Genomic DNA, 72,089 nt, shown 5'->3' with positions numbered 1-72,089 from the left:
TTGTTATCCCAACCAGTTGATATCAATTTAATTCCTAAGAGTTATGTACTTGTTTTGAGTATCTAATGTAGAAGTTGTAACCAAGTTCACTTTACGAAACGGTCTTAATGAATGATATACTGAACGTATGTCCTCTTGATGTGTAACACTTCGTAACTGATTGAATATATACCTTTTGTATTCTGATAACCCTCTCGATAAGATCTGTTAGGTTTACATGCATATTCTATGTATTAATAAATGTATCCTCGTGTATTAGTACCTGTGTGTGCGCGTTGTTTGAGTTATGTCGCGTGGTTGGATTCTAAAGCCATCAAAAGAATCAACTTTGTGATTTACTGCTACAATTGATAATTGTCTCAGTAAATGCCCAAACCCTACAGAACTGGTGCCTTCAGAGAGCCACTATGATTACATATTTGGCGTCCCTGAACGGCTATGAAACACTACATTTATGGCGTCCCTGGGTGGGCGTGGCAAGACTGAAATGAATCAACCAAGCGGAATAATTCAATATAAAACGCCGCGGGTTTCATACACGACAATACAGTGTGCTGAAAGCCGAAAGGAAAAAAGTTCCCCTTGCTCTTTAAGCAGTGCTTGATTGTTTTGTGATCTTTTGCAATCTACCGGGTTGATTGCATACTTGATCTTGTGGTTTTCTGTGGTAAAACTGTGACTTCGTACTTAAAAGTAATACTCTTTAAGTTTAACGATGGTTGCTAAAAGGTCTGAATTCGAGTCGCTATTAAGCACTCTCTCTAGCAGCGGCAAGTCTGAACACGATCTCTTCCATATCTCCGTCAGCGGAGAAGCTAGAAGGATAAATCTCCATTCTCTGAGAGAGCTAGCGAAGGACATAGAGAGATTTGACCCCGCAGTGTCAGAGAATAATATCGAGAGTTATATTCAGGACCTCAGGTATACCCTGCAGTACCTGCCAAACGCCACAGAACAGGAGAAAGTGTTTCTGGTCAGGAAAACTACCAGCAGAGCTGTACATGAGTGGATGGCTAGGCAGATGAAAGAAGTCTGTAATGACTTTGAACAGCTTTGTCATGCACTTATCGAAGAATACAGTGCGTTTATTGACCCGACTGCTGCGATAGCCGCCGCTCTTAACATTAAGCACGAGAGAGCAGAGTCCCCTCGCGAATATTACGAGAGACTTAGACGAACTTATTTTGCAGGGCGAAATTATGAGGGTTGCGAAGAGAACACACATTTCAAGGGTTTATTCATTGCGAATCTCCACCCGTCAGTCAGAAAGATGATCTTAATGCATACAGATGCACAGACCACGAAAATGACTGATATTAAGAGATTCGCGCAGAAAGCCTGGGAGTATGATGTCCAAAGTCGCTCTGAGCAAAAAGCTGCTAAAGCGACTGTGTTCGCCGTCAGAGCCAGCAGGGTTAATTCCCCCCTGCTCGAAGGAGCACAGGCTCCTGAGCTGGCTAAGCCCCGTTCCAAAGCACTCACACAGGACCGCACCCAGCGTCCTAAGTGCCATGAGAACACCGGGGAAGGGAAAGGGCTAGAAAAGGCTGAACAAAAGGATTCAGTAGCCGCCCGCCTGGCCAGGCTTGAACAAGCTTTATTAGGACAGGGACAACCGCTCCCCAAGGCTGCCGGAAGCGTGAATGAGCTGATACTCTCCACTGGAGGAGGCGGAGACCCGCCCCCTCTCCCTCCCTCAGTCTATCTGATTGAGCGGAAGGGTTCCTGCCTGGATGAGGTCAGCCACTCCCAAGCGAGTGCTGACTCCACCCCTGAAGTCACAGAGCAGGCAGTAAAACACAGAGGAAAAGCAGGAAGCTTTTACCTCAAGGCTGCCATGGGAGATGTCTTACCCAGTGAGACACTGATTGACACTGAGGTTGAAAGGTGTTTGATGTCACACGGCAAGCTCAAACGGGTAGAAAAAGAAAAGGGTATGCGACTCAGAGTGGAACCTTTGGTGGATCACCAGAAAGGCAAAGTGTGGAAACAGGTCAAGGCTCCTAAGCCTTCTGTACAGAAGGAAAGGGGGGCCAAGAGGCAGACTGTGCTTACACAGTGCCCACCGAACACAGAAGCCTATGCGGAGATTCCTTCTGTTCCCTCTGGACAAGAAATAAAAATATTTTCTTGTTCCCCGGATATACAGGGAAGTCGTGCCCTGGCCAAGGTCCCAACAGCCTCCATGCCACAGGAGCGGTGCTCCGAGCAGCCGCCTGATCCACCAGGTAAAGCACACACCTTTTACATCCCTAAAGAGGAGCAGATCTCCCCACCTGGCGATGAAAAGGAGCTTTCCCTGTGCACCCTGGCACCCAAGAGGGGTCAGGACCACCACCCTGCAGTGGTGGAAGGGATCCAGATGGCAGGAGAGCAGGTTGGTGATGTAGCCCTCGCCCTTAGCCCTGAGAGGTCCTCTATTAGTGAGGATCTGCTTGAGCAGCTGTCACGGGGCCACCGCCAGGTGCCCCTGGTGCAACATTCACAGGTTAGACAGGAGGTCCAGCTGGACGCTGAGACTACTGCGCTGTGGACACACCTGATCCCAGATGCCGATTCCCTCTGCTGTGACCCAGGGAACCTGCAGTCAGGTAACATTATTTCTCACAACTACCAGGTAGTGAGTGAGACTGACCTGATTGTTCCTGCCTCAACGGCAGGGTTGCCAACACACCCAGTCCCCCAGAAGGGACAGGGAATGAAAGCCGAGCCGGTTTTCTTACAGCCACCAGCTCAGTCTGTCAGTCTGAGTCTGACCAACAGTGGTTCAGCCAGACTGGAGCTGGATGGTCAAGTCACCCGCCTGCCAGTGCAGGACATCGCAAAGAGGGGTGTCAGAATCCCCGCCTGCACTGACATGGGCCTGGTGGGTGATAGCGAGTTCGAAGACAATGAACTAGCTATCCCAGTGCTGGGGCAGCTCCCTGAACCCCTAGCGAGGGAAGGGGGGAGCGAGCAGGTGTCCTACACCCACGCCCAGCTAACGATTGTAAACATGCCGATAGAGGGATTCCTCAATCAGGAAGTGTGCAGGGTGGACCTGAACAGTGAGAATGGGATAACAATCCCAGATCACTCAGGTGCTCCAGATGACCACTCAGCCGAGGGTCAGGCATGCTCCACCGCTGCACCGCCCCCTGCAGGTTTCCTAGAGCACAGGCATGAACAAATCGAAAAAGTAGATGCCCTGGAAAAGGAGGATCAGCATCAGCAGCTGCGTCAGATCTCCCCAGATTTCCAGGATGTTGGTGCCCAAGATGCCACATGGCATACTGAGAAAGACACCATGTACACGCTGCGCCAGCTTAGAAAGGCGACAGTCACTCAGAAGGAGATGACTGGGATCAGCCACCCGAAAAGACTTTTGGGAGGACTGATTGCTGCCGCCACTGTTGCACGTTTGCTTTTTCTGGTAGGTTTGTGTGCTACTGGCACTCTCACCCTGACTGCCCCAAGAAGGCAGGTGTCAGAGATGCCAGAGGGTAGTGACAGACTGTATCGACAGCATCAAAAGTTGGAAAGCTTAGGGAAAACCCTACAGGCAATTTCCTATGCAACAGGGTTAAACCTTATTCCCCAACCAGTGGACATGATTGTTGGTGTTATACAGTGGGTTTATGCTTGTGTGCAACAGGCCAGAATGTTGACACAAGACCTGTTAAGGGAGCTTAGTGCCACTGTAGCCAGTCTAACCACGGCACAATTCCCAACCCACTTGATTCCACTCTTCTCAGTAGAGGAGTGTGTGACATTAACCCCATCGTTCATAGCTCACCCAGAAGGCAAACCAAGATTGAATTCGGTTCCAAATCTTGAGATGGGTATGGCTACCAAAGCTATCCATTGGCTGTGTCTAAACGATTCACCAATGAAGGGTGTAAAGCTACTAACGAGCAGAGGAAGGTTAATGAACCCCATGAAGAGCAGGTGGGAAGTAAATGGCTGGTCAGCACACCACGTTTAACTGACACTGTGACTTGTGACAGGCATGATGCAGCTACCTAATAAAACAGTTCCTTTAAGTTCCTGAGGAGGCCATAGTACAGCATGGTAACTTAACACTGTACGGTCTAGAACCAGACAACATAAGACCAAACTTGAGGTCATGGATGCCTTCAGGTGCCACACTAAGGAATTGGATAGAAATCCAAGAAACAGTAAGCCCTGAAGAGGTACAGGTAGTTAGTTATGCTTTAATGGAACAAACCTCCAAACCACCCTAGCAGATACCCAACACAGGTGTTCTGGTTTATCGGGGGGCTGGGAACAGGAACTGGTGTTATTGTAACACTGCTGCCGGGTAGCTGGATCATGACTGACAGTGTACTCTGAATGATGTACTCTCACATCAAGATGTACTCCGGGTAGCATGAATGAGTCAAAGGTAGCATGTCAAAAGAAAGGAAGTGACTTCTCCCCAAATATCTGCCTACAGAGGTATCAGATATTGACAGTGAACTTCCTGATGTGTAATTCCTAGACTTAGATAATGTCTCCTACCGTGTTTATACATACTCCAGATGTTGTTCATAATGTTTGCATCCAATGCTGGTTCCGGTATGAATTCTCGAGGAGTAATGTGGACATTTAAGATTAATGTTCTAATGGCAAGGGACATCACTTAACTCTGTTTTGTTTTGAAGGCAACAACGCCTCAGGACCTCGTGACCTTCAAAAAGGGGGGATATGTAGCGGCGAGGCTTAATAATAAGGCAGAATTAAGTGTTTCTGAGCTTCCCAAATGAGGCCCCATTTCTCTGTTCATCTCTGTGGTGCAGCCACAGAGAAACTATTCATGCAAGATGATTTAAGGTTTCCTAGGACAGCTCCCAAAGGGGGATGCACTTAGCTAAGCCTGGCTATCATGATCAATGGTCATCCATTGGCGCCTATCAGTCTAGGGAGTGCCGGATGGACATCTGGACTGCATTACTAAGTGTCAGGACTAAGTGACTCATATCTCACCTTGATCAACCAATCAGGGACTGGTAGGGCTGAGTAACCCACGTGGGACTCTGATGCCCATGGAACTTTCAGCCAATCAACAAGCTGAAGTTCCTCCAGGTAAAAACAGGCAACACAGGCCTGGAGATTCAGATTCAACAAGATTCAGAGATTCAACAAGATTCAGATTCAACAAGATTGAGATTCAGATTCAGTAAGATTCTGGAGAGGATTCTGTGGACTGTTCTAAAGGGAATTCAAAGGAGAATTCCAGGGCAGGACGGCCCAGGAGCAGAAGGCTCCCAAGGGCAGGACATTCTCGCAGCGCGCCTCCTGACCATCCCGAGACTCAGCCCGGACAACCACGGAACGGCCAGTGTGTCCGAGTGCCAGAACTTTCCTTTGTTCTAAGAGTCTAGAGTGGAGGTTGCCAGAGAGTAACCAGCAGCAGGCCTCGTGGACAGGTCAGAACTGTGGACAGCTGAATCACTATTCAGAACTAGCTCTTCATCAGGAACGAACCGGTCCTCTTCCTGACTTGCTGGGACCCACAGTCATCTTTTCTCCTGTGCACAAACTTTGCTAGTTAAAGCCAACACTAACTAGCCGGTCAGTGAGCATCTGCAGCGCACCGTCGCAAGCCGCACAGCACAGCCTGGCACGGAGCCAGAGAGCGCGGATTGGACAGCAACAAGCCTGCAGCTGATTGTTTGTGCCTGCAGGAGATCTGAATCCCCAGAAATTGGATGAGTATTCAACTTCAATGCATTACAGCTCGAGAATTCAATTGTTATCCCAACCAGTTGATATCAATTTAATTCCTAAGAGTTATGTACTTGTTTTGAGTATCTAATGTAGAAGTTGTAACCAAGTTCACTTTACGAAACGGTCTTAATGAATGATATACTGAACGTATGTCCTCTTGATGTGTAACACTTCGTAACTGATTGAATATATACCTTTTGTATTCTGATAACCCTCTCGATAAGATCTGTTAGGTTTACATGCATATTCTATGTATTAATAAATGTATCCTCGTGTATTAGTACCTGTGTGTGCGCGTTGTTTGAGTTATGTCGCGTGGTTGGATTCTAAAGCCATCAAAAGAATCAACTTTGTGATTTACTGCTACAATTGATAATTGTCTCAGTAAATGCCCAAACCCTACAGAACTGGTGCCTTCAGAGAGCCACTATGATTACATATTTGGCGTCCCTGAACGGCTATGAAACACTACATCTATCTAAGACGTTTTCAAGAGAAACCTTGATATAAATACGCCTTGCTTTGCCTTTCTGGCTGAGATTCCCTAAGAATTGTTGGAAGCCTGCCTTTTCTTTGACTTCAGGGGCGGGGTCAGCGCCCAACTCAGAGTCACAGCCTTCTTCCAGGCAGGAACCCTCCCACCCAATCAGATAGACTGAGGGAGGGGTTTGGGATGGATCCCCGCCTCCTCCAGTGAGAAGGGGCGTGGTCCCACTAAGCTCATTCACGCTTCCGGCATTCAGTGCGGAAGGTTTACCCTGTCCTGATCTCTCAAGCAGGGCTTGTTCAAGCCTGTCCAGGCGGGTTGCAGTCGACTCCCTTCGTCCAGCCTTCTGATAGGCTCTGCCTGTGCCCTTGCCTTCCCCGTAGCGCTCACGGCGGCTCTGACGCTTAGTGCGGTCCTGCCTGCCTATTTTGCGCCGGGGCTTAGCGGGCTCAGGAACCTCAGCTCCCTCGAGCTGAGGCGAGTCGTCAACCCTGCTGGCTTTAGTGGCGAACACGGCCGTTTTAGCAGGTTTTCGCTCTGAGGAAGCAGAGACTTCAGCTCCCCAGGCTTTTTGAGCCAACCTTCTAATGTCAGCCATTTTCATCGCTTTTGCATCAGTGTGCATCACAATCATTTTCCTGATTGAGGGATGCAGATTAGCAATGAATAAACCTTTGAAATTCACATTCTCTTCGCAACCCTCTTCATTCCGCCCTGCAAAATAAGTGCGCCTAAGCCTCTCATAATAGTCGCGAGGGGCTTCAGCTTTTTCGTGCTTAATATGGTGCGCAGCGGCCACGGCAGCTATGGGATCGATAAAAGCCGAAAATTCTCCGATCATTGCCTGACACAGCTCCTCAAAGCTATTACAGACCTCCGGTCCTTGTCTAGACATCCACTCGTGGACCGCTCGGCTAGTAGTTTTCCTTACTAACATAGCCTTTTCCTGTTCGGACGCTCCGGGCATAAACTGCAAAGTATGTCTCGGCTCATCGATGTAGGTTTCCACATTATTCCCTGACACTGACGGGTCAAACCTTTCTACATCTTTGGCTAACTGCCTCAGGGAGTGGAGGTTAATTTTTACGGTTTCTCCGCGGGCAGGGGGACGGCCGTGATCAGGAGCAGGGGGTCTATGCCTGAATTGCATCGCCCTTGCGTCTCGCGCAGGACTCGGCGATCTCCCCCATGCCGATCCGACCACAGACCCTGGCCGGGAGAAACCTCCTCCCGGCGCGCTGGGTGAGCGCTCCGGGCTGCTAGGTGGGCTGGCATGCAAGTGGGATCTAGCCTGTTTTGCTTCCAGTACGGCAGCATCTAACTCCTTTTGCCTTTCCTGGCTGAGCTCATTTAAACGCTCAATTTCTTTTTCTTTTTCTTTCAAGCTCGCTTCCAGGTCTCTCCTAGCTACCTCAGCCGCAGTTTCTCTAGCAGACAGGTCATCTAATTTACCTAAAACTTCCCTGAGTCTGTCTTCACTTTCCTCATTTTTCACTCTCTTTTCTCTGATTATATCCAACAACTCAACTCGCTCCGCCTTATATCTTTCTAGCTTTCCCTGAAGCTTTTGAAACTTTGTCAGCTCGGACAAAGACAGTTCCAGCTGTTTAGCTAGATTTAAGGCGAAACTCGATAGGACCTGAACTGCGTTCACGGACCCTCCTGTGTTAAGCTGGTTCGCTACCTTAGCTACTAAATCTACTTGCAGCTTCTCAATATCATCAAAGTTCAACTTTTCGATACCGCTCCAGTAACCAGGATTGTCGTCGCTAGAAATAGTACTTATAAGCGACTCCACTTCAGACATTTTAGCAGCCATTGTCATTACGTCAGAGAAACTTTAAGAGTATTACTTTTTTTTCTTTTACCAAAATACAGTATGGAATCTAAACACCCGAGCAGATGGATTTCCAATCAGTACACGTTACACTAAACGCTAGAAAACAGGGGGATTTCTTTACGCAGTTATCAGCACACCCGGTATTCGCGTATAGAAGCCGCGGTGCTGTGCTGAACTTGAACTCACAGCAATATCAGTTATTCTGTGCGATTGATTCTCATTTCATTCTAAACTCGCCCACCCAGGGACGCCATTAAATGTAGTGGTTTGATGGGTTTACTGAGACAATTATCAATTGTAGCAGTAATCACGAGGTTGTTCGTTGGGGCTTTTAGAAAATCAATCGTCAGAACAACTAACAACGCACACACACGGGTTCAATACACGAGATACATTTATTAATATAAACTGTGCACCAAACATATACTAGTCTGCCTGGATACGAGCGGCAGACCTTACTGTGAGGGTTATCAATATACAAGGTATATAATCTCGAAGAGATGCAAACACAAAGAGATACACAACAGAGAATATATGTCAATATATATCGTTCGGTTACCAAATCGCTAATCAGTGTTATTACCCACTGTTACTCTAAACTCGGAAGTAAATACATTACTCATGAATTAAATTGATAACAACTTGTGTTGAGGTACAATTAAATTCTCGAGACGCAATGTAGAACATGGGGTTTACTTATCCACTGTGTTTGGATTTGGAATTTCCCGGCACGAACACCAAACCAGCTGACAGGCTCTGTTGCAGCGGTTGTCCAATGGGCGTTGTGTCGGCGTCCTCTGGCTACCGGCCAACCAGTCGAGGTGCAGCTCGGAGTAGGACGGGCGGAGGAATCTGACTGCGGCGCGCAGGGCAGTCGTTGCTCCGAGGGGATCTACCAGCAGTCCGGCTGGCTAGTAGAAAGTCTCTATGCACAGAGTGTGACCGCGAGTCCTCACAAGTCACTCTTTTGCCTGGGAAGAAGCTGGTTCGTTCCCGGTCCAGCGCTGCTTCTGAATAAGCTATTCAGGTTGTCGACGAGGGTCCAACTGTAGGCTGCCGTTGATCAAGCGGAGCATTCACGTTGGTAGAATTCTGAATACGTACGGGATCCTCGGCCTCGCGCTTAGAACAAAGTCCAAGTCCTTTTGCAGACAACAGCAGTTGTCACGTGATTGTCTCTGAGGATGCGTGAAAATGGCCAAGGAGAGCCCAGAACTGAGCTTGCGCTCCCTTTTTGATCAAGACCCAGATGTGTGCTGATTGGTTGAGAGTTTGGCGGGCATTGGAGACCCACGTGGTATTACCACGCCCTGCCAGTCCCTGATTGGTTGGTCAAGGTGAGATATAAGTCACTTACTCTTGACACTTAGAAATGCAGTCCAGATGTCCATTCGGCACTCCCTAGACAGATAGGCGCCAGTGGATGACCATTGATCATGATAGCCAGGCTTAGCTAATTGCATCCCCGTCTGGGAGCTTGCTTCTTATCAAAAGAAAAACATCTTAAATCAGCTTGCATGAATTCTTTCTCTGTGGCTGCACCACAGAGATGGAGGGTGAGATGGGGCCTCCTTTAGGAGCATACCAACGCTTAATTCTGTCTTATTAACAAGCATTGCCACTACAATAGTTTAAAGAAAAAATACACACCAGTCTTCCATTTCTCCCTAAACATTTTAAGCATGAAATTTTTATGAAACGGTACCCAAATATGTGATTGCTGTATAGAATGAATTTTAATTTTTAAAAATTATTTAACACGAAATTTAAGCTGTTTACATCTTCCGCCTGAGAACAGTCACCCGTTGCTACCCAACGCAGAAACACAGCCACTAACTAGCAAAGAGAGGACATTAGCTAGCCAATATGATAAAGAAATAAATAATTATTTTGTTTATTTCTTTTGCACATTTATTTGAACATTTCCATCGATTGTACAAGCACTTGGAAACTGTCCAATCCCTAGTTCATCAAGCATTTACCGGTCTGGTGCCGGTCTGTGTCTTCTAGGATATAATGCCAGCGAACTCTTGTTTTTATGTCCACTATAACTACGCTGGGCAAACGTTCCGAGGTCAAATTCTTCCAGCACGGGGGTACCTTTAATGCGGAGACGACGGCACCGAATTTTTTTGGCGCGCCTTCTCTTTAAAGCCCTGGCCAAATATGAAGACAGTACGTACAGTTATAATTCAAACGGAATTAAAAACTACACATCCCAGTTACCACGGTGGTGCTTGTGATCATTGCGTTTAACCAACGAAACAGGGCGAAAAATCAGTCACATGACTTTGGGGCAGAGTTTCGAAAGCTTAACCTATCAGCAACAAAGCGAAATTTACACGATAGACTACCTCAAACTGTCAGTTACACGACTGTGTATGTCGCTTAAGCCACTCCTATTTGGCATTTTAGTTATGGAGGCGAGAAGACGCCCCCCCCCCCCCCCTCTCTGGGTGTCTGATTTGCCGCCATCTTTAACTGTTCGGTGTCCAAATCGGAGTAGCTACGCGTACGAAATAAAGTTAATCCCAACTACAAAACATATATTTTTGTGGTAAGAGGGCGCAAAACATCAGTATTTACTGCTATTAATTACTGTACGATTTATAGTTGAAATCTGAGCCTAGATATAAAGTTAGATATAAAGTTAAAATCTCGACAAAGCAATGTAGGAAATACAGAGAAAATAAATCCTTTCTGACATCTAAAATCAGTTTCGATCAAGGTCTCTAAAACGAACAAGAAAAAGAGGATTTTCGGAGGGCAATTACGCTGTGTTTATATAGAATAACTGATTTATGAGCAATCTAATTTCTTGTTCGTTTAAAACAGTGAAATGTAGGCTGCAAAAGATCGCACCAGAAACAGCACTCTCTCTGCCTGTCATAGACGTTCAGGAAAGGCTGATTGAAGTCATGTCAAGTACAATAATTCGGTGATCAATAATAACAGTTGTAGGACAGTATATAAGGAGGATAAGGATTTTGAAGTTGACTCGAAATCTGATAGGTAACCAGTGCAAGGACTTGAAAACAGGTGTAATGCATCCCTGATAGGATTCTTGCTGTCATATTCTGAACATATTGAAGATTGCTCAGTGTGGATTTAATTTCCCCAGTGAACAGGATGTGCATTTATTAATTCTAGAAAAAAAGCCTTTCTTGATTTCTCTAGTTCCCTTTAAAATAAACTATTATTCCACAATGCAGAGTATTACATGGCCAGTATTTACACATGATATTTGTGATTTAAAGAAATTAACACAAGCAGCTTTTGGAGATTTAAGTGTTGGCTGAGTTATTGCAGGATAAAAGACTAGAGATGTTGGCAAGAAGAAGATAATTTGGGGAAAGCTGAGGAATACACTTATAACAAGAACACTTCCTAATGGGGTTAGGCATACTTTTGATGAAGATGATGAAGTTAACAGACTATATGTTTACATAGATACTGAAATAAGGATTGTATTTTAGATTATGTGTAGTTGCTGGCATTGAACTGTGTGTTGGATGCACATGAATTGAAGGAATGGGCAAACATAGCTGATGCGGATCCACAGACCCAGCATATTAAGATGTTTATACTTAGAGGCAATTTGTTTAAATAACTAGGTATGGATACTGATGTGCAAGAGAGGTGGAAAGGCTGTTTCCTTAAGCCAGCACTATAAAATATTTTATTCTCAGTGAGATGCTGCCATTTCATCGTGGGTTTCTAACACTGTGTATAGTTCCATCCACACAGTGCGTTTACTTCCATCCATTTCTAATCTCTTTATCCAGTACAGAGGATTTGGAGCCTATCCCAGTAAGCAACGGACACAAGGCAGAATACACTCTGGACATAGCGCCAGTCCGTCACAGGACAGACAGACACAAACACACACACACCAGGGCCAGTTTTCCCATAAACCAATTAACTTACCAGTATGTTTTGGAGTGCGAGAGGGAGTCATATCACACATATGGAGAAAAACCATGTAACCCAGAGAGAACATGTAAACCCCACACACACAGGATGGCAGGAATTGAACCTAGGACCCCAGTGCTGCAAGATAGCAATGCTAACCATTTCGCCACCATTATAAATGGATGGATATCTTAGTTATCTTTCTAGTTCACAGGTTTGCATGCATGATTTAATTTTGAAAGCCACTGAGACATCAGGTACTACTGTTGTATTTATGAAAAAGAAACAAAACAAAAAACATACTAACAACTGTGCCATCCTACTCCTTAGTTAATACATTTTATTATTCATAAACAGTTAACATTGTTAGCAAAATATTTTGAATTATATTTAACCCTATTTTTTCTTTAGTTTTGTATTTAACTTATTATATGATAGTCAGACTTAATGTATATTTGAACAATGAAAATATATTTTTACAAGATGCGGGGGAAAGTGCAACAGCTTATTACAGTGCTAAATTTAATATTATTGATTGCTAATAGTTTATGCTAACACCTAACTTTCTTAATTAGATGTATTTAAAACAGTGAACTAAGTGTAACATACTATTCAGAAATACAATCGAAAATAGTTTTGTGGTGTTTGTATGGATGAAACGTTTCTAAAATGTATAACGTAACAAAATTAAAGACGATTAAAATCTGTAATCTTTCCACTTGTAATGTCATTAAACAGAACAACACGTTTCTGGTTTGTTTTAATTAGTATTAGTTAGTAGTTAGTAGTTTTAATTTAATTAGTATTGCAATTCGCACTGATTCACTTGCGAAGATATGGACTTAAGAATATTCGTGCCTGGTCAAAAAATGGCATTAAGCACTTAAAATTAATATGGTTAATAATAGTAAACTGTAACATGCTGTAACAAGATCGGTTAAACTGCGAAGAAAATGCTTTCAGAGAAAATGTTTCAGGTGTGAAGAACATAGATCTCCAATGCAATTTCAACCAAACCTGTTCCCACACACCCTGCCCCCACTACCATTAGAATATACACAAAGCACTGAAATCTTTCGAGCTAATGATCAGGTGACCCGAGAGAGAGCGAGAGAAACACCAAGGGGTGCGGAACCAGGGAACTATTTACATGGAAAACGGGCGATCTCCCCAGACTGTCCGCCCGTTTCACTGTTACCTGGATACCTCTTTATTTAGAACTCACAAACACTGATTTTTAGTTTCGAAGGATTCAAGTACGGTTTTAGATGAAAGGCAGCGACCTTAATCAAGCCCAAATCATAATTGAACCCATTCAGAGCCTACATTACATTTTAGCATTTCATTCTGAGCAGAAGACCCTCACACCTGAAGAAGGCTTGCGTTTTCTCTCTTCTCTTTTAAGCATGTGTACAATGTGTAATACAATTACAATGTGTAATTACAATGCGAATCGTATGAGGGTGGGGGGGAGGTGTCTTTCGCTGGAAATCTCGCCTGCTTCTACTTTACGAGTACAACCCCCTCTCTGCCGGAGTGCTGGCTGTGACGAATTAAACCGGTTTCACAGGTTTCAATCACAGACCATGTGACATGGGAGTCAGGAAACTAACACACAGCGCCACCGGATTTGATAACACTATAAAAACGCTATAAAATAATGTGACTAGGCACAGAACAAGTTTACAGCACAGTACAATAATAAATGCTGACCATGACTTTAGAAGCATAAATTGCCTTACACTCAATTTAAACACAAGCTGTCTTTAGCCCTCTAAGCTGGTTCATACAGAAATGTAGAGATCCAGGCTCAGAACACACAGCTTCAATAGCGAATACATATGCAGGACAACTAGAGAAGACGTTTTACAGAGGATGGATTTTTAGAAACATCCCATCAGTGACATCACTGAAGTCAACTCCTAGGTACGGTAACTGTCGTGTGGATAGTTTCACAAGAATCAGACAAATGTTTAAGCATCGCTTGTTCTAGATAAAACTGCAAAAAAAACAACAACAACCCATAATGTACTTCTTTGCGGCTCTGTTTGCCCAAATCATATATTCACAACGTGAAATCTAGAAAATAATATTACGTAACCAAAATCCGCAATATGAAAACAGAACCTGTGTAATTGTTGATGGATGATGTACTCGTAACATTTTTTCAAGACGAACTACAACATTTAAAAAATGACTTGTATGTACTTGATATCTCTAATCAATCCACGGGTCCCAGCACAAAACAAAACTAAAACGCATACCGTTTCGCGCTTCTTATTAGTTGCTCAAAAGTAATTTGACCGTATGAAATGTATAATATAAACCTAGAATCATATACGTGAGCAGTACTTAAGCACTGTAGTATCGGTGTTAAGACATACCTCTCAAATACTGTAAATCAAGTTAAAAATATCTCAAGACCGATTCTGGTCATAATGAAACCATGTTTCGTGTATGTTTTCTTTAAAGTACCGAGACCAGCCATATACTGTATGTTTATGTTCCAAAATTAATATCGTTTATGGCCTTCACACGCGTTGCAGTATGCTCTTATTCTTTTTATGCTCAGCTACTAAGATTTCCCTTCAGTGGTAAAATTAGATATGAATATTCAATACTTAAACGGGCACAGTTAAGACATTAAAAATACATATACATACTGTATACATTACTGTTTTCATATGGTAATATGTTTATGTTCCTAAATCAATCTCTTTTATGAGCATGTGAAAGGCATGGTGAAGCGATTCTCAAAAATTACTGTACTTTGCATGATTGGAAACAAATGCGTGATTGCGAAATGCTGTGGTGTTACTTTTACAAAGATGGTCAATGAAAAAAAAAATGTTGACCAGGGCAATACTTTGAGTTTACACTTACAGCTTGTCCAAGGTCATTCATTATTAATACTATTAGTAATATCTTCGTTAAAGACTTTGATGGGCACAGCTCAAACATGAGAGGTTGAGCTTTATTAGCTCCACCTTGCGGAAATTCCGGATACTATTATTTTGCTTGTCGTATTATAGGAGAATTTACGGTAACTCGCGGTATTTACCGGTAGCTTGCGGTAGACTGCGTACAGCGTACCGCAAAATAATGCGGTATCGCCTGCGGATTTTGAATGGCTGCATCTGTAGGCTGCCAAAAGTCTCCGAAACCAAATTTTGATAGCAGAAAATTCTCACTCGTCCAGAAGTTCCCTTGGGACCCAACATCCAGCACAGAGTGGTAAAAAAACGTCTTTTTTGGAGACCCTTGCAGTGTGCATTGGTGGTTCAGTTGTAGAATTCTCACCTGCCACGTGGGAGGCCCGGGTTCGATTCCCGGCCAATGCAGTGGCTTTTGCAGTTAGCGGCTCCATCACTTGCATCCCCTTTCAACTCGCAACTGAAAACCCACTGAAGCTTAGAAGCTGTGAGCCAGGTCAGTAACCGCATGAGGGTGACCTACAGGGAAAAGCAAAGCTTACAGCTGGAAGCGGTGTTAATGGAGCCAGCGGTGGGACGCTCACCCTGAGGTCTGTGCGGGTCCCAATGCCCCAGTATAGTGACGGAGACGCTGTGTGGTAAAAAGGCGCCGTCTTTTGGATGAGATGTAAATCCGAGGTCATAGCTCTCTGTGCTCATTAAAAGTGACCACCAAAACCTTTGACAAAAGCTCTTGGTAATTGATGGTCTTCAATAATGCTTCTCCTTTAGGTACATTTGAAATCAGCTGAAAAATGCTATGAAATGGGGGGGCACTTCAGGCCAGTGTAGGATTTGGGTTACAAGAACCATTAAACAGCACGAGAAAGCCCGTACACTGAATCGCAGGGCTTTCTATTCAAAGAAGGACAAAAGAAACTTCCCTGAATTCCATTTTTTGCAGCACAGAGAGGACAGCAGGCACGAGGCCTGTTAGCTCAGTTGGTTAGAGCGTGGTGCTAATAACGCCAAGGTCGCGGGTTCGATCCCCGTTCGGGCCAGGCAGTCTCCTCCTCTCTTGCCAAAACCTGTTGCTTTCTTGCTGTGGTGAGATTGGTGGTAATGCAAAGACGCCACATACTGCCGACAGACGAGAGTGTTGCGGGAGAAGAGAGAAGTGATGGAAGATTGAAGAGTGTCCTAGGTGGAGCCAAGATGAAGTGTCACAATTGCCTAGGGGAGGATTTCAAATGTTTAAGATGGTAAAAATAACCGGAAATGATCCCCCAGTCCGGCGCAGTCTGACGTACTTCTGTCATATAAAGTGAAACTAGATGTCGAACTGGAGCCTCACCATTTGCATAAGTGAGGCTCCAGTTATACATCTAGTTTCACTTTAAATGACAAAACTGAAGAGACTTAAAAGAGCTGGAGAGGATTTCTTACAACTTTTGAGCCGGCACAGTTTTCGAAAACGTTTTCTTCACGCTGCACTATACAACACAGACAGCCAAGAGTCTCCAAAACAAAACGAATTGACAGATAGGAGAAAAGTCCCACTCGTCCTAAAGTTCCCAAAATCCAGCACTGAGCGTAAACAAAGTGTTCAAGTAGCGTGGGAATGCAACCCCTAATCCTAGCTGGAGTTTGAGCGTCTGGTTCAGAGTTTGCTCAAGAGTTTACCTTTCACAGATGCGCAAAGATGAATGTTGAGGGTGCACGCTTCAAGGCGCCTTACAGTGCAGGGAGTGATTAGAGACGATTCGTGACGTGTGCTCGTTCCCATATACCGTACGCCCCGGGTTGCAGTGCTAGGATGACGTCCAATACCGCTTCGGCACGTAACGGCATTATATTCAAGTGCAGGACGTGAGGGTTTTATTTTGTTCGTTTTGTTCTGCTCTGCTTTGCTTTGTTTTGCTTTCCATGGCGTTCGTAAGAGCGTCAATAAAAAGGCGATTCCAGCGTCTAACACGAATATAAGAGCTATTTCAAGTGCGGCTTCTAAAATGCTTGTAGACATTTGTCTGTTGTTGATTGTTTTTTTGTGTCTAACAAAGTGCCATTTTCCTGTCCGGACGGGGAGACTTTATCATTCCCACATGAAGCAACCCTTAAGTCCTCTGAGGCGTGACTGTCTGCAAGGTTTGTATTTTGGAAAGGTTTTTTTTTTTTAACGGAGAACGACTTTGAAAAAGATTTCCGCCGGCGTCTCGCGATCCGTGTGAGATTGTAGCAAGAACATGGTGCGGCTTCTTAAATGCTTGTGGACATTTGTCTGTTGTTGATTGTTTCTTTGTGTCTAACAAAGTGCCATTTTCCTGTCCGGACGGGGAGACTTTATCATTCCCACATGAAGCCACCCTTAAGTCCTCTGAGGCGTGTCTGTCTGCAAGTCTTGTATTTTGGAAAGGTTTTTTTTTTAATGGAGAACGACTTTGAAAAAGGTTTCCGCCGGCGCCTCGCGATCCATGTGAGATTGTAGCAAGAACGCAGCAACCACAGCGCTTGCTGTAGTCGTGGCCGAGTGGTTAAGGCGATGGACTAGAAATCCATTGGGGTCTCCCCGCGCAGGTTCGAATCCTGCCGACTACGGTGTCCTCCTCACGTCGTCGTGTGTCGGCGCAAGCAAGTGCCTTTCTGCTTTTCCTGGTGGTTTTAAAACGCGAGATCGCTTGTACCCGCTGCCTTGGAAAGAAATGTCTACATGTTTACTTGCACATTGTCTATTGTTTGTTTGTACATTGTCTTGATGCACTGTTTGCACTTTGTCTTGTTTTTGTCTTGTTTTTTACACTTGTTTTACAATCGAGAGACCTTCTGTAAGTAAGAATTCCATTGTACCAGTACCGGTTACATATGGCAATAAAGTTCAAGTTCAAATGCTTCAGCGTCCGCAAACTGCATTTTGCAGCTGGAAGCAGATGGCGACGCTTTTTGCGGTCGCGTGTCTTGTGCCCCATTTCCGGCCTTTAACATCGAATCAATAAAGCTGTTAGAACCGACACCATAGGTGCTTTTCTTACAACTTTCGATCTGACTCAGTTTCGGAATGCAATTCCTGAACACTGCGAGAGACAACCTACAGATGCAGCCATTCAAAATGAGCGGTAAAAACCCGTGGTACAGTAACCAACCCGCAGGGCACCGTAGGGCACCGCGGTAAGTGATTGGTTGGCCAAAATGACCGACAGGGGCACTCGTGGTGCATTGGTTAGTAGTGAAAAGATTTAATCATCTAATATCTTTACTGTGCACATTTCAATCCGCTTAGTTTTGAATATTTATATGGAATTTTACCACTAAAGGGAAATTTTAGTAGCTGAGCATAAAAAGAAGAGGAGCATAACGCATCTGAAGGTCATAAACGATATTAATTTAGGAACATAAACATTACTGTATGTACATAAACTGTACTGTGTATGGCTGGTCTTGATAGTTTAAAGAAAAAATTCACACCAGTCTTCCATTTCTCCCTAAACATTTTAAGCATGAAAGTTGTATGAAACGGTACCCAAATATGTGATTGCTGTATAGAATGAATTTTAATTTTTAAAAATTATTTAACACGAAAATTAAGCTGTTTACATCTTCCGCCTGAGAACAGTCACCCGTTGCTACCCAACGCAGAAACACAGCCACTAACTAGCAAAGAGAGGATATTAGCTAGCTAATATGATAAAGAAATAAATGATTATTTTGTTTATTTCTTTTGCACATTTATTTGAACATTTCCATCGATTGTACAAGCACTTGGAAACTGTCCAATCCCTAGTTCATCAAGCATTTACCGGTCTGGGGCCGGTCTGTGTCTTCTAGGATATAATGCCAGCGAACTCTTGTTTTTATGTCCACTATAACTACGCTGGGCAAACGTTCCGAGGTCAAATTCTTCCAGCACGGGGGTACCTTTAAAGCGGAGACGACGGCACCGAAATTTTTTGGCGCGCCTTCTCTTTAAAGCCCTGGCCAAATATGAAGACAGTACGTACAGTTATAATTCAAACGGAATTAAAAACTACACATCCCAGTTACCATGGTGGTGCTTGTGATCATTGCGTTTAACCAACGAAACAGGGCGAAAAATCAGTCACATGACTTTGGGGCAGAGTTTCGAAAGCTTAACCTATCATCAACAAAGCGAAATTTACACGATAGGCTACCTCAAACTGTCAGTTACACGACTGTGTATGTCGCTTAAGCCACTCCTATTTGGCATTTTAGTTATGGAGGCGAGAAGACGCCCCCTCTCTGGGTGTCTGATTTGCCGCCATCTTTAACTGTTCGGTGTCCGAATCGGAGTAGCTACGCGTACGAAATAAAGTTAATCCCAACTACAAAACATATATTTTTGTGGTAAGAGGGCGCAAAACATCAGTATTTACTGCTATTAATTACTGTACGATTTATAGTTGAAATCTGAGCCTAGATATAAAGTTAGATATAAAGTTAAAATCTCGACAAAGCAATGTAGGAAATACAGAGAAAATAAATCCTTTCTGACATCTAAAATCAGTTTCGATCAAGGTCTCTAAAACGAACAAGAAAAAGAGGATTTTCGGAGGGCAATTACGCTGTGTTTATATAGAATAACTGATTTATGAGCAATCTAATTTCTTGTTCGTTTAAAACAGTGAAATGTCAGCTGCAAAAGATCGCACCAGAAACAGCACTCTCTCTGCCTGTCATAGACGTTCAGGAAAGGCTGAATGAAGTCATGTCAAGTACAATAATTCGGTGATCAATAATAACAGTTGTAGGACAGTATACAGATGCAGCCATTCAAAATGAGTGAGGTATTTCGCGGCATACCCCGGTGGGCGTGTCGCAGTATCACGCAGTATGACGCAGTTAACGTGGTGTCACGTGGTTAACTATCCGGCGTCGCCTTGTAAAACCGCCAGGGGGAGCTTAACCTCTCATGTACAGCATTTGAGCCTTTAATTTTGAACTGTGTATTACAGCATGTTAATCATCAGTCATTAAAATGTTGGTATATTTTATGAAAGCAAGATTGCTCAGTTGGACAAAAGTACACAACCTACCTTTATCAGAAATATTTATGCATCAAAGCCTTTACTGAAGATATTACTAATAGTATTAATAATGGATGACTTTGGACAAGCTGTATACTCAAAGTATAATTTCTTTAGCACATTTGTACAAGCACTTGGAATCTGTCCAAGCCATACTTTGTCAGGCATTTTGTTTTACTTCAACGGGCATAAAAACTTCCTTGCTTTTAACAGGGCGTTTCATAATTTCTAACTACGAAAATGATTTAAAATGCGACACCTATCATTCAACTAGAGCTTAAAATATCACAAGGATCCTCAAGAGCACAGCAAAGAGTGTATTAAAAGACACTTGTATTTATCAACGCTTTCTTTTCCGTATACCAGATTTTATGGAACCACTTCAGAGGGGTGTCAGCCAGTCAGATTCCAGGAATCGGCACTTTAAAGGAAAAATACACACCAGTATTCCATTTCTCCCTAACGATTTTAAGCATCGAAGTATTTAACTAGCATGTGAAATAGCGTGTGAAAAAGTGGTAGTTTTAAGCTTTTCTGCTAATATAATATGGAATCGCGTATCTAAAGAATTTAATAACGGTATTCGTGTGCTGCGACAGGGCTGTGTAGGGCTGTTTCGCCTGCCTGTTCATGCGTGCTATCTTGTAGCCGACTGGTCTAGGTGCGTGACTACCAGCTGGCAGGTTGTGTGTTCGAATCCAGCTGGTGCTAGACTTTTCTTTTAACAAACATTTCTTCGAAAAAATAGAATAGCGATATTATGGACAATCAATTGACTTTTATATTTCAAAATATCGCAACATGATCGATATTTGCGATATTTTGAACATATCTTCCCTTCTGACAGCGGTTCCTGCTTCTATTGTGTGTGTGTGTGCAACAGAGTAAATTTTTATAGAGAAATGGAGGCTGGACAGTATGCGTTACAATATAAACATTTATATTGATTTAAATCGTGTTCTGATTTAAATCGCAAACGCGTGTTTAATTATATGTGTTTTTTAATCATAATCAGGCTAATGCAACATAAATTGATACAGTATCTTTGTCTTCTAAGTATCTTAATAAACTTTCAGCATAGCTTTCTACCCGTCAAGATTTATATTTCTTGGGATTTTGGGATCAAATGTGGAAGGATTAGATTATAATCGTTTTTATTTGTCAAATACGTGATTGTATTTCTGAATGTTATGTGACACCTACAGTAGTTCACTGCTTTAAATACATCGAATTAAGAAAGTTATGTGTAGCACTTTAGAACTTTTTTCTGAACCAGGGAAAATCTGATCATGTTTCTCTATAACAATAATAAAAAACTTTATTTTACATATCGCCTTTAAAAGTGGCATCTCAAAGCAATACAGTAGATCGAAAAACAGTTAAAAGGGACCAAATTAAATACCAGACAATCGCAAACGCGTTTTCAATAAAATTATTTTATTCATTCAGCAGTTTGTGAGAGGGACATCCAGCAGGGAGAGACACACACACCAGTTTTCATTGACAAAATTGTTTTTTTTCAATTCCTCTTGTCTAACAGGAATGTTTTGTTTGTGGACAGACTGTTAGACAAGAGGAAAAGACCGCCTCCTCCTACGAAGCATTAATCGCGTATCTAAGGAAAATTGCAGTATACCTTTGTTCATGCACATCATTATACAGTACAGTATCTCAATTTGTATTTCGATTAAAAAAAATCATTTGCCCAGCCACTACTGTTGTTATTGTTTTTATCCTGTAAAGCGTTTCCTTTTTCTGCGTTTTCCATTTCCTTTTTCTGATCACTCGCTTTCTGGATACACATCTCACCTGTCCTGTTCTTTGTTTTCCTGGTTTGCTGATTATGCCTGCTGCGGTCCACTCCTACCCTCACACCTAAAGAATACTATTTTAAATTTCTTGGCGCAGTTCATTAACCCTTGTATGTGCTGTCCGCGCCGAAAATGCAATTAAAAAAAAGTCAAAAAACGCGCTCAAAATACAATTTATAGCTTAATAAGATACACTCCACAGGCAAAATTAAAGACAAAATTAAAGACGATTAAAATCTGTAATCTTTCCACTTGTACTGTGAGTCATCGGACAGTTTCTGCTTTGTGTAAGGATGGTGAGAAAGCTGTGCTCAATGTATTTAAGGGACTTAAAAGTTAAAGGAGATGCTTCATATTGCTTGACTAATTTTAAAAACCAAGTTATAAATGCAGACGCTCCCTCGGTGCCGCGCCGGGTGTAAATATCAAAGTATACATTCCCAACAAGAATTGTACCCATCTGTCATGCAAATAAAACACCTTGAATTGAATTGAATTGAGGGAGAGAGGGGGGTAGTGGGACAGAGATACTGTAGACAGACTCAAGGCAAATAAAATACTTATGGGTACGCAGGCATTCACGACAGCAACATACGAAACGTTTGCATGTACTGTATAGTTAAGTTATTACTTGGTTTTCAAAATGCAACGACATACAATATTGTTGTTGCTGCTGTTCTGGTTGTTTTTATCCCGTAAAGCGTTTTGAGAAGCCACCTTTAAAGGCGATATATACTGTAAAACCGCTGATTCTTATGGAATGTGTTCCGCAGGAGATTCAAATTTTTATTTATTTATTTTTTAATCACGTATCTTAGGAAATCTCAGTATAACTTTGTTCATGAACAGTGGCATGTTACATTATCATTCGTTTTTTAACAAGGCTCGCCAGCTAATGTGAATCGAAACCTGTCTTGCTAGCTTTTAAAGTCGTGCATGTGTAAACTGTACTAGAGGGCATGCAAGTTACTCTGCCCCTTTCAGCTGCAGGGAGTCCCTCTGCTGCAACACACAGCAGACAGAACGGGAGACTATTGCCTTTCATATCTGACTCCAGTGAAGTAAAAGGGGTGTCTAAAGGGGTGATTTCAGACCACATTCTAGTTACTTTATTTTGTTTACTTTTAACATTTTTGTAATTTACAGTAGATGTCACAATAGAAGCCCGAAGCCTATTATACTCAGTCTAGCCTTGGATCCTCTGAGTCCCATGACTCAGTCTTGTCTGCTTTCCTAGAATAAAACCAGTTAAGTCTTGTGTACTATGCAATTTATATTTTCCGATTCCATGCATTCCCTTAATGTTTAGAGTTTACTATATTCTCCAGACTCAAACACATAAGTACTAATAGCTCTGTCCCTTTAGGAGACTCTTTGCAGTACTGTGTCCCACTACCCCCATGAATTCTTTAGGTTGGGTCTAATATTTTCCAGTAATATACTGAATGGGATACAAAATGCTGTCAGGCAGGTAACAGAAAAGAGAAAAATATAAATATTTCCATTTTACAGACGTTCACACATTTATAACATTTTGGCTCAATAAAAAGCTAACCCAATAATTAAATGTGATAAAGTATAGTTTGGATGTTTATACATTCATGTTAATCGTATTCTTGATTTATTTCATGTTTCATTTGCTAACTTAGAGCATATTGTGCAATGAAGAATAAAATAGCTGCATGACAAGTGACTTCCTTCTCTCAGTGGAAATTAAAAGATAGCCTGATAAATTATAATAAGACAGTAAGAAAGGTTCCAATCAGGAGGAGACAATTCTTTCCATTTTTTTGTTTGATTGCTGGTAGCAAACTGATCTGAGGATCTACTCCAGCTCTTTCTCTTTTTATCATACAGTAAATCTTATTTTCTTGCTTTCTGAAACACAATATAACAAAAAATAACCTCACAAAATCAAAGAAAAAATCCTTGCTCCCCCCCCTTCCCTTGGCAGTACTTCCTCCCATGCTTTTAACTAAGGGCATCTAAAATACTGTCAAACAGCTACAATGGTATCTCTGTACAAGGCTTTGACTGTGTCAATCACAGCACCTACCATTCCCTTACCAGCAACAACATGGATTCTAACACTCAGACATTAAAAAAAGTCAGGCCAAGAGAGAAAATACCGAGCTTTACAACATGCGGTACCAGTAACATTTTACCCACAGTAGACTCACCAACCAGATGTGTTTCAGTTTCTGTGATAAGCCTAGATTAATCATATCCTCTCCTCTAGTAGGAGCACCAAGTGTAAACATGTAACGCCCCTATTAAAAATAATGGCAAAACAGAAGTTCACTCTTTCTAGAACATACCTTCCTATGGACACTCCTAAAATGTATAAAATAGTGTCCACAGCATCTCATAATAGAGGCAAATGGGGAACTTCAAACTCATTTCATACAATGCCATCCATGAGGGGTTAAATACACCCTGAGAGAAATTAATTTCTGGATAATTCAACGGCTGTGATTTCTGGAATATGTATTATCCCAAATATTTTCAAAAGAAATTGAATCATTTAAGGGTTTATATGAAGCTTGCATTAAAAGACTTTAAAAAAATGTCATGTTCCCATAAAAAAGTCATGCCTTGGAGTATAGACCCCCAAAGGAATGCCATAGACTCAAACTGCAAAATAAACACATACAGAAAGAAAGTATTTGTATTGTGATTGCAAATCCTGGTATGAGTGATTGGTATGACTTTCCTCATTACAAATCTCTTATTAGAATTTAAATTTCTCTGTAACTCCAGGTCAGAACAGAGAAAATGTAACTGCCTTAAGGAGTTTACAATTATGAAAAATAGAAGGATAAGCATGATACGTATGTCTTCTGTCAGTTTCTAAGTCATGTTACTGAGCACCAAATCTTATTGAGAATATGAATCCATTTAAGGTTTATACCATTAAAGTAAAGGTTTATTCCATGCTGAAAATGTTTGTACCAGACTTTTTTGAGCCCTGTTTAATTGTGTCTGAAGTCTGATGTTGTAAATTTTATTGTTAAAAAGATCCATGAAAATGTCACTACTAAAGTTAGCTGGTACTGTTGGTATTGTAAGTGGCAAGTAGAGCTCATATTTTAGATTTTGTGTAGTTGCTAGCTTTGAACTGTGTGTTGGATGCACATGAATTGAAGGAATGGGCAAACATAGCTGATGCGGATCCACAGAGCCAGCATATTAAGATGTTTATAATTAGAGGCAATTTGTTTAAATAACTAGGTATGGATACTGATGTGCAAGAGAGGTGGAAAGGCTGTTTCCTTAAGCCAGCCCTATAAAATGTTTTATTCTCAGTGAGATGCTGCCATTTCATAGTGGGTTTCTAACACTGTGTATAGTTCCATCCACACAGTGCCTTTACTTCCATCCATTTCTAATCTCTTTATCCAGTACAGAGGATTTGGAGCCTATCCCAGTAAGCGACGGACACAAGGCAGAATACACCCTGGACATAGCGCCAGTCCATCACAGGACAGACAGACACAAACACACACACACCAGGGCCAGTTTAAATCTAACCTCAGAACCTTTCTTTTCAGAAGACTTAGTGTCTGTATCTGCTTCATTTTCGAATTTTGGTAGCACCTCTAACTGCTTGTCTTTCTTATATGCATTTACTTTGTAATCTGTGGTCCTTTTATCTGTTTTTACATCTACTGTATTGCTTTGAGATGCCACCTTTAATGGTGATATATCAAATAAAGTTTTTTATTATTGTTATAGGGAAACATGATCAGATTTAAAAAGATCTAAAGTATACTAGTTTGTCACTCTTCTCATTCCCTTTGCTAAATGACTTTTCATACTAGTCTGATCAATCTAACTGCCAGTTTTCTGTGCTTTCTCTATCCTGCTAGATTTGCAATTATTCTGAAAATTTTCATCTTGAAATAACTCATTTCTAAATACCTTTTTCACTGTTAACATCTTGCAGCAACTCTGCGACAAAATATACACTCTGACAGTTCATCCTGCTACCAACATTAAATAAAACAAATCTTAAGATTTCTAGATTTATGTCTTTATTTAGTGGTTTCATTAGTGACAAAGGCTAAACTTTCTTGGAAAAATGTCTTTTATGTGTTGCGGAAAAAACTGACTCGCTTTAACAAAATATGTTTACAAATCCTTTCACCTGGCATTTTCGTAGTTAGAAATTATGGAACGCTCTGTTAAAGGCAAGGGAGTTTTTATGTCCGTTGCAGTTCTTTTGCAACATGAACATAATTATATCGTTATTAATTTCTTGAGATATGCGATTCCATATTATATTCCCTTTTAATCAAATTCTAAAAGTATGCTTGTTGACTCCGGTATCGCGTTAGTTAAAGACTTCGATGCTTAAAATGTTTAGGGAGAAATGGAATACTGGTGTGTATGTTTTCTTTAAAGTACCGAGACCAGCCATATACTGTATGTTTAAGTTCCAAAATTAATATCGTTTATGGACTTCACACGCGTTGCAGTATGCTCCTATTCTTTTTATGCTTAGGCACTAAGATCTCCCTTCTGCTTTGTGTAAGGATGGTATCAAAAGGTACTGTGTATAGTTCCATCCACACAGTGCCTTTACTTCCATCCATTTCTAATCTCTTTATCCAGTACAGAGGATTTGGAGCCTATCCCAGTAAGCAACGGACACAAGGCAGAATACACCCTGGACATAGCGCCAGTCCATCACAGGACAGACAGACACAAACACACACACACCAGGGCCAGTTTTCCCATAAACCAATTAACTTACCAGTATGTTTTGGAGTGCGAGAGGGAGTCATATCACACATATGGAGAAAAACCATGTAACCCAGAGAGAACATGTAAAAACCCCACACACACAGGATGGCAGGAATTGAACCTAGGACCCCAGTGCTGCAAGATAGCAATGCTAACCACTTCGCCACCATTATAAAGGAATGGATATCTTAGTTATCTTTCTAGTTCACAGGTTTGCATGCATGATTTAATTTTGAAAGCCACTGAGACATCAGGTACTACTGTTGTATTTATGAAAAAGAAACAAAACAAAAAACATACTAACAACTGTGCCATCCTACTCCTTAGTTAATACATTTTATTATTCATAAACAGTTAACATTGTTAGCAAAATATTTTGAATTATATTTAACCCTATTTTTTCTTTAGTTTTGTATTTAACTTATTATATGATAGTCAGACTTAATGTATATTTGAACAATGAAATTATATTTTTACAAGATGCGGGGGAAAGTGCAACAGCTTATTACAGTGCTAAATTTAATATTATTGATTGCTAATAGTTTATGCTAACACCTAACTTTCTTAATTAGATGTATTTAAAACAGTGAACTAAGTGTAACATACTATTCAGAAATACAATCGAAAATAGTTTTGTGGTCTTTGTATGGATGAAACGTTTCTAAAATGTATAACGTAACAAAATTAAAGACGATTAAAATCTGCAATCTTTCCACTTGTAATGTCATTACACAGAACAACACGTTTCTGGTTTGTTTTAATTAGTATTAGTTAGTAGTTAGTAGTTTTAATTTAATTAGTATTGCAATTCGCACTGATTCCCTTGCGAAGATATGGACTTAAGAATATTCGTGCCTGGTCAAAAAATGGCATTAAGCACTTAAAATTAATATGGTTAATAATAGTAAACTGTAACATGCTGTAACAAGATCGGTTAAACTGCGAAGAAAATGCTTTCAGAGAAAATGTTTCAGGTGTGAAGAACATAGATCTCCAATGCAATTTCAACCAAACCTGTTCCCACACACCCTGCCCCCACTACCATTAGAATATACACAAAGCACTGAAATCTTTCGAGCTAATGATCAGGTGACCCGAGAGAGAGCGAGAGAAACACCAAGGGGTGCGGAACCAGGGAACTATTTACATGGAAAACGGGCGATCTCCCCAGACTGTCCGCCCATTTCACTGTTACCTGGATACCTCTTTATTTAGAACTCACTAACACTAATTTTTAGTTTAGAAGGATTCAAGTAGGGTTTTAGATGAAAGGCAGCGACCTTAATCAAGCCCAAATCATAATTGAACCCATTCAGAGCCTACATTACATTTTAGCGTTTCATTCTGAGCAGAAGACCCTCACACCTGAAGAAGGCTTGCGTTTTCTCTCTTCTCTTTTAAGCATGTGTACAATGTGTAATACAATTACAATGTGTAATTACAATGCGAATCGTATGAGGGTGGGGGGGAGGTGTCTTTCGCTGGAAATCTCGCCTGCTTCTACTTTACGAGCACAACCCCCTCTCTGCCGGAGTGCTGGCTGTGACGAATTAAACCGGTTTCACAGACCATGTGACATGGGAGTCAGGAAACTAACACACAGCGCCACCGGATTTGATAACACTATAAAAACGCTATAAAATAATGTGACTAGGCACAGAACAAGTTTACAGCACAGTACAATAATAAATGCTGACCATGACTTTAGAAGCATAAATTGCCTTACACTCAATTTAAACACAAGCTGTCTTTAGCCCTCTAAGCTGGTTCATACAGAAATGTAGAGATCCAGGCTCAGAACACACAGCTTCATTAGCGAATACATATGCAGGACAACTAGAGAAGACGTTTTGCAGAGGATGGATTTTTAGAAACATCCCATCAGTGACATCACTGAAGTCAACTCCTAGGTACTGTAACTGTCGTGTGGATAGTTTCACAAGAATCAGACAAAGGTTTAAGCATCGCTTGTTCTAGATAAAACTGCAAAAAAAACAACAACAACCCATAATGTACTTCTTTGCGGCTCTGTTTGCCCAAATCATATATTCACAACGTGAAATCTAGAAAATAATATTACGTAACCAAAATCCGCAATATGGAAACAGAACCTGTGTAATTGTTGATAGATGATGTACTCGTAACATTTTTTCAAGACGAACTACAACATTTAAAAAATGACTTGTATGTACTTGATATCTCTAATCAATCTACGGGTCATAGCACAAAACGAAACTAAAACGCATACCGTTTCGCGCTTCTTATTAGTTGCTCAAAAGTAATTTGACCGTATGAAATGCATAATATGAACCAAGAAACATGTACGTGAGCAGTACTTAAGCACTGTAGTATCGGTGTTAAGACATACCTCTCAGTCTCCTCCTCTCTTGCCAAAACACGTTGCTTTCTTGCTGTGGTGAGATTGGTGGTAATGCAAAGACGCCACATACTGCCGACAGACGAGAGTGTTGCGGGAGAAGAGAGAAGTGATGGAAGATTGAAGAGTGTCCTAGGTGGAGCCAAGATGAAGTGTCACAATTGCATAGGGGAGGATTTCAAATATTTAAGATGGTAAAAATAACCGGAAGTGATCCCCCAGTCCGGCGCAGTCTGACGTACTTCTGTCATATCAAGTGAAACTAGATGTCGAACTGGAGCCTCACCATTTGCATAAGTGAGGCTCCAGTTATACATCTAGTTTCACTTTAAATGACAAAACTGAAGAGACTTAAAAGAGCTGGAGAGGATTTCTTACAACTTTTGAGCCGGCACAGTTTTCGAAAACGTTTTCTTCACGCTGCACTATACAACACTGACAGCCAAGAGTCTCCAAAACAAAACGAATTGACAGATAGGAGAAAAGTCCCACTCGTCCTAAAGTTCCCAAAATCCAGCACTGAGCGTAAACAAAGTGTTCAAGTAGCGTGGGAATGCTACCCCTAATCCTAGCTGGAGTTTGAGCGTCTGGTTCAGAGTTTGCTCAAGAGTTTACCTTTCACAGATGCGCAAAGATGAATGTTGAGGGTGCACGCTTCAAGGCGCCTTACAGTGCAGGGAGTGATTAGAGACGATTCGTGACGTGTGCTCGTTCCCATATACCGTACGCCCCGGGTTGCAGTGCTAGGATGACGTCCAATACCGCTTCGGCACGTAACGGCATTATATTCAAGTGCAGGACGTGAGGGTTTTATTTTGTTCGTTTTGTTCTGCTCTGCTTTGCTTTATTTTGCTTTCCATGGTGTTCGTAAGAACGTCAATAAAAAGGCGATTCCTGCGTCTAACACGAATATAAGAGCTATTTCAAGTGCGGCTTCTAAAATGCTTGTAGACATTTGTCTGTTGTTGATTGTTTTTTTGTGTCTAACAAAGTGCCATTTTCCTGTCCGGACGGGGAGACTTTATCATTCCCACATGAAGCAACCCTTAAGTCCTCTGAGGCGTGTCTGTCTGCAAGGTTTGTATTTTGGAAAGGTTTTTTTTTTTTTAACGGAGAACGACTTTGAAAAAGATTTCCGCCGGCGTCTCGCGATCCGTGTGTGATTGTAGCAAGAACATGGTGCGGCTTCTTAAATGCTTGTGGACATTTGTCTGTTGTTGATTGTTTCTTTGTGTCTAACAAAGTGCCATTTTCCTGTCCGGACGGGGAGGCTTTATCATTCCCACATGAAGCCACCCTTAAGTCCTCTGAGGCGTGTCTGTCTGCATGGCTTGTATTTTGGAAAGGTTTTTTTTTTAATGGAGACTGACTTTGAAAAATGTTTCCGCCGGCGCCTCGCGATCCATGTGAGATTGTAGCAAGAACGCAGCAACGGTGGTGCTCGCTGTAGTTGTGGCCGAGTGGTTAAGGCGATGGACTAGAAATCCATTGGGGTTTCCCCGCGCAGGTTCGAATCCTGCCGACTACGGTGTCCTCCTCACATCGTTGTGTGCTGGCGCAAGCAAGGAAAAGTGCCTTTCTGCTTTTCCTGGTGGTTTTAAAACGCGAGATCGCTTGTACCCGCTGCCTTGGAAAGAAATGTCTACATGTTTACTTGCACATTGTCTATTGTTTGTTTGTACATTGTATTGATGCACTGTTTGCACTTTGTCTTGTTTTTTACACTTGTTTTACAATCGAGAGACCTTCTGTAAGTAAGAATTCCATTGTACCAGTACCGGTTACATATGGCAATAAAGTTCAAGTTCAAATGCTTCAGCGTCCGCAAACGGCATTTTGCAGCTGGAAGCAGATGGCGACGCTTTTTGCGGTCGCGTGTCTTGTGCCCCATTTCCGGCCTTTAACATCGAATCAATAAAGCTGTTAGAACCGACACCATAGGTGCTTTTCTTACAACTTTTGATCTGACTCAGTTTCGGAATGCAATTCCTGAACACTGCGAGAGACAACCTACAGATGCAGCCATTCAAAATGAGCGGTAAAAACCCGTAGTACAGTAACAAACCCGCAGGGCACCGTAGGGCACCGCGGTAAGTGATTGGCTGGTCAAAATGACCGACAGGGGCACTCGTGGTGCCTTTACTGTGCACCTTTACTAATGTCTTTACTGTGAACATTTCAATCCGCTTAGTTTTGAATATTTATATGGAATTTTACCACTAAAGGGAAATTTTAGTAGCTGAGCATAAAAAGAAGAGGAGCATAACGCATCTGAAGGTCATAAACGATATTAATTTAGGAACATAAACATTACTGTATGTACATAAACTGTACTGTGTATGGCTGGTCTTGATAGTTTAAAGAAAAAATACACACCAGTCTTCCATTTCTCCCTAAACATTTTAAGCATGAAAGTTTTATGAAACAGTACCCAAATATGTGATTGCTGTATAGAATGAATTTTAATTTTTAAAAATTATTTAACATGAAAATTAAGCTGTTTACATCTTCCGCCTGAGAACAGTCACCCGTTGCTACCCAACGCAGAAACACAGCCACTAACTAGCAAAGAGAGGACATTAGCTAGCCAATATGATAAAGAAATAAATGATTATTTTATTTCTTTTGCACATTTATTTGAACATTTCCATCGATTGTACAAGCACTTGGAAACTGTCCAATCCCTAGTTCATCAAGCATTTACCGGTCTGGTGCCGGTCTGTGTCTTCTAGGATATAATGCCAGCGAACTCTTGTTTTTATGTCCACTATAACTACGCTGGGCAAACGTTCCGAGGTCAAATTCTTCCAGCACGGGGGTACCTTTAAAGCGGAGACGACGGCACCGAAATTTTTTGGCGCGCCTTCTCTTTAAAGCCCTGGCCAAATATGAAGACAGTACGTACAGTTATAATTCAAACGGAATTAAAAACTACACATCCCAGTTACCATGGTGGTGCTTGTGATCATTGCGTTTAACCAACGAAACAGGGCGAAAAATCAGTCACATGACTTTGGGGCAGAGTTTCGAAAGCTTAACCTATCAGCAACAAAGCGAAATTTACACGATAGGCTACCTCAATCTGTCAGTTACACGACTGTGTATGTCGCTTAAGCCACTCCTATTTGGCATTTTAGTTATGGAGGCGAGAAGACGCCCCCCCCCTCCCCCCTCTGGGTGTCTGATTTGCCGCCATCTTTAACTGTTCGGTGTCTGAATCGGAGTAGCTACGCGTACGAAATAAAGTTAATCCTAGCTACAAAACATATATTTTTGTGGTAAGAGGGCGCAAAACATCAGTATTTACTGCTATTAATTACTGTACGATTTATAGTTGAAATCTGAGCCTAGATATAAAGTTAGATATAAAGTTAAAATCTCGACAAAGCAATGTAGGAAATACAGAGAAAATAAATCCTTTCTGACATCTAAAATCAGTTTCGATCGAGGTCTCTAAAACGAACAAGAAAAAGAGGATTTTCGGAGGGCAATTACGCTGTGTTTATATAGAATAACTGATTTATGAGCAATCTAATTTCTTGTTCGTTTAAAACAGTGAAATGTCAGCTGCAAAAGATCGCACCAGAAACAGCACTCTCTCTGCCTGTCATAGACGTTCAGGAAAGGCTGAATGAAGTCATGTCAAGTACAATAATTCGGTGATCAATAATAACAGTTGTAGGACAGTATATAAGGAGGATAAGGATTTTGAAGTTGACTCGAAATCTGATAGGTAACCAGTGCAAGGACTTGAAAACAGGTGTAATGCATCCCTGATAGGATTCTTGCCGTCATATTCTGAACATATTGAAGATTGCTCGGTGTGGACTTAATTTCCCCAGTGAACAGGATGTGCATTTATTAATTCTAGAAAAAAGCCTTTCTTGATTTCTCTAGTTCCCTTTAAAATAAACTATTATTCCACAATGCAGAGTATTACATGGCCAGTATTTACACATGATATTTGTGATTTAAAGAAATTAACACAAGCAGCTTTTGGAGATTTAAGTGTTGGCTGAGTTATTGCAGGATAAAAGACTAGAGATGTTGGCAAGAAGAAGATAATTTGGGGAAAGCTGAGGAATACACTTATAACAAGAACACTTCCTAATGGGGTTAGGCATACTTTTGATGAAGATGATGAAGTTAACAGACTATATGTTTACATAGATACTGAAATAAGGATTGTATTTTAGATTATGTGTAGGTGCTGGCATTGAACTGTGTGTTGGATGCACATGAATTGAAGGAATGGGCAAACATAGCTGATGCGGATCCACAGAGCCAGCATATTAAGATGTTTATAATTAGAGGCAATTTGTTTAAATAACTAGGTATGGATATTGATGTGCAAGAGAGGTGGAAAGGTGGAAAGGTTTCCTTAAGCCAGCACTATAAAATATTTTATTCTCAGTGAGATGCTGCCATTTCATCGTGGGTTTCTAACACTGTGTATAGTTCCATCCACACAGTGCGTTTACTTCCATCCATTTCTAATCTCTTTATCCAGTACAGAGGATTTGGAGCCTATCCCAGTAAGCAAAGGACACAAGGCAGAATACACCCTGGACATAGCGCCAGTCCATCACAGGACAGACAGACACAAACACACACACGCCAGGGCCAGTTTTCCCATAAACCAATTAACTTACCAGTATGTTTTGGAGTGCGAGAGGGAGTCATATCACACATATGGAGAAAAACCATCTAACCCAGAGAGAACATGTAAACCCCTCACACACAGGATGGCAGGAATTGAACCTAGGACCCCAGTGCTGTGTTGTAACAGAAGAAATAAGGTTCTTGATCCTGAGATGAAGTAAAACAGATGAGTTTATTGCATGCAAGGAACAATAAAGCCGAAGTCTTGTTTCCCGCAAGAAACAACAAAACCGAAGTATTGTTCAACGTACTGTTACAAACTTTTGGGTTATATAGTGTTTTCTTCTCCGTTTCTGACGTCACTCGGTCTGATGGTAAAGAGGGGGGTTCATGGTATTTGGCCAGTTTACGATGTTCTGGGCAAATGGTCAGTTTAACATTACACCCAGGGGGGTTCCTAGCTTGCATCTGCAATCCTTATCAGTTAACCCCCTTTCCTGCCATAAACCCCAGCTTGTGACTTAGAAGTCTAAACCCCCTACAGAAAGGATTAAATTCAAACCCCCGTCTTCACATCTTTCTTCATTCCCCCCTTATAAAATATGGCATACGTCAGTGTAGCCTATTTTTATACATACAATGTCAGGGCAGATCTTTCCTTTCTTGGCGAACAGGTATGTATTGCCATGTCATTGTACGTTCCACGGTTATAGCAAGATGTGATACATGTTTTTGTGAATGTGATGATTACAATTATACATATAAACAATACTACTCCTACAGATACACACTATAAAAAGGTTCCACCCCAGTCCCCAAACACAGACTTTACCCAAGACCCAATTCCCCAATTTTCAGTATAATAGTCCTGATATTTCTGTCCCTCATTGTAAATGTGTTGGGCCAGATCTGAGACGTGCTCAGAATTATCAGGAATATATGTGCAGCATTCAGTGTCAATTACTGCACAAGTTCCTCCTTGGGCCGCCAGTACATAATCTAAAGCTAGTCGGTTCTGCATGGCCACTGTTCTGAGGGCTACCATCTCATCATTAACAGCCTTCAGACTAGATGAGGTAGAATTTGCTAATTCTTCTAAAGTCGAGGCCATTTGAATTAACTCTCGACTCAGAAAGTTCATGCCGGCTTGTGGAAATATTATACCTAAATAATATTCCCAATCAGCCAATTTTCTTTGTGGTCTGTGGTTAGGTCCGAAGGGGCTGTGGATTTGAACACGGATATGAGGAACCACATATCCTAAATAACATGAGCCAGACCACTGGGCTGGCAACCATGGGTAGGCTCGTTTTCCACAAATGAAAGATGTTCCGTTTGGCGCTCCCCATGCCTCTGAAAACAAGAAGCTTATACTGAATTGTGGGGTGTGCCGATCCCATCCTGGAATTTGGAAGGTAGAGGTGGATATATTTGCAGCGATGGTAAGGTTGCAACGACTCCATCCAACCAAGTGCAGACCAATTAGTGTGCTGAAAACATATGTTTCCCTCACGTTCCTTATTGAGAGTCAGGTATGGTGGTGTATGGCTTCTGTTATATTTAGGAGCGTAAGAGCCTGTGAAACTCGTGGGCTCTAAGCCTCGCTCCTGTAGATATTGTAATGTTGTGCAGGTTAAAGTCGTGTTATGGCAACCCCCCATAGTTTGTCATATTAAAATCTCCTAAATTATCCCTCCAAATGATCATGCCTATGACTTCCTCGAGACGCCAAGGAATGGCTCCCATAGGAAGTCCTCCCTGTACATATTTGGGTAATGTGGCACACACCCAGCAGGCACTTTGGTTGGTTTTCTTAGCTGTCAGATAGGAGAGGCCTAAAAAGGAATTAATTCCATGTTCTCCTTTGTGGGAGAGATGATCATTAATTCCTGCGGAACATAGTCCTACAGCAACAATTATTCTTATAAACAGAAATGATTTCTTTCTGAGTCTGTAAATGGGGATGAGGCTCGTCGGCAGTGTGGCGCGTGGATCCAGCGATCTTTTCCTTCCACTCGAACCGCAGACTCGGTTGTCAACAGGATCTGGTAGGGTCCGTCCCACCTGGGCTGGAGAACCTGTGAAGGAAATTTCCTGATCCACACCCACTCTCCTGGGATGAGGTTGTGCCCTCCTTCAGGTGGTGGTCCCCACGCCTCCAGGACCTGCTCGCGGGATCCTTGGGTGGCCTCTGTCAGCAACTTGCAATAATACAAAGGAATGGTTGATCCATCTGAGGAAACCCCAGTCTCAGCACCTGTAAGAGAACTTGTTTCAAATTATTAAAGGCGGCTTTTGCTGCGGGAACCAAGGCAATCTTGTCCTTGTACTGCACTCCCCCCTTAAGCAGATCTGTTAAGAGTTGTGCTCACCCTGTAAAAAACATTGCACCCAGGCCCTGTTACAATTTCACAATGCTAGACACAAAAGGGCCTTATCATAACTGCTTCTATTAGACACTCTAAAGCTGAAGCAACTCAGACTTGTGGGTTTCCTCATCAGGGGAAGCACTCAGAATACCATCAACATACTGAGTGATCACAGCCAGTTGAAGCTACGTGATACCCTGTTCTGCATAGTCATTCTTTGTAATGCATAATATTCCAACCCAATAGATCTGGAATAAAACCACCCATTAAAATCTGGTACTCGGCAAGTAAAACTTGCTGTTCCAATACTCCTGTGGCCTCCTGCCATCTTCCCCTATACATTGCTCTATAGTACACTGTTGAACAGAGGAGTGAAACAAGCAGGACAGTAGTGCTCCAGTATCCCCTAACAGAGAAACCAACACTCCATTAACAGTACATTTTTATCCACTGGACTGGGACAGACTTAGGGAGGCTACAAGGGATTTACAGGATCTAATCGTTAGGTAAACAGATTTTCTCACAAGACGTTATTCTCCCCAGTCTCGATTCTAAACCTACAGCGTTTCAGCATGTCTGGTTTCGAGACATTCGAATAAAACCAAATTGTTTCCACTATTGCAACTAATTGTATAAATTACAATTTATAATAATTTATAATAATACAAAAACTGTTTAACTACTTTTACGTCCACCTGTACTGTACTTATACGTTTCAGACGCTCTTATATTTTCCAATCTCCTTAAGTTGATTTTCGTCAAGTCTCTTTAGTTACGTCTCTAGCCAGTCCCGCTGGCTAAACACACTCACACCGTCATTTAGTATACCAAAACTCACAGTTACACACATACATGCCGGCACACAAATTCATAAAACACACATACACATCGAGAATATATTTTTCTCTTCGTAATACAATGTGCTGTATTCTTGTTTTACTTCTACATGAATCCTTTTAATTCCTGAAGCGCACTCCAGGTTCGCTGCATTTCTAATTTCGGGTGCGGTACTTTAGCCCACCGGTCAATATCTTACGGTTTTGGATTTGATCGTATGGGGGAAATCAGGGAAGGTAGGTGCGATTGCAGACCCCCTCGACGGGGTGCGAGACAGTGTTAGAGTGGCGCTGTCATCAACGGCGCCAGCCCCTGCTACATCAAGTCCTTTCCCACTTCGAGTGAGAGTACAGATCTGCGGGCGCCCTCCCTCTAACAGGGGAGACCCTGATCCGTCTTTATCACACTCATACCAAGTGTTATCCCAATCAGACCCCCCTTCTCCATATGGCCACTGAGGGAATTGATCCCAATTATTTTCGTTTCCTGCCTGTTTGTTCCCCTGTGGGAGAGCAGGATATAACTTAGTCGCTGGCTGCAGCACATTAACCAGTGCAGCGTGACCAGAAGTTAATTCCTTCTTTAGTTTCTCATTCTCCTGTACTGCCTCTTTTAGCTTTTTTTTTCTATACTCTTTCGTAGCGAGTAAAGTATATTTTCTTCCGGGTTTTTATTTTCCCCGTAAACACACTTTTAAGTCACATCCCAATTTCTTTCTTTTTCGTCATGTATCTGCCACTACTGGTGCCGGCCGTGCACCAGGGTGGGAGCTACATGCTTGTGCTTTTGCCAATCAATACTCATATGCTTTCTTTACAGGCGTCTTCGCCCCAAATTCCCTCTGACAAACATAGCTTTTTCCATATTTTTCTCCTTCTTTTCCGTCAACTTACACTTTTCCGATATTTAAACGGACCCTTCCACCACTTTCTCAAACCATCAGTTAGCGCACATGTTCGGTCTCTTTAAGATTTACTTTTGTCGTGTGTGAGGTAACAGCTCATTCAGTAGGGGGATGCTTTCACTTGAAAAACCTGTGCATTCCTGCACTCATTCAGCCAAGGGCGTCTGTTACCTCCGGATCTAAATACCTCTCAGAGACTTTAGAGAGGATTTACACCGCACTGTTCACAGGTAAGAAACGAGACCTCGAAAACCCCCTTTCTTGATCAGTAATTCACCATCCCCAGAACGCCAGCATCGCTGCTTTTGCCCCGGGGTGGACTTACGCACTGAGCTCAATCAGGGCGATTCTCGGGTCTCAACGTCCTTTAAATCCTGCTACTTAATGCTTTGCTCTTTTATTATGAGGTGTGTTTATGTTAGTGTCGTGCGTGTGTATATGTATTTCACAAACAAGGAAAACACCAAAAACATACATGCATATATCTCTTCTACTCCTGTTTCCTTTAAAACAAAAAAACCCACGCCACGCCAGAAACCACGCCACTCCAATCTGTGCACGATCAAGGCGTAGCTAATCTCAGGACCCCGGGCGTAATTAAAGCCCACACCAATCCTGGATTATACGTGCATTTAATGCACCACTCAGCTCCAGAACCCCGGGCGCAATTAAGGCCCACACCGATCCCGAGCCTCAGAACTCCGGGTGCAATTAAGACCCAAACCAGTTCTGACCTTCAGAACTCCGGGTGCAATTAAGACCCACACCAGTCCTGAACTTCACGGTAAGGGTCCAAAACCCGTTCAAAACTCCACGCGCAATTAAGGCATACACCAGCTTTGAACGCCTGTACACAATACCGCGGAACCCCTGCCAGACCAAATTCTGGGCTTACAGCAACCAACCCATTACATACACCGGTGCCTTCCCCGGGCCAGAGGAATTCAGAAACTCACGTTTACTCCGTCATCTCGGGCGATTCTCGCAGGGAGCAGAGATTTCCCAATCGGTCAGAGAGAGTCGGGACTTTTAAATAAAAGAGGAGTCCTTACCTCTTAGTTATGTGCGCGCTGACCGTCTCTCCTGCCGATGGGAAGTTCTGCGCCTTCTGGAGCATCCGCCGACTACGCCAAATTTGTTGTAACAGAAGAAATAAGGTTCTTGATCCTGAGATGAAGTAAAACAGATGAGTTTATTGCATGCAAGGAACAATAAAGCCGAAGTCTTGTTTCCCGCAAGAAACAACAAAACCGAAGCATTGTTCAACGTACTGTTACAAACTTTTGGGTTAAATAGTGTTTTCTTCTCCGTTTCTGACGTCACTCGGTCTGATGGTAAAGAGGGGGGCTCATGGTATTTGGCCAGTTTACGATGTTCTGGGCAAATGGTCAGTTTAACATTACACCCAGGGGGGTTCCTAGCTTGCATCTGCAATCCTTATCAGTTAACCCCCTTTCCTGCCATAAACCCCAGCTTGTGACTTAGAAGTCTAAACCCCCTACAGAAAGGATTAAATTCAAACCCCCGTCTTCACATCTTTCTTCAGCTGCAAGATAGCAATGCTAACCACTTCGCCACCATTATAAATGGATGGATATTGAAGTGGAAATCTAATAAGTAAATTGATTCTTAAAAATGTAGAGAGCTTTGAAAAAAAATATATTGGTGCTTTTAGATAATATATTTCAAGGATGTAACTGCTGTGCTACAGTGCGTGCAGAATTTTAGAAAACAGTTCGTCAACAAAGTACACTGTTTAGGTTAGTTTAGAAGACAATGTACCAAAACAATATATGCTGTCTGGGTCATTAGAATTAGCTGAAAGTAACCGATAAGCTTTGAATAACAAATCTAGTTTTTCTTCTCTCGCTCTATGATGTAATCTGTTTTCTCTTAGAGAAAGGGGAAGTTTTAGAAGGGACCAAGTGCTGAACTTTTTTACAGCGCAACGTCTTATAAAAACCCTGTACTGCTTGTAACAAATTGAGTCTCTGGTTGCACTTTGCGAAGTGGCAGCAGGGCTCCCAATATTGCAATATTGAAATAAAGACCTTACTCAGGTGAGAACTCTCTTTTGTGGCTTCCTTGATAGTTATATTTCCATGACAATATCTTAGTTATCTTTCTAGTTCACAGGTTTGCATGCATGATTTAATTTTGAAAGCCACTGAGACATCAGGTACTACTGTTGTATTTATGAAAAAGAAACAAAACAAAAAACATACTAACAACTGTGCCATCCTACTCCTTAGTTAATACATTTTATTATTCATAAACAGTTAACATTGTTAGCAAAATATTTTGAATTATATTTAACCCTATTTTTTCTTTAGTTTTGTATTTAACTTATTATATGATAGTCAGACTTAATGTATATTTGAACAATGAAAATATATTTTTACAAGATGCGGGGGAAAGTGCAACATCTTATTACAGTGCTAAATTTAATATTATTGATTGCTAATAGTTTATGCTAACACCTAACTTTCTTAATTAGATGTATTTAAAACAGTGAACTAAGTGTAACATACTATTCAGAAATACAATCGAAAATAGTTTTGTGGTGTTTGTATGGATGAAACGTTTCTAAAATGTATAACGTAACAAAATTAAAGACGATTAAAATCTGTAATCTTTCCACTTGTAATGTCATTAGACAGAACAACACGTTTCTGGTTTGTTTTAATTAGTATTAGTTAGTAGTTAGTAGTTTTAATTTAATTAGTATTGCAATTCGCACTGATTCCCTTGCGAAGATATGGACTTAAGAATATTCGTGCCTGGTCAAAAAATGGCATTAAGCACTTAAAATTAATATGGTTAATAATAGTAAACTGTAACATGCTGTAACAAGATCGGTTAAACTGCGAAGAAAATGCTTTCAGAGAAAATGTTTCAGGTGTGAAGAACATAGATCTCCAATGCAATTTCAACCAAACCTGTTCCCACACACCCTGCCCCCACTACCATTAGAATATACACAAAGCACTGAAATCTTTCGAGCTAATGATCAGGTGACCCGAGAGAGAGCGAGAGAAACACCAAGGGGTGCGGAACCAGGGAACTATTTACATGGAAAACGGGCGATCTCCCCAGACTGTCCGCCCGTTTCACTGTTACCTGGATACCTCTTTATTTAGAACTCACTAACACTGATTTTTAGTTTAGAAGGATTCAAGTAGGGTTTTAGATGAAAGGCAGCGACCTTAATCAAGCCCAAATCATAATTGAACCCATTCAGAGCCTACATTACATTTTAGCGTTTCATTCTGAGCAGAAGACCCTCACACCTGAAGAAGGCTTGCGTTTTCTCTCTTCTCTTTTAAGCATGTGTACAATGTGTAATACAATTACAATGTGTAATTACAATGCGAATCGTATGAGGGTGGGGGGGAGGTGTCTTTCGCTGGAAATCTCGCCTGCTTCTACTTTACGAGCACAACCCCCTCTCTGCCGGAGTGCTGGCTGTGACGAATTAAACCGGTTTCACAGACCATGTGACATGGGAGTCAGGAAACTAACACACAGCGCCACCGGATTTGATAACACTATAAAAACGCTATAAAATAATGTGACTAGGCACAGAAGAAGTTTACAGCACAGTACAATAATAAATGCTGACCAAGACTTTAGAAGCATAAATTGCCTTACACTCAATTTAAACACAAGCTGTCTTTAGCCCTCTAAGCTGGTTCATACAGAAATGTAGAGATCCAGGCTCAGAACACACAGCTTCATTAGCGAATACATATGCAGGACAACTAGAGAAGACGTTTTACAGAGGATGGATTTTTAGAAACATCCCATCAGTGACATCACTGAAGTCAACTCCTAGGTACTGTAACTGTCGTGTGGATAGTTTCACAAGAATCAGACAAAGGTTTAAGCATCGCTTGTTCTAGATAAAACTGCAAAAAAAACAACAACAACCCATAATGTACTTCTTTGCGGCTCTGTTTGCCCAAATCATATATTCACAACGTGAAATCTAGAAAATAATATTACGTAACCAAAATCCGCAATATGGAAACAGAACCTGTGTAATTGTTGATAGATGATGTACTCGTAACATTTTTTCAAGACGAACTACAACATTTAAAAAATGACTTGTATGTACTTGATATCTCTAATCAATCCACGGGTCCCAGCACAAAACGAAACTAAAACGCATACCGTTTCGCGCTTCTTATTAGTTGCTCAAAAGTAATTTGACCGTATGAAATGCATAATATAAACCTAGAAACATATACGTGAGCAGTACTTAAGCACTGTAGTATCGGTGTTAAGACATACCTCTCAGTCTCCTCCTCTCTTGCCAAAACCCGTTGCTTTCTTGCTGTGGTGAGATTGGTGGTAATGCAAAGACACCACATACTGCCGACAGACGAGAGTGTTGCGGGAGAAGAGAGAAGTGATGGAAGATTGAAGAGTGTCCTAGGTGGAGCCAAGATGAAGTGTCACAATTGCATAGGGGAGGATTTCAAATATTTAAGATGGTAAAAATAACCGGAAGTGATCCCCCAGTCCGGCGCAGTCTGACGTACTTCTGTCATATAAAGTAAAACTAGATGTCGAACTGGAGCCTCACCATTTGCATAAGTGAGGCTCCAGTTATACATCTAGTTTAACTTTAAATGACAAAACTGAAGAGACTTAAAAGAGCTGGAGAGGATTTCTTACAACTTTTGAGCTGGCACAGTTTTCGAAAACGTTTTCTTCACGCTGCACTATACAACACAGACAGCCAAGAGTCTCCAAAACAAAACGAATTGACAGATAGGAGAAAAGTCCCACTCGTCCTAAAGTTCCCAAAATCCAGCACTGAGCGTAAACAAAGTGTTCAAGTAGCGTGGGAATGCTACCCCTAATGCTAGCTGGAGTTTGAGTGTCTGGTTCAGAGTTTGCTCAAGAGTTTACCTTTCACAGATGCGCAAAGATGAATGTTGAGGGTGCACGCTTCAAGGCGCCTTACAGTGCAGGGAGTTATTAGAGACAATTCGTGACGTGTGCTCGTTCCCATATACCGTACGCCCCGGGTTGCAGTGCTAGGATGACGTCCAATACCGCTTCGGCACGTAACGGCATTATATTCAAGTGCAGGACGTGAGGGTTTTATTTTGTTCGTTTTGTTCTGCTCTGCTTTGCTTTGTTTTGCTTTCCATGGCGTTCGTAAGAGCGTCAATAAAAAGGCGATTCCTGCATCTAACACGAATGTAAGAGCTATTTCAAGTGCGGCTTCTAAAATGCTTGTAGACATTTGTCTGTTGTTGATTGTTTTTTTGTGTCTAACAAAGTGCCATTTTCCTGTCCGGACGGGGAGACTTTATCATTCCCACATGAAGCAACCCTTAATTCCTCGGAGGCGTGTCTGTCTGCAAGGTTTGTATTTTGGAAAGGTTTTTTTTTTTAACGGAGAACGACTTTGAAAAAGATTTCCGCCGGCGTCTCGCGATCCGTGTGAGATTGTAGCAAGAACATGGTGCGGCTTCTTAAATGCTTGTGGACATTTGTCTGTTGTTGATTTTTTCTTTGTGTCTAACAAAGTGCCATTTTCCTGTCCGGACGGGGAGACTTTATCATTCCCACATGAAGCCACCCTTAAGTCCTCTGAGGCGTGTCTGTCTGCAAGGCTTGTATTTTGGAAAGGTTTTTTTTTAATGGAGAACGACTTTGAAAAAGGTTTCCGCCAGCGCCTCGCGATCCATGTGAGATTGTAGCAAGAACGCAGCAACAGCGGTGCTCACTGTAGTCGTGGCCGAGTGGTTAAGACGATGGACTAGAAATCCATTGGGGTTTCCCCGCGCAGATTCGAATCCTACCGACTACGGTGTTCTTCTCACGTCGTCGTGTGCTGGCGCAAGCAAGGAAAAGTGCCTTTCTGCTTTTCCTGGTGGTTTTAAAACGCGAGATCGCTTGTACCCGCTGCCTTGGAAAGAAATGTCTACATGTTTACTTGCACATTGTCTATTGTTTGTTTGTACATTGTCTTGATGCACTGTTTGCACTTTGTCTTGTTTTTTACACTTGTTTTACAATCGAGAGACCTTCTGTAAGTAAGAATTCCATTGTACCAGTACCGGTTACATATGGCAATAAAGTTCAAGTTCAAATGCTTCAGCGTCCGCAAACGGCATTTTGCAGCTGGAAGCAGATGGCGACGCTTTTTGCGGTCGCGTGTCTTGTGTCCCATTTCCGGCCTTTAACATCGAATCAATAAAGCTGTTCGAACCGACACCATAGGTGCTTTTCTTACAACTTTTGATCTGACTCAGTTTCGGAATGCAATTCCTGAACATTGCGAGAGACAACCTACAGATGCAGCCATTCAAAATGAGCGGTAAAAACCCGTGGTACAGTAACCAACCCGCAGGGCACCGTAGGGCACCGCGGTAAGTGATTGGCTGGCCAAAATGACCGACAGGGGCACTCGTGGTGCATTGGTTGGTAGTGAAAAGATTTAATCATCTAATGTCTTTACTGTGCACATTTCAATCTGCTTAGTTTTGAATATTTATATGGAATTGTACCACTAAAGGGAAATTTTAGTAGCTGAGCATAAAAAGAAGAGGAGCATAACGCATCTGAAGGTCATAAACGATATTAATTTAGGAACATAAACATTACTGTATGTACATAAACTGTACTGTGTATGGCTGGTCTTGATAGTTTAAAGAAAAAATACACACCAGTCTTCCATTTCTCCCTAAACATTTTAAGCATGAAAGTTGTATGAAACGGTACCCAAATATGTGATTGCTGTATAGAATGAATTTTAATTTTTAAAAATTATTTAACACGAAAATTAAGCTGTTTACATCTTCCGCCTGAGAACAGTCACCCGTTGCTACCCAACGCAGAAACACAGCCACTAACTAGCAAAGAGAGGATATTAGCTAGCTAATATGATAAAGAAATAAATGATTATTGTGTTTATTTCTTTTGCACATTTATTTGAACATTTCCATCGATTGTACAAGCACTTGGAAACTGTCCAATCCCTAGTTCATCAAGCATTTACCGGTCTGGTGCCGGTCTGTGTCTTCTAGGATATAATGCCAGCAAACTCTTGTTTTTATGTCCACTACAACTACGCTGGGCAAACGTTCCGAGGTCAAATTCTTCCAGCACGGGGGTACCTTTAAAGCGGAGACGACGGCACCGAAATTTTTTGGCGCGCCTTCTCTTTAAAGCCCTGGCCAAATATGAAGACAGTACGTACAGTTATAATTCAAACGGAATTAAAAACTACACATCCCAGTTACCATGGTGGTGCTTGTGATCATTGCGTTTAACCAACGAAACAGGGCGAAAAATCAGTCACATGACTTTGGGGCAGAGTTTCGAAAGCTTAACCTATCAGCAACAAAGCGAAATTTACACGATAGGCTACCTCAAACTGTCAGTTACACGACTGTGTATGTCGCTTAAGCCACTCCTATTTGGCATTTTAGTTATGGAGGCGAGAAGACGCCCCCCCTCTGGGTGTCTGATTTGCCACCATCTTTAACTGTTCGGTGTCCGAATCGGAGTAGCTACGCGTACGAAATAAAGTTAATCCCAACTACAAAACATATATTTTTGTGGTAAGAGGGCGCAAAACATCAGTATTTACTGCTATTAATTACTGTACGATTTATAGTTGAAATCTGAGCCTAGATATAAAGTTAGATATAAAGTTAAAATCTCGACAAAGCAATGTAGGAAATACAGAGAAAATAAATCCTTTCTGACATCTAAAATCAGTTTCGATCAAGGTCTCTAAAACGAACAAGAAAAAGAGGATTTTCGGAGGGCAATTACGCTGTGTTTATATAGAATAACTGATTTATGAGCAATCTAATTTCTTGTTCGTTTAAAACAGTGAAATGTCAGCTGCAAAAGATCGCACCAGAAACAGCACTCTCTCTGCCTGTCATAGACGTTCAGGAAAGGCTGAATGAAGTCATGTCAAGTACAATAATTCGGTGATCAATAATAACAGTTGTAGGACAGTATACAGATGCAGCCATTCAAAATGAGTGAGGTATTTCGCGGCATACCCCGGTGGGCGTGTCGCAGTATCACGCAGTATGACGCAGTTAACGTGGTGTCACGTGGTTAACTATCCGGCGTCGCCTTGTAAAACCGCCAGGGGGAGCTTAACCTCTCATGTACAGCATTTGAGCCTTTAATTTTGAACTGTGTATTACAGCATGTTAATCATCAGTCATTAAAATGTTGGTATATTTTATGAAAGCAAGATTGCTCAGTTGGACAAAAGTACACAACCTACCTTTATCAGAAATATTTATGCATCAAAGCCTTTACTGAAGATATTACTAATAGTATTAATAATGGATGACTTTGGACAAGCTGTATACTCAAAGTATAATTTCTTTAGCACATTTGTACAAGCACTTGGAATCTGTCCAAGCCATACTTTGTCAGGCATTTTGTTTTACTTCAACGGGCATAAAAACTTCCTTGCTTTTAACAGGGCGTTTCATAATTTCTAACTACGAAAATGATTTAAAATGCGACACCTATCATTCAACTAGAGCTTAAAATATCACAAGGATCCTCAAGAGCACAGCAAAGAGTGTATTAAAAGACACTTGTATTTATCAACGCTTTCTTTTCCGTATACCAGATTTTATGGAACCACTTCAGAGGGGTGTCAGCCAGTCAGATTCCAGGAATCGGCACTTTAAAGGAAAAATACACACCAGTATTCCATTTCTCCCTAACGATTTTAAGCATCGAAGTATTTAACTAGCATGTGAAATAGCGTGTGAAAAAGTGGTAGTTTTAAGCTTTTCTGCTAATATAATATGGAATCGCGTATCTAAAGAATTTAATAACGGTATTCGTGTGCTGCGACAGGGCTGTGTAGGGCTGTTTCGCCTGCCTGTTCATGCGTGCTATCTTGTAGCCGACTGGTCTAGGTGCGTGACTACCAGCTGGCAGGTTGTGTGTTCGAATCCAGCTGGTGCTAGACTCTTCTTTTAACAAACATTTCTTCGAAAAAATAGAATAGCGATATTATGGACAATCAATTGACTTTTATATTTCAAAATATCGCAACATGATCGATATTTGCGATATTTTGAACATATCTTCCCTTCTGACAGTGGTTCCTGCTTCTATTGTGTGTGTGTGTGCAACAGAGTAAATTTTTATAGAGAAATGGAGGCTGGACAGTATGCGTTACAATATAAACATTTATATTGATTTAAATCGTGTTCTGATTTAAATCGCAAACGCATGTTTAATTATATGTGTTTTTTAATCATTATCAGGCAAATGCAACATAAATTGATACAGTATCTTTGTCTTCTAAGTATCTTAATAAACTTTCAGCATAGCTTTCTACCCATCAAGATTTATATTTCTTGGGATTTTGGGATCAAATGTGGAAGGATTAGATTATAATCGTTTTTATTTGTCAAATACGTGATTGTATTTCTGAATGTTATGTGACACCTAAAGTAGTTCACTGCTTTAAATACATCGAATTAAGAAAGTTATGTGTAGCACTTTAGAACTTTTTTCTGAACCAGGGAAAATCTGATCATGTTTCTCTATAACAATAATAAAAAACTTTATTTTACATATCGCCTTTAAAAGTGGCATCTCAAAGCAATACAGTAGATCGAAAAACAGTTAAAAGGGACCAAATTAAATACCAGACAATCGCAAACGCGTTTTCAATAAAATTATTTTATTCATTCAGCAGTTTGTGAGAGGGACATCCAGCAGGGAGAGACACACACACCGGTTTTCATTGACAAAATTGTTTTTTTTCAATTCCTCTTGTCTAACAGGAATGTTTTGTTTGTGGACAGACTGTTAGACAAGAGGAAAAGACCGCCTCCTCCTACGAAGCATTAATCGCGTATCTAAGGAAAATTGCAGTATACCTTTGTTCATGCACATCATTATACAGTACAGTATCTCAATTTGTATTTCGATTAAAAAAAATCGTTTGCCCAGCCACTACTGTTGTTATTGTTTTTATCCTGTAAAGCGTTTCCTTTTTCTGCGTTTTCCATTTCCTTTTTCTGATCACTCGCTTTCTGGATACACATCTCACCTGTCCTGTTCTTTGTTTTCCTGGTTTGCTGATTATGCCTGCTGCGGTCCACTCCTACCCTCACACCTAAAGAATACTATTTTAAATTTCTTGGCGCAGTTCATTAACCCTTGTATGTGCTGTCCGCGCCGAAAATGCAATTAAAAAAAAGTCAAAAAACGCGCTCAAAATACAATTTATAGCTTAATAAGATACACTCCACAGGCAAAATTATAGACAAAATTAAAGACGATTAAAATCTGTAATCTTTCCACTTGTACTGTGAGTCATCGGACAGTTTCTGCTTTGTGTAAGGATGGTGAGAAAGCTGTGCTCAATGTATTTAAGGGACTTAAAAGTTAAAGGAGATGCTTCATATTGCTTGACTAATTTTAAAAACCAAGTTATAAATGCAGACGCTCCCTCGGTGCCGCGCCGGGTGTAAATATCAAAGTATACATTCCCAACAAGAATTGTACCCATCTGTCATGCAAATAAAACACCTTGAATTGAATTGAATTGAGGGAGAGAGGGGGGTAGTGGGACAGAGATACTGTAGACAGACTCAAGGCAAATAAAATACTTATGGGTACGCAGGCATTCACGACAGCAACATACGAAACGTTTGCACGTACTGTATAGTTAAGTTATTACTTGGTTTTCAAAATGCAACGAAATACAATATTGTTGTTGCTGCTGTTCTGGTTGTTTTTATCCCGTAAAGCGTTTTGAGAAGCCACCTTTAAAGGCGATATATACTGTAAAACCGCTGATTCTTATGGAATGTGTTCCGCAGGAGATTCAAATTTTTATTTATTTATTTTTTAATCACGTATCTTAGGAAATCTCAGTATAACTTTGTTCATGAACAGTGGCATGTTACATTATCATTCGTTTTTTAACAAGGCTCGCTAGCTAATGTGAATCGAAACCTGTCTTGCTAGCTTTTAAAGTCGTGCATGTGTAAACTGTACTAGAGGGCATGCAAGTTACTCTGCCCCTTTCAGCTGCAGGGAGTCCCTCTGCTGCAACACACAGCAGACAGAACGGGAGACTATTGCCTTTCATATCTGACTCCAGTGAAGTAAAAGGGGTGTCTAAAGGGGTGATTTCAGACCACATTCTAGTTACTTTATTTTGTTTACTTTTAACATTTTTGTAATTTACAGTAGATGTCACAATAGAAGCCTGAAGCCTATTATACTCAGTCTAGCCTTGGATCCTCTGAGTCCCATGACTCAGTCTTGTCTGCTTTCCTAGAATAAAACCAGTTAAGTCTTGTGTACTATGCAATTTATATTTTCCGATTCCATGCATTCCCTTAATGTTTAGAGTTTACTATATTCTCCAGACTCAAACACATAAGTACTAATAGCTCTGTCCCTTTAGGAGACTCTTTGCAGTACTGTGTCCCACTACCCCCATGAATTCTTTAGGTTGGGTCTAATATTTTCCAGTAATATACTGAATGGGATACAAAATGCTGTCAGGCAGGTAACAGAAAAGAGAAAAATATAAATATTTCCATTTTACAGACGTTCACACATTTATAACATTTTGGCTCAATAAAAAGCTAACCCAATAATTAAATGTGATAAAGTATAGTTTGGATGTTTATACATTCATGTTAATCGTATTCTTGATTTATTTCATGTTTCATTTGCTAACTTAGAGCATATTGTGCAATGAAGAATAAAATAGCTGCATGACAAGTGACTTCCTTCTCTCAGTGGAAATTAAAAGATAGCCTGATAAATTATAATAAGACAGTAAGAAAGGTTCCAATCAGGAGGAGACAATTCTTTCCATTTTTTTGTTTGATTGCTGGTAGCAAACTGATCTGAGGATCTACTCCAGCTCTTTCTCTTTTTATCATACAGTAAATCTTATTTTCTTGCTTTCTGAAACACAATATAACAAAAAATAACCTCACAAAATCAAAGAAAAAATCCTTGCTCCCCCCCCTTCCCTTGGCAGTACTTCCTCCCATGCTTTTAACTAAGGGCATCTAAAATACTGTCAAACAGCTACAATGGTATCTCTGTACAAGGCTTTGACTGTGTCAATCACAGCACCTACCATTCCCTTACCAGCAACAACATGGATTCTAACACTCAGACATTAAAAAAAGTCAGGCCAAGAGAGAAAATACCGAGCTTTACAACATGCGGTACCAGTAACATTTTACCCACAGTAGACTCACCAACCAGATGTGTTTCAGTTTCTGTGATAAGCCTAGATTAATCATATCCTCTCCTCTAGTAGGAGCACCAAGTGTAAACATGTAACGCCCCTATTAAAAATAATGGCAAAACAGAAGTTCACTCTTTCTAGAACATACCTTCCTATGGACACTCCTAAAATGTATAAAATAGTGTCCACAGCATCTCATAATAGAGGCAAATGGGAACTTCAAACTCATTTCATACAATGCCATCCATGAGGGGTTAAATACACCCTGAGAGAAATTAATTTCTGGATAATTCAACGGCTGTGATTTCTGGAATATGTATTATCCCAAATATTTTCAAAAGAAATTGAATCATTTCAATGAATCTGTGCCATTCAAGTACCTGCTCCAGACAGTAACCACTGCTAAGGGTTTATATGAAGCTTGCATTAAAAGACTTTAAAAAAATGTCATGTTCCCATAAAAAAGTCATGCCTTGGAGTATAGACCCCCAAAGGAATGCCATAGACTCAAACTGCAAAATAAACACATACAGAAAGAAAGTATTTGTATTGTGATTGCAAATCCTGGTATGAGTGATTGGTATGACTTTCCTCATTACAAATCTCTTATTAGAATTTAAATTTCTCTGTAACTCCAGGTCAGAACAGAGAAAATGTAACTGCCTTAAGGAGTTTACAATTATGAAAAATAGAAGGATAAGCATGATACGTATGTCTTCTGTCATTTTCTAAGTCATGTTACTGAGCACCAAATCTTATTGAGAATATGAATCCATTTAAGGTTTATACCATTAAAGTAAAGGTTTATTCCATGCTGAAAATGTTTGTACCAGACTTTTTTGAGCCCTGTTTAATTGTGTCTGAAGTCTGATGTTGTAAATTTTATTGTTAAAAAGATCCATGAAAATGTCACTACTAAAGTTAGCTGGTACTGTTGGTATTGTAAGTGGCAAGTAGAGCTCATATTTTAGATTTTGTGTAGTTGCTAGCTTTGAACTGTGTGTTGGATGCACATGAATTGAAGGAATGGGCAAACATAGCTGATGCGGATCCACAGAGCCAGCATATTAAGATGTTTATAATTAGAGGCAATTTGTTTAAATAACTAGGTATGGATACTGATGTGCAAGAGAGGTGGAAAGGCTGTTTCCTTAAGCCAGCCCTATAAAATGTTTTATTCTCAGTGAGATGCTGCCATTTCATAGTGGGTTTCTAACACTGTGTATAGTTCCATCCACACAGTGCCTTTACTTCCATCCATTTCTAATCTCTTTATCCAGTACAGAGGATTTGGAGCCTATCCCAGTAAGCGACGGACACAAGGCAGAATACACCGTAGACATAGCGCCAGTCCATCACAGGACAGACAGACACAAACACACACACACCAGGGCCAGTTTAAATCTAACCTCAGAACCTTTCTTTTCAGAAGACTTAGTGTCTGTATCTGCTTCATTTTCTAATTTTGGTAGCACCTCTAACTGCTTGTCTTTCTTATATGCATTTACTTTGTAATCTGTGGTCCTTTTATCTGTTTTTACATCTACTGTATTGCTTTGAGATGCCACCTTTAATGGTGATATATCAAATAAAGTTTTTTATTATTGTTATAGGGAAACATGATCAGATTTAAAAAGATCTAAAGTATACTAGTTTGTCACTCTTCTCATTCCCTTTGCTAAATGACTTTTCATACTAGTCTGATCAATCTAACTGCCAGTTTTCTGTGCTTTCTCTATCCTGCTAGATTTGCAATTATTCTGAAAATTTTCATCTTGAAATAACTCATTTCTAAATACCTTTTTCACTGTTAACATCTTGCAGCAACTCTGCGACAAAATATACACTCTGACAGTTCATCCTGCTACCAACATTAAATAAAACAAATCTTAAGATTTCTAGATTTATGTCTTTATTTAGTGGTTTCATTAGTGACAAAGGCTAAACTTTCTTGGAAAAATGTCTTTTATGTGTTGCGGAAAAAACTGACTCGCTTTAACAAAATATGTTTACAAATCCTTTCACCTGGCATTTTCGTAGTTAGAAATTATGGAACGCTCTGTTAAAAGCAAGGGAGTTTTTATGTCCGTTGCAGTTCTTTTGCAACATGAATATAATTATATCGTTATTAATTTCTTGAGATATGCGATTCCATATTATATTCCCTTTTAATCAAATTCTAAAAGTATGCTTGTTGACTCCGGTATCGCGTTAGTTAAAGACTTCGATGCTTAAAATGTTTAGGGAGAAATGGAATACTGGTGTGTATGTTTTCTTTAAAGTACCGAGACCAGCCATATACTGTATGTTTAAGTTCCAAAATTAATATCGTTTATGGACTTCACACGCGTTGCAGTATGCTCCTATTCTTTTTATGCTTAGGCACTAAGATCTCCCTTCTGCTTTGTGTAAGGATGGTATCAAAAGCAATCTTAAGTGATGACAAACCACTACAATAACAACAGTAGTGGCTGGCTCAATGTATTTAAGGGACTTAAACGTAAAAGGAGATGCTTCATATTGCTTGACTAATTTTAAAAACTAAGTTATAAATGCAGACGCTCCCTCAGTGCGCTCCTCTGGTGCGCCGGCTCTTACACAGTGCCTGTCTGCCGAAAGCATTACAATATACATACCCAACACTGCTTGTACCCATCTGTCATGCAAATATAACACCTTGAATTGAATTGAATTGAGGGGAGAGGGGGGGAATACTAAAGACAATACTGGCTCAATACCAATACGGGCTTTGACGTGCTAATGCGTTGGTTTAACAGTCCGGGTGTGGCAGGCTTCCAATGTCAACTCGACTCGATTGGAAGACAATGAACGTATTTTAGCCCTAAATGAATTAATAGCAAACATGGTTTACATAAAATACATTTTTCCAAGAAAGTTTATAATAATACGATCTATAGTTGAAATCTGAGCCTACTTTAAAAATAAAGGAAAAGCATTTTCAGAGAGCAATCACGCTGTGTTTATGTAGAAAAAGCGATTAGGTTTATGAGCAATCTAATTACCTATTCGCATAAAACGCTATATAAAATAAAGTTTATTTAGTGATGAATGATCAGTGTCGCAGTTTAAATAATGGGAGTCAGGAAACTAACACACAATTAAATTTGCCTGTGGAGTGTATCTTATTAAGCTATAAATTGTATTTTGAGCGCGTTTTTTGACTTTTTTTTAATTGCATTTTCGGCGCGGACAGCACATACAAGGGTTAATGAACTGCGCCAAGAAATTTAAAATAGTATTCTTTAGGTGTGAGGGTAGGAGTGGACCGCAGCAGGCATAATCAGCAAACCAGGAAAACAAAGAACAGGACAGGTGAGATGTGTATCCAGAAAGCGAGTGATCAGAAAAAGGAAATGGAAAACGCAGAAAAAGGAAACGCTTTACAGGATAAAAACAATAACAACAGTAGTGGCTGGGCAAACGATTTTTTTTAATCGAAATACAAATTGAGATACTGTACTGTATAATGATGTGCATGAACAAAGGTATACTGCAATTTTCCTTAGATACGCGATTAATGCTTCGTAGGAGGAGGCGGTCTTTTCCTCTTGTCTAACAGTCTGTCCACAAACAAAACATTCCTGTTAGACAAGAGGAATTGAAAAAAAACAATTTTGTCAATGAAAACCGGTGTGTGTGTCTCTCCCTGCTGGATGTCCCTCTCACAAACTGCTGAATGAATAAAATAATTTTATTGAAAACGCGTTTGCGATTGTCTGGTATTTAATTTGGTCCCTTTTAACTGTTTTTCGATCTACTGTATTGCTTTGAGATGCCACTTTTAAAGGCGATATGTAAAATAAAGTTTTTTATTATTGTTATAGAGAAACATGATCAGATTTTCCCTGGTTCAGAAAAAAGTTCTAAAGTGCTACACATAACTTTCTTAATTCGATGTATTTAAAGCAGTGAACTGCTGTAGGTGTCACATAACATTCAGAAATACAATCACGTATTTGACAAATAAAAACGATTATAATCTAATCCTTCCACATTTGATCCCAAAATCCCAAGAAATATAAATCTTGACGGGTAGAAAGCTATGCTGAAAGTTTATTAAGATACTTAGAAGACAAAGATACTGTATCAATTTATGTTGCATTAGCCTGATTATGATTAAAAAACACATATAATTAAACACGCGTTTGCGATTTAAATCAGAACACGATTTAAATCAATATAAATGTTTATATTGTAACGCATACTGTCCAGCCTCCATTTCTCTATAAAAATTTACTCTGTTGCACACACACACACAATAGAAGCAGGAGCCACTGTCAGAAGGGAAGATATGTTCAAAATATCGCAAATATCGATCATGTTGCGATATTTTGAAATATAAAAGTCAATTGATTGTCCATAATATCGCTATTCTATTTTTTCGAAGAAATGTTTGTTAAAAGAAGAGTCTAGCACCAGCTGGATTCGAACACACAACCTGCCAGCTGGTAGTCACGCACCTAGACCAGTCGGCTACAAGACAGCACGCGTGAACAGGCAGGCGAAACAGCCCTACACAGCCCTGTCGCACCATACGAATACCGTTATTAAATTCTTTAGATACGCGATTCCATATTATATTAGCAGAAAAGCTTAAAACTACCACTTTTTCACACGCTATTTCACATGCTAGTTAAATACTTCGATGCTTAAAATCGTTAGGGAGAAATGGAATACTGGTGTGTATTTTTTTCTTTAAAGTACCAAGACCAGCTATATACTGTATGTTTATGTTCCAAAATTAATATCATTTATGGCCTTCACACGCGTTACAGTATGCTCCTATTCTTTTTATGCTCAGCTACTAAGATTTCCCTTCAGTGGGAAAATTCAATATCTACAACGGGCACAGCAAAGACGTTTACTGTACTGTAAGTCTTTCTACGACAGACCAACGGACCACGAGTGCCCCTGTTGGTCAACCAATCACGTACTGCGGTGCCACGCGTCATCTTGCGTCACACTGAGCGACGCCACCTGCGGTACGTGTCTGTAACGCGCACTTTGAATGGCTGCATCTGTATAAGGAGGATAAGGATTTTGAAGTTGACTCGAAATCTGATAGGTAACCAGTGCAAGGAGCTCATATTTTAGATTTTGTGTAGTTGCTAGCTTTGAACTGTGTGTTGGATGCACATGAATTGAAGGAATGGGCAAACATAGCTGATGCGGATCCACAGAGCCAGCATATTAAGATGTTTATAATTAGAGGCAATTTGTTTAAATAACTAGGTATGGATACTGATGTGCAAGAGAGGTGGAAAGGCTGTTTCCTTAAGCCAGCACTATAAAATATTTTATTCTCAGTGAGATGCTGCCATTTCATCGTGGGTTTCTAACACTGTGTATAGTTCCATCCACACAGTGCCTTTACTTCCATCCATTTCTAATCTCTTTATCCAGTACAGAGGATTTGGAGCCTATCCCAGTAAGCAACGGACACAAGGCAGAATACACCCTGGACATAGCGCCAGTCCATCACAGGACAGACAGACACAAACACACACACGCCAGGGCCAGTTTTCCCATAAACCAATTAACTTACCAGTATGTTTTGGAGTGCGAGAGGGAGTCATATCACACATATGGAGAAAAACCATGTAACCCAGAGAGAACATGTAAAAACCCCACACACACAGGATGGCAGGAATTGAACCTAGGACCCCAGTGCTGCAAGATAGCAATGCTAACCACTTCGCCACCATTATAAAGGAATGGATATCTTAGTTATCTTTCTAGTTCACAGGTTTGCATGCATGATTTAATTTTGAAAGCCACTGAGACATCAGGTACTACTGTTGTATTTATGAAAAAGAAACAAAACAAAAAACATACTAACAACTGTGCCATCCTACTCCTTAGTTAATACATTTTATTATTCATAAACAGTTAACATTGTTAGCAAAATATTTTGAATTATATTTAACCCTATTTTTTCTTTAGTTTTGTATTTAACTTATTATATGATAGTCAGACTTAATGTATATTTGAACAATGAAAATATATTTTTACAAGATGCGGGGGAAAGTGCAACATCTTATTACAGTGCTAAATTTAATATTATTGATTGCTAATAGTTTATGCTAACACCTAACTTTCTTAATTAGATGTATTTAAAACAGTGAACTAAGTGTAACATACTATTCAGAAATACAATCGAAAATAGTTTTGTGGTGTTTGTATGGATGAAACGTTTCTAAAATGTATAACGTAACAAAATTAAAGACGATTAAAATCTGTAATCTTTCCACTTGTAATGTCATTAGACAGAACAACACGTTTCTGGTTTGTTTTAATTAGTATTAGTTAGTAGTTAGTAGTTTTAATTTAATTAGTATTGCAATTCGCACTGATTCCCTTGCGAAGATATGGACTTAAGAATATTCGTGCCTGGTCAAAAAATGGCATTAAGCACTTAAAATTAATATGGTTAATAATAGTAAACTGTAACATGCTGTAACAAGATCGGTTAAACTGCGAAGAAAATGCTTTCAGAGGAAATGTTTCAGGTGTGAAGAACATAGATCTCCAATGCAATTTCAACCAAACCTGTTCCCACACACCCTGCCCCCACTACCATTAGAATATACACAAAGCACTGAAATCTTTTGAGCTAATGATCAGGTGACCCGAGAGAGAGCGAGAGAAACACCAAGGGGTGCGGAACCAGGGAACTATTTACATGGAAAACGGGCGATCTCCCCAGACTGTCCGCCCGTTTCACTGTTACCTGGATACCTCTTTATTTAGAACTCACAAACACTGATTTTTAGTTTCGAAGGATTCAAGTAGGGTTTTAGATGAAAGGCAGCGACCTTAATCAAGCCCAAATCATAATTGAACCCATTCAGAGCCTACATTACATTTTAGCGTTTCATTCTGAGCAGAAGACCCTCACACCTGAAGAAGGCTTGCGTTTTCTCTCTTCTCTTTTAAGCATGTGTACAATGTGTAATACAATTACAATGTGTAATTACAATGCGAATCGTATGAGGGTGGGGGGGAGGTGTCTTTCGCTGGAAATCTCGCCTGCTTCTACTTTACGAGTACAACCCCCTCTCTGCCGGAGTGCTGGCTGTGACGAATTAAACCGGTTTCACAGGTTTCAATCACAGACCATGTGACATGGGAGTCAGGAAACTAACACACAGCACCACCGGATTTGATAACACTATAAAAACGCTATAAAATAATGTGACTAGGCACAGAACAAGTTTACAGCACAGTACAATAATAAATGCTGACCATGACTTTAGAAGCATAAATTGCCTTACACTCAATTTAAACACAAGCTGTCTTTAGCCCTCTAAGCTCGTTCATACAGAAATGTAGAGATCCAGGCTCAGAACACACAGCTTCATTAGCGAATACATATGCAGGACAACTAGAAAAGACGTTTTACAGAGGATGGATTTTTAGAAACATCCCATCAGTGACATCACTGAAGTCAACTCCTAGGTACTGTAACTGTCGTGTGGATAGTTTCACAAGAATCAGACAAAGGTTTAAGCATCGCTTGTTCTAGATAAAACTGCAAAAAAAACAACAACAACCCATAATGTACTTCTTTGCGGCTCTGTTTGCCCAAATCATATATTCACAACGTGAAATCTAGAAAATAATATTACGTAACCAAAATCCGCAATATGGAAACAGAACCTGTGTAATTGTTGATAGATGATGTACTCGTAACATTTTTTCAAGACGAACTACAACATTTAAAAAATGACTTGTATGTACTTGATATCTCTAATCAATCCACGGGTCCCAGCACAAAACGAAACTAAAACGCATACCGTTTCGCGCTTCTTATTAGTTGCTCAAAAGTAATTTGACCGTATGAAATGCATAATATAAACCTAGAAACATATACGTGAGCAGTACTTAAGCACTGTAGTATCGGTGTTAAGACATACCTCTCAAATACTGTAAATCAAGTTAAAAATATCTCAAGACCGATTCTGGTCATAATGAAACCATGTTTCGTGTATGTTTTCTTTAAAGTACCGAGACCAGCCATATACTCTATGTTTATGTTCCAAAATTAATATCGTTTATGGCCTTCACACGCGTTGCAGTATGCTCCTATTCTTTTTATGCTCAGCTACTAAGATTTCCCTTCAGTGGTAAACTCAGATATGAATATTCAATACTTAAACGGGCACAGTTAAGACATTAAATATACATATACATACTGTATACAGTACAGTTTTCATACGGTAATATGTTTATGTTCCTAAATCAATCTCTTTTATGAGCATGTGAAAGGCATGGTGAATCGATTCTCAAAAATTACTGTACTTTGCATGATTGGAAACAAATGCGTGATTGCGAAATGCTGTGGTGTTACTTTTACAAAGACGGTCAATGAAAAAAAGAATGTTGACCAGGGCAATACTTTGAGTTTACACTTACAGCTTGTCCAAGGTCATTCATTATTAATACTATTAGTAATATCTTCGTTAAAGACTTTGATGGCCACAGCTCAAACATGAGAGGTTGAGCTTTATTAGCTCCACCTTGCGGAAATTCCGGATACTATTATTTTGCTTGTCGTATTATAGGAGAATTTACGGTAACTCGCGGTATTTACCGGTAGCTTGCGGTAGACTGCGTACAGCGTACCGCAAAATAACGCGGTATCGCCCGCGCATTTTGAATGGCTGCATCTGTAGGCTGCCAAAAGTCTCCGAAACCAAATTTTGATAGCAGAAAATTCTCACTCGTCCAGAAGTTCCCTTGGGACCCAACATCCAGCACAGAGTGGTAAAAAAGCGTCTTTTTTGTAGACGCTTGCAGCGTGCATTGGTGGTTCAGTGGTAGAATTCTTGCCTGCCACGCGGGAGGCCCCGGTTCAATTCCCGGCCAATCCAGTGGCTTTTGCAGCGAGCGGCTCCATCACTTGCATCCCCTTTCAACTCGCAACTGAAAACCCACTAAAGCTTAGAAGGTGTGAGCCAGGTCAGTACCCGGATGAGGGTGACCTACAGGGAAAAGCAAAGCTTACAGCTGGAAGCGGTGTTAATGGAGCCAGCTGTGGGGTGCTCACCCTGAGGTCTGTGCGGGTCCCAATGCCCCAGTATAGTGACGGAGACGCTGTGTGGTAAAAAGGTGCCGTCTTTTGGATGAGATGTAAAACCGAGGTCATAGCTCTCTGTGGTCATTAAAAGTGACCACCAAAACCTTTGACAAAAGCTCTTGGTAATTGATGGTCTTCAATAATGCTTCTCCTTTAGGTACATTTGAAATCAGCTGAAAAATGCTGTGAAATGGGGGGGCACTTCAGGCCATTGTAGGATTTGGGTTACAAGAACAATTAAACAGCACGAGAAAGCCCGTACACTGAATCGCAGGGCTTTCTATTCAAAGAAGGACAAAAGAAACTTCCCTGAATTCCATTTTTTGCAGCACAGAGAGGACAGCAGGCACGAGGCCTGTTAGCTCAGCTGGTTAGAGCGTGGTGCTAATAACGCCAAGGACGCGGGTTCGATCCCCGTTCGGGCCAGGTAGTCTCCTCCTCTCTTGCCAAAACCCGTTGCTTTCTTGCTGTGGTGAGATTGGTGGTAATTCAAAGACGCCACATACTGCCGACAGACGAGAGTGTTGTGGGAGAAGAGAGAAGTGATGGAAGATTGAAGAGTGTCCTAGGTGGAGCCAAGATAAAGTGTCACAATTGCATAGGGGAGGATTTCAAATGTTTAAGATGGTAAAAATAACCGGAAGTGATCCCCCAGTCCGGCACAGTCTGATGTACTTCTGTCATATAAAGTGAAACTAGATGTCGAACTGGAGCCTCACTTATGTAAATTTGCAATATTTGCATAAGTGAGGCTCCAGTTATACATCTAGTTTCACTTTAAATGACAAAACTGAAGAGACTTAAAAGAGCTGGAGAGGATTTCTTACAACTTTTGAGCCGGCACAGTTTTCGAAAACGTTTTCTTCACGCTGCACTATACAACACAGACAGCCAAGAGTCTCCAAAACAAAACAAATTGACAGATAGGAGAAAAGTCCCACTCGTCCTAAAGTTCCCAAAATCCAGCACTGAGCGTAAACAAAGTGTTCAAGTAGCGTGGGAATGCTACCCCTAATGCTAGCTGGAGTTTGAGCGTCTGGTTCAGAGTTTGCTCAAGAGTTTACCTTTCACAGATGCGCAAAGATGAATGTTGAGGGTGCACGCTTCAAGGCGCCTTACAGTGCAGGGAGTGATTAGAGACGATTCGTGACGTGTGCTCGTTCCCATATACCGTACGCCCCGGGTTGCAGTGCTAGGATGACGTCCAATACCGCTTCGGCACGTAACGGCATTATATTCAAGTGCAGGACATGAGGGTTTTATTTTGTTCGTTTTGTTCTGCTCTGCTTTGCTTTGTTTTGCTTTCCATGGCGTTTGTAAGAGCGTCAATAAAAAGGCGATTCCTGCGTCTAACACGAATGTAAGAGCTATTTCAAGTGCGGCTTCTAAAATGCTTGTAGACATTTGTCTGTTGTTGATTGTTTTTTTGTGTCTAACAAAGTGCCATTTTCCTGTCCGGACGGGGAGACTTTATCATTCCCACATGAAGCAACCCTTAATTCCTCGGAGGCGTGTCTGTCTGCAAGGTTTGTATTTTGGAAAGGTTTTTTTTTTTAACGGAGAACGACTTTGAAAAAGATTTCCGCCGGCGTCTCGCGATCCGTGTGAGATTGTAGCAAGAACATGGTGCGGCTTCTTAAATGCTTGTGGACATTTGTCTGTTGTTGATTGTTTCTTTGTGTCTAACAAAGTGCCATTTTCCTGTCCGGACGGGGAGACTTTATCATTCCCACATGAAGCCACCCTTAAGTCCTCTGAGGCGTGTCTGTCTGCAAGGCTTGTATTTTGGAAAGGTTTTTTTTTTAATGGAGAACGACTTTGAAAAAGGTTTCCGCCGGCGCCTCGCGATCCATGTGAGATTGTAGCAAGAACACAGCAACGGCGACGCTCGCTGTAGTCGTGGTCGAGTGGTTAAGGCGATGGACTAGAAATCTGGTGGGGACTCCCCGCGCAGGTTCAAATCCTGCCGTCTACGGCGTCTGCCGCATGTTGTAGTGTGCCTGTGCGGCAGAAGCGAAGTGCCGCTTCTCCTTTTCTGGTACTATAAAAACGCTAAATCGCTTGGACCCGCTGCCATGGAAATCAATTCTTCAGATAACCACACATTTTGCGTTCGCACGTCTGGTGCTCTACTTATGCCTTTGAAAACCGGATCAATAAAGCTCAAAGAACCGACACGATAGGTGCTCGTAAAGCACGCAGTAAAGAACTCTTATCAGCGAGGGTTTCAGTGGGTTAACTGAGGAGAAGGCGTGATCGCTAATTGTTGAGTTTTTATTTGGTGTTAGAAACACTCTTACTGTGCATGAAGTGCAACAAATGTAGCCACAGAAATTGCATCGTGCTTTCATTTATGCTATTGCAGACACCAACGTTGCCTAGATAGAAAACCGAAAAAGCCGTGGGTTTGCTTGCCGGTCTGAAGGATCTCTCTTCGAATCTCTATCATTTGTCAATGGAAGTAAAAGGCGCTGCAATCTGATACGTTCACATTCAAACCCTCAGCTGTTGTTCGACTTTATTTCTTGACTAATTACAACTGAGTGTCGCATGAGCAGTTACGTAAACTTGTCTGCTATATTTGAACACAAATGCCGTTCTTCAATTAAAACTAACAGTACATTGTCAGGGACATTCAGTTATATACAAACAAGAGACAGACGAGAATATTTCTACCTTTCATGTGGACTACGTGTTGACTTACTGATCGGAATAATTGAAATGTTCGGGTTCATAGCCGATGCAGTGCGTGCTAATTAGAACAGCAACGCTGGGCTCTCAGCACCGTACTGAGCCCAGGTGCAGTTCATTTACATGAAGGAAATCTCGTACTGGGTACGATTACACCCACATACAGTAAGTAGCACAGGCTACTTAGGGAGTAGCCTGATGCGTTTAAAAGTGACCCGAGCCAGGCAGGAGTCGAACCTACAACCTCCTGATCCGTAGTCAGACGCGTTATCCATTGCGCCACTGGCCCTGGTGTCACACTGCACGACTGCAACCCAGTGAGCTCAGCACTGCAACTAGTAAAACATTACCCCCGGTCCATTCTTTTCCAAAAGTGAGAAACACCTGTTTTCTACATTGTGTCTGTTTAAAACCATATCTCTTTAAACCAAACCAAGAGTTTGTCCTTTGCACTGATATTCTGATTCATTTCGATTTCAAAGAAAAAAAAAACACTTTCTTCCAAAGCATCATAAAATTGTCCCTTCTTCCAGACTCTACTTCTCTCTTGTAGTAGTACAGCAGACCTTTCCAGGTGAGCAGATCACAGAGTCCGAAATGAGCTTCCTCCATCCAGCAAAGTACCTGAACATGACTCTGTCATCATAAAAGCACCCCTGTAGTAAAGCAATTAAATCCGAAATCAAGAGGGCAATTGCCTACTGAAGTTCAAGAAGTCATCAATTTTAACCTAGCAACACATTAAAGGCTGCATCTATACAAGTACGATTCTAGAAATGCTCACCAGATTACGTTTTAAGAAGGAACTGCGGCTCAGGTTCCGCCGAGATCTAAACTCGGATGGCAGGATTCAGAGTCCAGAGTTTGGACGGGTGGCGCACAGAGGGTCCATATACTGTAGATCCCTCAGTGATCTTCCGCGTGTTCAAACCGCCAGCGTGTGACTCCCCTGTCCCCGTGACCTCATTGCTCTGCTCTCGCCTGTGTGCAGCCGAGCCCGACTCACGGTAAAGTGGAAAAAAAATGCCCTCAACGTGTGATTTACTCTGGAGCGAGGACATATGTCACCTTCTTATCATTGAACAGGATGTATGTGATGTGGCGACTAGGTTCAATTTTTTTTTCCTCTTTAAAAGATTAAGGACTGGGTGAGCCTGATTTACCACCCTTTCAGCTAAGAACCCGACGTGCGGACCGTTTAAGCTGCGTAGACTCGGTCGTTTAACTCCTCCATTAGCAGGGTTAAGGTTAAAGAAAAAACATTGCTGACTTCTTTTTTGTTTTCCAGCCGCGAGCGCTGATTAGCAAGGTTTGCATTTCATGTTTTGCAAGTTGCATTCTAAGAAAAACAAGTCGTTCAAGACAGGAAATGAATACTTGCATTTAATTAAGTCTAGCCGTAGGCGGTTGTCCATAATGACCAGTCCTGTTCGAGAAGACAGAAAAAAAAAGGAACCGCTGGGATTCGGACCCGGGATCTCCTGTTTACTAGGCAGGCGCTTTAACCAACTAAGCCACAGCGCGCCGGGAGCTCTGTCCTTTTGCAGCCACTTGGACACACAACTCAGACACATCTGCATTCGCTGTGCGCTCCGCCTGCTCGCTGAGCAAGTTGCCACCTTTACATACAATAGCAACATCGACACCAAGAGAAAGGATGACAAATGGCTTTTAACTGGAACTTTTCATGTCCAAGGAGCTCAATGTGCTTTCCGTGTACAACAGGGCCACTGAACTCCACACCGGCCACTGAAGCACAGCAGTGGCTTGCTGGCTTGACATCTCCCAAGGAAGATGTTGAAATTGCATGTGGAACAGGAAAATGACCCTCGAGTACGTGGGAAAAAAAAGAAAAAGAAAATCTGGAGCGCGCCAACTCATGTCCGGACAGCCTGGTTTGAACAAAGTGTTCAAGTAGCATGGGAATGCGACCCCTAATCCTAGCTGGAGTTTGAGCGTCTGGTTCAGAGTTTGCTCAAGAGTTTACCCTTCACAGATGCGCAAAGATGAATGTTGAGGGTGCACGCTTCAAGGCGCCTTACAGTGCAGGGAGTGATTAGAGACGATTCGTGACGTGTGCTCGTTCCCATATACCGTACGCCCCGGGTTGCAGTGCTAGGATGACGTCCAATACCACTTCGGCACGTAACGGCATTATATTCAAGTGCAGGACGTGAGGGTTTTATTTTGTTCGTTTTGTTCTGCTCTGCTTTGCTTTGTTTTGCTTTCCATGGCGTTCGTAAGAGCGTCAATAAAAAGGCGATTCCAGCGTCTAACACGAATATAAGAGCTATTTCAAGTGCGGCTTCTAAAATGCTTGTAGACATTTGTCTGTTGTTGATTGTTTTTTTGTGTCTAACAAAGTGCCATTTTCCTGTCCGGACGGGGAGACTTTATCATTCCCACATGAAGCAACCCTTAATTCCTCTGAGGCGTGTCTGTCTGCAAGGTTTGTATTTTGGAAAGGTTTTTTTTTTTTAACGGAGAACGACTTTGAAAAAGATTTCCGCCGGCGTCTCGCGATCCGTGTGAGATTGTAGCAAGAACATGGTGCGGCTTCTTAAATGCTTGTGGACATTTGTCTGTTGTTGATTGTTTCTTTGTGTCAAACAAAGTGCCATTTTCCTGTCCGGACGGGGAGACTTTATCATTCCCACATGAAGCCACCCTTAAGTCCTCTGAGATGTGTCTGTCTGCAAGTCTTGTATTTTGGAAAGGTTTTTTTTTTAATGGAGAACGACTTTGAAAAAGGTTTCCGCCGGCGCCTCGCGATCCATGTGAGATTGTAGCAAGAACGCAGCAACCACAGCGCTTGCTGTAGTCGTGGCCGAGTGGTTAAGGCGATGGATTTAAAATCCATTGGGGTCTCCCTGCGCAGGTTCGAATCCTGTCGACTACGGTGTCCTCCTCACGTCGTCGTGTGTTGGCGCAAGCAAGTGCCTTTCTGCTTTTCCTGGTGGTTTTAAAACGCGAGATCGCTTGTACCCGCTGCCTTGGAAAGAAATGTCTACATGTTTACTTGCACATTGTCTATTGTTTGTTTGTATATTGTCTTGATGCACTGTTTGCACTTTGTCTTGTTTTTGTCTTGTTTTTTACACTTGTTTTACAATCGAGAGACCTTCTGTAAGTAAGAATTCCATTGTACCAGTACCGGTTACATATGGCAATAAAGTTCAAGTTCAAATGCTTCAGCGTCCGCAAACTGCATTTTGCAGCTGGAAGCAGATGGCGACGCTTTTTGCGGTCGCGTGTCTTGTGCCCCATTTCCGGCCTTTAACATCGAATCAATAAAGCTGTTAGAACCGACACCATAGGTGCTTTTCTTACAACTTTCGATCTGACTCAGTTTCGGAATGCAATTCCTGAACACTGCGAGAGACAACCTACAGATGCAGCCATTCAAAATGAGCGGTAAAAACCCGTGGTACAGTAACCAACCCGCAGGGCACCGTAGGGCACCGCGGTAAGTGATTGGTTGGCCAAAATGACCGACAGGGGCACTCGTGGTGCATTGGTTAGTAGTGAAAAGATTTAATCATCTAATATCTTTACTGTGCACATTTCAATCCGCTTAGTTTTGAATATTTATATGGAATTTTACCACTAAAGGGAAATTTTAGTAGCTGAGCATAAAAAGAAGAGGAGCATAACGCATCTGAAGGTCATAAACGATATTAATTTAGGAACATAAACATTACTGTATGTACATAAACTGTACTGTGTATGGCTGGTCTTGATAGTTTAAAGAAAAAATTCACACCAGTCTTCCATTTCTCCCTAAACATTTTAAGCATGAAAGTTTTATGAAACGGTACCCAAATATGTGATTGCTGTATAGAATGAATTTTAATTTTTAAAAATTATTTAACACGAAAATTAAGCTGTTTACATCTTCCGCCTGAGAACAGTCACCCGTTGCTACCCAACGCAGAAACACAGCCACTAACTAGCAAAGAGAGGACATTAGCTAGCCAATATGATAAAGAAATAAATGATTATTTTGTTTATTTCTTTTGCACATTTATTTTAACATTTCCATCGATTGTACAAGCACTTGGAAACTGTCCAATCCCTAGTTCATCAAGCATTTACCGGTCTGGTGCCGGTCTGTGTCTTCTAGGATATAATGCCAGCGAACTCTTGTTTTTATGTCCACTATAACTACGCTGGGCAAACGTTCCGAGGTCAAATTCTTCCAGCACGGGGGTACCTTTAAAGCGGAGACGACGGCACCGAAATTTTTTGGCGCGCCTTCTCTTTAAAGCCCTGGCCAAATATGAAGACAGTACGTACAGTTATAATTCAAACGGAATTAAAAACTACACATCCCAGTTACCATGGTGGTGCATGTGATCATTGCGTTTAACCAACGAAACAGGGCGAAAAATCAGTCACATGACTTTGGGGCAGAGTTTCGAAAGCTTAACCTATCAGCAACAAAGCGAAATTTACACGATAGGCTACCTCAAACTGTCAGTTACACGACTGTGTATGTCGCTTAAGCCACTCCTATTTGGCATTTTAGTTATGGAGGCGAGAAGACGCCCCCCCTCTGGGTGTCTGATTTGCCGCCATCTTTAACTGTTCGGTGTCCGAATCGGAGTAGCTACGCGTACGAAATAAAGTTAATCCCAACTACAAAACATATTTTTGTGGTAAGAGGGCGCAAAACATCAGTATTTACTGCTATTAATTACTGTACGATTTATAGTTGAAATCTGAGCCTAGATATAAAGTTAGATATAAAGTTAAAATCTCGACAAAGCAATGTAGGAAATACAGAGAAAATAAATCCTTTCTGACATCTAAAATCAGTTTTGATCAAGGTCTCTAAAACGAACAAGAAAAAGAGGATTTTCGGAGGGCAATTACGCTGTGTTTATATAGAATAACTGATTTATGAGCAATCTAATTTCTTGTTCGTTTAAAACAGTGAAATGTCAGCTGCAAAAGATCGCACCAGAAACAGCACTCTCTCTGCCTGTCATAGACGTTCAGGAAAGGCTGAATGAAGTCATGTCAAGTACAATAATTCGGTGATCAATAATAACAGTTATAGGACAGTATACAGATGCAGCCATTCAAAATGAGTGAGGTATTTCGCGGCATACCCCGGTGGGCGTTTCGCAGTATCACGCAGTATGACGAAGTTAACGTGGTGTCACGTGGTTAACTATCCGGCGTCGCCTTGTAAAACCGCCAGGGGGAGCTTAACCTCTCATGTACAGCATTTGAGCCTTTAATTTTGAACTGTGTATTACAGCGTGTTAATCATCAGTCATTAAAATGTTGGTATATTTTATGAAAGCAAGATTGCTCAGTTGGACAAAAGTACACAACCTACCTTTATCAGAAATATTTATGCATCAAAGCCTTTACTGAAGATATTACTAATAGTATTAATAATGGATGACTTTGGACAAGCTGTATACTCAAAGTATAATTTCTTTAGCACATTTGTACAAGCACTTGGAATCTGTCCAAGCCATACTTTGTCAGGCATTTTGTTTTACTTCAACGGGCATAAAAACTTCCTTGCTTTTAACAGGGCGTTTCATAATTTCTAACTACGAAAATGATTTAAAATGCGACACCTATCATTCAACTAGAGCTTAAAATATCACAAGGATCCTCAAGAGCACAGCAAAGAGTGGATTAAAAGACACTTGTATTTATCAACGCTTTCTTTTCCGTATACCAGATTTTATGGAACCACTTCAGAGGGGTGTCAGCCAGTCAGATTCCAGGAATCGGCACTTTAAAGGAAAAATACACACCAGTATTCCATTTCTCCCTAACGATTTTAAGCATCGAAGTATTTAACTAGCATGTGAAATAGCGTGTGAAAAAGTGGTAGTTTTAAGCTTTTCTGCTAATATAATATGGAATCGCGTATCTAAAGAATTTAATAACGGTATTCGTGTGCTGCGACAGGGCTGTGTAGGGCTGTTTCGCCTACCTGTTCATGCGTGCTATCTTGTAGCCGACTGGTCTAGGTGCGTGACTACCAGCTGGCAGGTTGTGTGTTCGAATCCAGCTGGTGCTAGACTTTTCTTTTAACAAACATTTCTTCGAAAAAATAGAATAGCGATATTATGGACAATCAATTGACTTTTATATTTCAAAATATCGCAACATGATCGATATTTGCGATATTTTGAACATATCTTCCCTTCTGACAGTGGTTCCTGCTTCTATTGTGTGTGTGTGTGCAACAGAGTAAATTTTTATAGAGAAATGGAGGCTGGACAGTATGCGTTACAATATAAACATTTATATTGATTTAAATCGTGTTCTGATTTAAATCGCAAACGCGTGTTTAATTATATGTGTTTTTTAATCATAATCAGGCTAATGCAACATAAATTGATACAGTATCTTTGTCTTCTAAGTATCTTAATAAACTTTCAGCATAGCTTTCTACCCATCAAGATTTATATTTCTTGGGATTTTGGGATCAAATGTGGAAGGATTAGATTATAATCGTTTTTATTTGTCAAATACGTGATTGTATTTCTGAATGTTATGTGACACCTACAGTAGTTCACTGCTTTAAATACATCGAATTAAGAAAGTTATGTGTAGCACTTTAGAACTTTTTTCTGAACCAGGGAAAATCTGATCATGTTTCTCTATAACAATAATAAAAAACTTTATTTTACATATCGCCTTTAAAAGTGGCATCTCAAAGCAATACAGTAGATCGAAAAACAGTTAAAAGGGACCAAATTAAATACCAGACAATCGCAAACGCGTTTTCAATAAAATTATTTTATTCATTCAGCAGTTTGTGAGAGGGACATCCAGCAGGGAGAGACACACACCGGTTTTCATTGACAAAATTGTTTTTTTTCAATTCCTCTTGTCTAACAGGAATGTTTTGTTTGTGGACAGACTGTTAGACAAGAGGAAAAGACCGCCTCCTCCTACGAAGCATTAATCGCGTATCTAAGGAAAATTGCAGTATACCTTTGTTCATGCACATCATTATACAGTACAGTATCTCAATTTGTATTTCGATTAAAAAAAATCGTTTGCCCAGCCACTACTGTTGTTATTGTTTTTATCCTGTAAAGCGTTTCCTTTTTCTGCGTTTTCCATTTCCTTTTTCTGATCACTCGCTTTCTGGATACACATCTCACCTGTCCTGTTCTTTGTTTTCCTGGTTTGCTGATTATGCCTGCTGCGGTCCACTCCTACCCTCACACCTAAAGAATACTATTTTAAATTTCTTGGCGCAGTTCATTAACCCTTGTATGTGCTGTCTGCGCCGAAAATGCAATTAAAAAAAAGTCAAAAAACGCGCTCAAAATACAATTTATAGCTTAATAAGATACACTCCACAGGCAAAATTAAAGACAAAATTAAAGACGATTAAAATCTTTAATCTTTCCACTTGTACTGTGAGTCATCGGACAGTTTCTGCTTTGTGTAAGGATGGTGAGAAAGCTGTGCTCAATGTATTTAAGGGACTTAAAAGTTAAAGGAGATGCTTCATATTGCTTGACTAATTTTAAAAACCAAGTTATAAATGCAGACGCTCCCTCGGTGCCGCGCCGGGTGTAAATATCAAAGTATACATTCCCAACAAGAATTGTACCCATCTGTCATGCAAATAAAACACCTTGAATTGAATTGAATTGAGGGAGAGAGGGGGGTAGTGGGACAGAGATACTGTAGACAGACTCAAGGCAAATAAAATACTTATGGGTACGCAGGCATTCACGACAGCAACATACGAAACGTTTGCACGTACTGTATAGTTAAGTTATTACTTGGTTTTCAAAATGCAACGAAATACAATATTGTTGTTGCTGCTGTTCTGGTTGTTTTTATCCCGTAAAGCGTTTTGAGAAGCCACCTTTAAAGGCGATATATACTGTAAAACCGCTGATTCTTATGGAATGTGTTCCGCAGGAGATTCAAATTTTTATTTATTTATTTTTTAATCACGTATCTTAGGAAATCTCAGTATAACTTTGTTCATGAACAGTGGCATGTTACATTATCATTCGTTTTTTAACAAGGCTCGCCAGCTAATGTGAATCGAAACCTGTCTTGCTAGCTTTTAAAGTCGTGCATGTGTAAACTGTACTAGAGGGCATGCAAGTTACTCTGCCCCTTTCAGCTGCAGGGAGTCCCTCTGCTGCAACACACAGCAGACAGAACGGGAGACTATTGCCTTTCATATCTGACTCCAGTGAAGTAAAAGGGGTGTCTAAAGGGGTGATTTTAGACCACATTCTAGTTACTTTATTTTGTTTACTTTTAACATTTTTGTAATTTACAGTAGATGTCACAATAGAAGCCCGAAGCCTATTATACTCAGTCTAGCCTTGGATCCTCTGAGTCCCATGACTCAGTCTTGTCTGCTTTCCTAGAATAAAACCAGTTAAGTCTTGTGTACTATGCAATTTATATTTTTCGATTCCATGCATTCCCTTAATGTTTAGAGTTTACTATATTCTCCAGACTCAAACACATAAGTACTAATAGCTCTGTCCCTTTAGGAGACTCTTTGCAGTACTGTGTCCCACTACCCCCATGAATTCTTTAGGTTGGGTCTAATATTTTCCAGTAATATACTGAATGGGATACAAAATGCTGTCAGGCAGGTAACAGAAAAGAGAAAAATATAAATATTTCCATTTTACAGACGTTCACACATTTATAACATTTTGGCTCAATAAAAAGCTAACCCAATAATTAAATGTGATAAAGTATAGTTTGGATGTTTATACATTCATGTTAATCGTATTCTTGATTTATTTCATGTTTCATTTGCTAACTTAGAGCATATTGTGCAATGAAGAATAAAATAGCTGCATGACAAGTGACTTCCTTCTCTCAGTGGAAATTAAAAGATAGCCTGATAAATTATAATAAGACAGTAAGAAAGGTTCCAATCAGGAGGAGACAATTCTTTCCATTTTTTTGTTTGATTGCTGGTAGCAAACTGATCTGAGGATCTACTCCAGCTCTTTCTCTTTTTATCATACAGTAAATCTTATTTTCTTGCTTTCTGAAACACAATATAACAAAAAATAACCTCACAAAATCAAAGAAAAAATCCTTGCTCCCCCCCCTTCCCTTGGCAGTACTTCCTCCCATGCTTTTAACTAAGGGCATCTAAAATACTGTCAAACAGCTACAATGGTATCTCTGTACAAGGCTTTGACTGTGTCAATCACAGCACCTACCATTCCCTTACCAGCAACAACATGGATTCTAACACTCAGACATTAAAAAAAGTCAGGCCAAGAGAGAAAATACCGAGCTTTACAACATGCGGTACCAGTAACATTTTACCCACAGTAGACTCACCAACCAGATGTGTTTCAGTTTCTGTGATAAGCCTAGATTAATCATATCCTCTCCTCTAGTAGGAGCACCAAGTGTAAACATGTAACGCCCCTATTAAAAATAATGGCAAAACAGAAGTTCACTCTTTCTAGAACATACCTTCCTATGGACACTCCTAAAATGTATAAAATAGTGTCCACAGCATCTCATAATAGAGGCAAATGGGGAACTTCAAACTCATTTCATACAATGCCATCCATGAGGGGTTAAATACACCCTGAGAGAAATTAATTTCTGGATAATTCAACGGCTGTGATTTCTGGAATATGTATTATCCCAAATATTTTCAAAAGAAATTGAATCATTTCAATGAATCTGTGCCATTCAAGTACCTGCTCCAGACAGTAACCACTGCTAAGGGTTTATATGAAGCTTGCATTAAAAGACTTTAAAAAAATGTCATGTTCCCATAAAAAAGTCATGCCTTGGAGTATAGACCCCCAAAGGAATGCCATAGACTCAAACTGCAAAATAAACACATACAGAAAGAAAGTATTTGTATTGTGATTGCAAATCCTGGTATGAGTGATTGGTATGACTTTCCTCATTACAAATCTCTTATTAGAATTTAAATTTCTCTGTAACTCCAGGTCAGAACAGAGAAAATGTAACTGCCTTAAGGAGTTTACAATTATGAAAAATAGAAGGATAAGCATGATACGTATGTCTTCTGTCATTTTCTAAGTCATGTTACTGAGCACCAAATCTTATTGAGAATATGAATCCATTTAAGGTTTATACCATTAAAGTAAAGGTTTATTCCATGCTGAAAATGTTTGTACCAGACTTTTTTGAGCCCTGTTTAATTGTGTCTGAAGTCTGATGTTGTAAATTTTATTGTTAAAAAGATCCATGAAAATGTCACTACTAAAGTTAGCTGGTACTATTGGTATTGTAAGTGGCAAGTAGAGCTCATATTTTAGATTTTGTGTAGTTGCTAGCTTTGAACTGTGTGTTGGATGCACATGAATTGAAGGAATGGGCAAACATAGCTGATGCGGATCCACAGAGCCAGCATATTAAGATGTTTATAATTAGAGGCAATTTGTTTAAATAACTAGGTATGGATACTGATGTGCAAGAGAGGTGGAAAGGCTGTTTCCTTAAGCCAGCCCTATAAAATGTTTTATTCTCAGTGAGATGCTG

General features: G+C 40.8%; 6 non-coding genes across 6 annotated transcripts; 5 read left to right on the top strand and 1 right to left on the bottom strand.

The window, feature by feature from the left end:
• Nucleotides 1-15,847: 15,847 nt before the first annotated feature.
• On the top strand, nucleotides 15,848-15,921 carry trnai-aau (transfer RNA isoleucine (anticodon AAU)). The gene has a single exon. It is a non-coding gene; the product is annotated as a tRNA-Ile (tRNA).
• Nucleotides 15,922-17,373: 1,452 nt separating this feature from the next.
• On the top strand, nucleotides 17,374-17,455 carry trnas-aga (transfer RNA serine (anticodon AGA)). The gene has a single exon. It is a non-coding gene; the product is annotated as a tRNA-Ser (tRNA).
• Nucleotides 17,456-30,276: 12,821 nt separating this feature from the next.
• trnas-aga (transfer RNA serine (anticodon AGA)) lies at nucleotides 30,277-30,358 on the top strand. The gene has a single exon. It is a non-coding gene; the product is annotated as a tRNA-Ser (tRNA).
• Nucleotides 30,359-59,238: 28,880 nt separating this feature from the next.
• trnai-aau (transfer RNA isoleucine (anticodon AAU)) lies at nucleotides 59,239-59,312 on the top strand. Its single transcript has one exon. It is a non-coding gene; the product is annotated as a tRNA-Ile (tRNA).
• A 2,481-nt stretch (nucleotides 59,313-61,793) lies between these two features.
• On the bottom strand, nucleotides 61,794-61,866 carry trnar-acg (transfer RNA arginine (anticodon ACG)). The gene has a single exon. It is a non-coding gene; the product is annotated as a tRNA-Arg (tRNA).
• Nucleotides 61,867-64,394: 2,528 nt separating this feature from the next.
• Nucleotides 64,395-64,476, top strand: trnal-uaa (transfer RNA leucine (anticodon UAA)). The gene has a single exon. It is a non-coding gene; the product is annotated as a tRNA-Leu (tRNA).
• Nucleotides 64,477-72,089: the final 7,613 nt, after the last annotated feature.

This window comes from Atractosteus spatula, assembly GCF_055471065.1.
Source record: "Atractosteus spatula isolate fAtrSpa1 chromosome 16 unlocalized genomic scaffold, fAtrSpa1.hap1 SUPER_16_unloc_1, whole genome shotgun sequence".
NCBI classification, from domain to species: Eukaryota; Metazoa; Chordata; class Actinopteri; order Semionotiformes; family Lepisosteidae; genus Atractosteus; species Atractosteus spatula.
The sequence above is the reverse complement of the archived record's forward strand: the minus strand, read 5'-3'. Positions and strand labels throughout refer to the sequence as shown.